We start from the raw sequence: 69,122 nt of genomic DNA, 5'->3' as shown, positions 1-69,122 counted from the left end.
CAACTTGTAATAGATTTGGCCAGCGCAGAGGACCCCTTCGGTAAATCCGCTCAAACGCACCGGCTACTTCAGTTGCTGACTTTGTTTTTAACGGCTCCGCTTGTTTGTATCGACTCGCAACATCAACTACGGTTAGCGCGTATTTGTAACCGTTGTCATGCGGCAGAAATAGTATATCAGCCTGATGAACTTCATTAGGTACGCTAACATCGAAGCTCGAAAAGTTGATTTGTTTAGGCGGTGGTAGATAAATTTGCCATATAGCCTGTTTGGATAACCAATTAGCCGCAGTGGCCTTTGTTACCTTTGCAGCGCTTGCGAGTTTACCAATTGCGGTCTTTCCTTTCCAGTATCCTCTCGGAGAATAATAGATGGATTCCATGTTGTTATTATAAACGCTAGCGTTTTCAATTACCAGCGCGAGAAGCTCCGCTTCCAATCATTAATTTACCTTTCATAGCCGATTTTACCAACCATGAAGCCAACTTTTCTTTGAGGGATTTATCAGGAATGGCATTTAACGCGTGAATTAATTTTACATCCGCGATATGACGCTGTTGCAGATCGCTACTTTTGTAGTAAGCAACATCATGAGCATGACACGCCTTATCGATAGCGTTTATTGGATACTCACCGGGTTTGGGCTGATTTTGATCATCGAGTCTGATATCTAATCGTGTTCCGGGGCCACAGTAGCTATATCCTGGGAGGTGCTTTTCTCCTGGATACTTTGCCCACGGTGTTCCGGGGAGTTTTGATAACTTGGCTGCAATATCACCTCCTCGCTTTTTTTTAAAGCATCCCCGGGTCTAGCAGAAATAAATCTAAATTTCTTTGTACCGCATTGTACACACTTACCAGTAAGTGCCGATCTGTTATTTCTCGTTGTAACGGTTGTCATATCATTTGTGCCAGTACGCACTGTACACTTCACACAATATAAATCCATAATTTATGTATAGAGATATGAATATAATTGATTTTTCGGCGACTAAAACAAGAGAACCAGTTAAGCATGTTGCAGCGTTACCAAACTCGATCCGGATGATTATCATCGGACCATCTGGATCCGGCAAGACGCAATTGTTACTCAATTTAATAATGAGATGGATGAAGTGGGATAAGTTGTATTTAATCGCCCCTAGCGTGGATGATCAACGATGCTACGAGGTGTTGAAAGATTTTAACGAGAATGCATCAGCGATCGCTGAAAAAAATGTTATTGAGTTTATTACAGATATCAATGATGCACCAGGTATTGATGATATTGATGGCGACGTTAACAATCTAGTCGTGTACGATGATGTTATGTTAGACAATCAAAAAAACCCAGCTAGGATATTTTCCAGAGGCAGGCATAAAAACACCGACGTGATATATGTCACTCAACGATACACTCAGATTCCAAAAGTAATCAGAGACAACTGTAATATTCTTGCTGTATTCAACGGCGTTGATACACACACGCTACGAAATATCTGGCAAACTTGGTGTGGCGGTGACATGGACTTTAATGGTTTTCGAAACTTTTTTAGTCATGCTCAGTCGACCCCACATGGATTTGTAACGATAAATTTACATGATCCTCGGACACGATATCGTATCGGACTTGACCAAATATTCGGTTAAATTGTAAATAATTTGCATTGTAAATAACTTCTTAGCAGCAGGGGGAGGCAATGACATCGACGCGGTCGTCGCGCTTTTTTACCGGACGCTGACGACGCTGGGATCGGCGCGCAGAAAGTATTAATTAAACCAAATGACGATTGGACGACCCACCGACGACGACGTCGTTTTTTTTTACCGGGCGCTGACGACACCGGATCCGCTGAGTGCAGAAAGTATTAATAAAGCAAAATGACAAAATGTCGGATTCGCCCCCCCCCCCGCTGATAAAAATTACTCTTGTTGCTATCATTTATTGCGCAAAAAAGCACCATACAGTTTGTTTTCTTGGCATAAACCATTATATTATTTATCACGATAAATAATGAAAGTTTGCTCTGAAAAACATATTGTCATAAATTCATTTCATTGATTGTATCAAACAGTAATTCATTTTGTTGCTTTTGTCAGTCTTCTTTGCGTTCCAATCTAATAATTGTTGTTTATTGTTCGTTTGGAGACAGTATGCACGTGTTACTTGATCCTTTTGAATATTATTGTTCAGATATTTAAAACAAAGTTGAGGGAATAAGTAGTTGGGGTTCTTTACCTGTAATCCAATAAAAATAATATTGCAAAGCCCCACAACTTTCCTGTTCAATATTAAGGTTGATAAATATTGCGATTAATCTCATTACATATTTCAAGATAAGCACATATTGATCTACCGATTGTGGCTAGTTTGTTTTCAGCACGAGCAGATGGGGTATAGTTTAAATCATCATTTGTAACTTATATATGGTGAGATTCTCATCAATGTTCAACAAAATCCAACGTTGTTAGATTATAAAAGAATCATGCGTTTAAAGGTTGCAACAGTTAAGGCCAGCCGTACATATTCTGATGATTAGGCTCAATTCAAATATCGTAAAGCAGTAGACAGCCTTACAGTAGCTTAATTGTTTCACTGCATTAATTTTTGTTAGTATCGACACTATTTTATCTTCTCGGGGCATCTTATTTATGTAATGCAAGACGCTATATTCCGATATTTGTCTTTATATCAATTTGGATTAGCTGTATATTTTTATTAATGAAGGCTTCTGCTATAGCCATGGTCTTTCTTAGACTTCTTCATTTACTCCTCTCATTTACAGCAGCAGTTTTTGTTCTATATCTCTTCTACCTATTTGACTGTAGAGAGTATTTGACATTAAGGAATCACACTTGGTATTGTGTCAATTTTTTCTTTACATTTTGCAGTATTTGAACGGCCCTCGAAAAAAAAGCGAAGATAAAGAGAGTGTTAGTATCTATAAAAAAATCTTATCATCTAGCATTTGGAATTCTGAGATTTTAGCTCTTGCAGTACTACACTATTTAATAGCTATTGATTTATTGTGAACTTGCTTTCGCCATGTTTTGATATACGTGGAAATAGTATCGCCCAAACTCTTATGTATCTGAGAAACGGATTAGAAGCTGCATAAACCGATTAAACATAATCACGCAAATGTGTTGTTTGGTTTTTTGTGCGGCGAAGTTGTTTAACCCTATCAGAGTAATCTCTATCATACTGTGCATGTAATCAACGTGAAAATCATACACTACAGGTATAACTGGAAAGTCTGCAAGCTTAATATTTTCATCTTCTATATTCATATTCATTCTGCCAATCTGTGATTTTAATGACCACTGGCTAGTATGAGACCATGTCTATGCGAGTAAACATTACTAAGCGAAAATAATATCCATATAATTATTATCTGAAGTTATTGATATAATCAAGAAAAACCTATAACATTTACCTATAACACTTAACAAGCTCATTCGGATCATGCAGCTATTAGCATATATATATACTATGGTCTAAGGTTGACATTGCCCGGGGTGGGAGTGGGAGACAAGCGCCCCAATCCTCCAAAATGAAATGCCCCATACGGCTTGCGTCTCTTACTGCCTCTGTCAACTAAAATCCAGCTCCTGGCCTTCGCGAGTGGCTTAGATTTGAAGCCCGGCAGACCATGTTTTCTACTGACAGGAGAAGGGGTGAAGGCGGCCCACTGGTGCCTTAAAACCAGTTGCTTCGGGTAGATGGGACTCGTAAACCTTGGATGGTAGCTCATCTAGGAGAAGGAAAACTCCGATTCCAAACCTCTGCTGCCTTGTGGCTTTACCCACTCATGGGAAAGGCTAAGGGAGTAAACCCCGACAGAAAATCCGGAGATGGAGTCCCTAAGGCGGTATGACATTGACTTCAACGTCATTCCGGCAACTCCTGCGACGCCGTTGGTGCCAAGCTGTATCGGCATTCGCCGTTCCCTTGGGCACACCAGCTGCGTGGAGAGGGGTGCATGTGCAACAGCTGATTCCCCATACCACCCTGCACAGGCTTCATAGCTCCACTGGAGAGGACACTCCAGCGTCGTCGTACGGCGTCGGCACAACACAAGAAGTAGCAGTTTACCGGTTCTAAGTCAAAGCTCGATTGGCGTAGAGCTTGCCGCCAGGGGTTACTTCTGACGGTGGGAGAGATCACCAGGTCTCCCTGGACAGCTACCGCCCGCCTCAAGCTGGACAGCCCCCAGTCAGTAAGGTGCTGCCCGCCATGGCCTGCCTGCTTCACTGGGTGCGTGGAGCTTAGAGAACCATCTCGACAAGTGGGCCACAAAACTCTGCACCAGGAAAGACTAAAAGAAGAAATAAGAAGACTCCAACTCTTCGTTTTGCAACCTGGAACATTAGGACCATGTGTCCTGGACTGACCGCTGACCTACAGCAGATCGACGATGCACGGAAGACTGCCGTCATTGACAGGGAACTCTCCCGACTGAACATCGACATTGCCTGCCTCCAGGAGACCCGACTGGCTGACAGAGGCACCATCAGGGAAGCCAATTACACATTCTTTTGGCAGGGGAAGCCCTTGGAAGAACCTAGGCAGCATGGTGTAGGCTGTGCCGTCAAGAACACGCTAATCGCCTTCATTGAACCTCCATCATCAGGTACTGAAGAATCCTTGCCCTCCGGCTGTCAACATCCTTAGGCCCGGTCAACATCTTCAGCGTGTACACCCGAACCCTCTGCTCCACCAACGAGGAGAAAGACAAGTTTTATGAGGCTCTGCATCAGGCAAAATCCAGTATCACCAACAATGAAAGCCTTTACTTACTAGGAGACTTCAATGATAGAGTGGGAGCTGACCATGAGGCCTGGTCCACCTGTGCCGGCTTTTACGGAAGGGGCAAGATCAACGAGAATGGTCAGCGACTGCTGGAGATGTGCTGCTCACACAGCCTATGTGTGACCAACACTTTCTTCAAATGCAAGGAGATCCACCAGGTGTCGTGGAGACACCCACGTTCACGCCATTGGCACCAGCTAGACCTCGTCATCACCAGGTGTGCAGAACTGGCCAGTGTCCTCCTTACCCGCAGCTACCACAGTGCCGATTGTGACACGGACCATTCCCTCGTGGCCAGCAAGGTGCGAATATTACCCAAGAAGCTGCACCATGCCAAGAAGAAGGGTCACCCACGCATCAACACCAGCAACAAGACCGCCCCCCTCAAGTCCAAGACGGGCGAAGTCATCACAGACCAGGGGAAACAACTGCAGCGATAGGTTGAGCACTATCTCGAGCTATATGCAACCCAAAACAATGTCACTGGAACTGCCCTGGACGCCATTCCAGACCTGCCCGTCATGAAGGAGCTAGACACACAGACCACCCTGGAAGAGCTCGGAAAAGCCATCGATTGCCTTGCCTGTGGGAAAGCTCCTGGAAGCGACGGCATTCCGCCTGAAGTCCTCAAAAGCGGAAAACCAGCACTTCTCCAGTCCCTACACACACTCCTCTGCCTTTGCTGGGAACAGGGATACATCCCACAGGACATGCGTGACGCCAACATCGTTACTTTGTACAAAAACAAAGGAGACCGTAGCGACTGCAACAACTATCGGGGCATCTCCCTCCACAGCATCGTCGGGAAGGCTTTCGCCCGTGTTGCCTTGGCGCGCTTGCAGATCCTAGCCTACCGCGTCTACTCAGAGTCCCAGTGTGGATTTCGAGCCGGCAGGTCAACTGTAGACATGATCTTCTCACTACGTCAGCTGCAGGAGAAGTGTTGCGAGCAGCAGATGCCCCTCTACATTGCCTTCATAGACCTGACGAAGGCGTTTGACATGGTTAGTCGGAGTGGACTCTTCAGACTCCTGCAGAAGATCGGCTGCCCCCCGCGTCTGCTTGCTGTCATTATGTCGTTCCACGAGAACATGCACAGCACAGTGTGCTTCAATGGCACAACATCTGAAGCATTCCCAGTCATCAGCGGAGTCAAACAAGGCTGTATCCTTGCGCCGACGCTCTTTGCCATCTTCTTCTCCATGCTTCTCCAGTACGCATTCAAGGACTGCAGCGAGGGAGTGTACATCCATACCAGGGCTGACGGCAAGCTGTTCAACATCGCCCGTCTCCGTGCTAAGACTAAAGTCACAGAGGTACTCATCCGTGAATTGCTCTTTGCCGACGATGCAGCCTTGACATCACACACGGAACATGGACTTCAGCAGCTGGTATGCCGCCTCTCCCATGCATGTAAGGAATGTGGACTGCCCATCAGTTTGAAGAAAACGAATGTCATGGCACAGGACACAGACTCCCCTCCCTCTGTCTCCATCGATGGGTACAATTTGGAAGTTGTCGAGAACTTCACATACCTCGGGTCTAACATCTCCAGCTCACTCTCCATTGATTCTGAGGTGAGCGGCAGGATTGCCAAGACAGCAGCAGTGATGGCCAGACTTAACCAGAGGGTCTGGAACAACCCCAACCTCACAGAGAAGACCAAACTGCGTGTCTACCAAGCCTGCGTGCTCAGCTCACTTCTCTACAGCAGCGAAACATGGACCATCTATGCAAGACACGAGAGGAAACTCAACAGCTTCCACCTGAGATGTCTGCGGCGCATTCTGCACATCCAGTGGCAGGACAAAGTACCCAACACAGAGGTTCTAGAACACGACAACATGAACAGCATGTTCTCGATACTCAGCGAGAGGCGCCTTCGCTGGCTTGGCTATGTCAAGAGAATGGACCCAGGTCGCATTCCCAAGAACCTGTTATATGGGGAGTTAGCAGAAGGTGCACGACCAACTGAACGACCACATCTGCGCTCCAAAGATGTTTACAAGACTGGGAGAGTTGTGCAAGCAACCGTTCCAGCTGGCGTCTAGCTGTCAGGCAGGGAGTTCAAAACGCAGAGGAAGAGAGAAGAATAAAACAAGCTGAAAAGAGAGCTAAAAAGAAGGATAAGCAAAAGTGTACTTTGGAGCTACGCCATCGTCTCCCGTAGATGGACGGATGCCAAGGATACATAGATATATATATATATATATATATATATATATATATATATATATATATATATATATATATATATATATATATATATATATATATATATATATATATATATATATATATATATATATATATATATATATATATGTATGTATGTATGTATGTATGTATGTATGTATGTATGTATATATATATATATATATATATATATATATATATATATATATATATATATATATATATATATATATATATATATATATATATATATATATATATATATATATATATATATATATATATATATACATATACGTTTTTGACCACATGACCATAGAGTCGTAACAGCAATTGGGGCCTGTACAGGATACAAATTTTATAAATATTTTAATGAAATTAAAATTGTTTTGAAATATAAATTCCTTCTATTTCGTAATTTTTGTGTCCGGTCTTTTGGTTTTACATAGAGCGAAAAACAAGCTCTCAGAACATGTAGGGTGGCATGCCGTGTTTCCAGCCAGACTGAGGATGGGTTTCAGCGTTTAAGGCAAAGTGAGTTGCTGAAGCTTGCAACCGCTGCACTCTTTCAGAGATAAAATCGTCATTGCTAAAATAGAACGTTAAATATAGTTAGGTCAATTAGTTGTTGGAAAATGAATTTGTTTGAAGCAATTGTTTTAGAATTAATGAGTAATTATCTAATTCGTTCTGAAATGAAATTAAAAGAATTCAAATTGAAATACTAGAGGAAAGCAGATCTTAGAATCTTAAGTTTGATAACGAAGAGAAAGAAACAAAGAGGGATGAGATAAATAGGAAAAGGACGAAAGAGAGCTGAACATCTTATAAAAGGAAAAAGATAATTTCAAATTAAGAGGGGTAAAAAGAGATGGGGAAGACCGACAAAACAAATGGAATTACAAATACAAAAAGAATAAATGGTGATGCAGCTGATATTAAAATAATTAGAACTGGCATGCAAACAACATTGAGCTCGTGAAGGTTCAGTGATTGATGTTACCAAAAAGATGATATTAGTAACCCCGTTTAAAGAAAAATATGTAGAATAATATTCTACACATTTACTTTAATTGGCCAAGAGAGCAATGGTCTTTGTTACCGTTGACAAAGCTCATGAACTATATACCTCACTGTCAGTAAAAGCAAGTGCTGAGTGTGGTTTGTTCAATGAATCTAACTTAAAGGGTTCAGAGATGGTACCTAAGGCACATCGACACCGGTCTGAGACTTGTAAAGAAGGAAATAGCTAAATCCAGATTACTAGGTTGACAGAACAACTTTATGACAGGTTGTTCGCTTTTAAACTGATTGATAAAAATATGACAAACATAGACAACTAATATAATTTTAAGAGTTCAAGAACTGGGTTTATTGTGACGTCAAGACTTACTTAGATGCGCACCATGTAGACACTCTGGAAAACGATGCTCACACATCTGACGACCATTCACTGACTTACAATGTTTAATTTTTCGGTAAGGGTCCATCTCAGCAGATGCTTAGTAAGATCCTAAATCATGCTCAAGCGCATACCTATACATTTCAACATGGCAAGAGTCAAACGTCAGATAGGACTGATCAGAAATCATTGTCTCTTTCACAGTATGAATAAATCGGGCAAGTTATTTCTGATTGAAGTATACAATATGCAGCAGAATAAAGATAGAACAATTAAAGTATACCATGACGTTGAAATTGTAAAATTCAAACCTGTGAAACTTCCTCCGTACACGATGAACCCTCTCAAGCAGGAATGGTTGAATAAAGAAATTCAGTGTTTTGCTGGAGAATGATTTTAATGAACAGAGTAGAAATAAATGTAATTCACCATATATACTTGTACAGAAACCAGATATAACTTTACGCATGTGCACAGACTACAGAAAAGTGAAGTGTGTGACTAAAAACAGTTGTATATCCATTGCCATGAATAAAAAAAACTGCATTACCAAATTGGAAATGCAAAACATGTCACCAGAATTTGTCCTTCTGAAAGAATTAAGGAAAATTTCACTGACACAAAAGTCAAAGGAAATTTCGGCAGTCGTGGCTCTAGATCGCCTTTATCAATATCAAAATGTTGCCGTTTTGGATGAAACGTTCGACTTGTAGATTGCATTGTATAATTAACGTGATCCCTACTGTCTAGAAAATAGTGATGCTTACTTAGATCGTTGACATCATCATCGACAACGGCACTTAGAAATAAAACTTAGATACAAATTTGAATTTCTTGCAGACTCACTAATGCAAATTTGACATTTAAGTTATCTAAAAGTGAGTTTGTTCTTGCTGGGTTGCATTTCTAGGGTATATCGTGGGACGTGGATCAGTTAAACATATAGATGCTAAGGTCAAGGCTATTTCTGAATTCCCGATATCTATCTATCTATCTATATATATATATATATATATATATATATATATATATATATATATATATATATATATATATATATATATATATATATATATATCAGTTAAAAGGGACTGTTTCAATTTCCCGTATGGCTAGACACCTTTGGAAATTTTGTTTCACGTTTTCAATAATTGCTGAACCCCAGACAGATGTATTGAGAAAAAAGAAGTTTGATTGGTTTAAGAAACGTAAGGAGGCTTTTGATAAGTTGAATGTCATATTAAAGAGTGCACCATTTCATACAGCTCCAAATTTAAGAAAATCAGTTAAACTGTATGTTGATGCAAGTGATTTGATATTGGTGCAGTACTGATTCAAGAAGACAAAAATTGTGCTTATCATTTAGTGTGCTTTTTTCTAAGAGATTATATAAGCATTAGAGAAATTATTCGCTATCCACACTCGATTGTTTGTCTTTATTTTTTGTTTTGCTACGTTTTGTAGTGTATATTAGTTCAGCTCTTTCTCTGACAAGTTTATAGCATATACATTTGTTTCAGTATATTTTATTGTAATGTAACTTATCTAGTTGCAGTCCTGGTCCAAAATCGATGACAACTTTGTATTTAAAAAAAAAGACGTTTTCTCTCTGAGTGATGATCGTTATGCTCACAAGGACATATTTATAGATAGACTTCGTGATGATTGTCATATGTTTTATAGTGATTGTGGTGCAGAAATTTATATTTATAACTAAAATCGTTATAGAACAATGTATTTTTTCAACTTGTCGATGTGTGTGAAGAATTTATTGTCAGGCAGTTTGAAAACGTAATCACGAGGCTACAACCGGAAGATATTTTAATTGCATATCGTCGAGCAGTATATATTTGAACCATGGAGAAAAAATAACTTCGACAGCGCTGTCCAAACGGAATTTTAACTACCGCAAAGTTTTCACGAATTCAGGAAGCTTCCGAATATCACCATCACAAGTGTATTTATCCACCGTCTGGAGTTTTTGGAGTAATGTGCCAGGAAGAAAATCCACTCAAAAAGCAATGATGTCAATACCTACTGTACTTTGTAGTTAAAGTCTGGTTACTGAATTGTTGCGTGTGTGTTTGTACATGTTGTTGTTTTTGTTTAACACCATTTGTCAGCACAAGATAAGCTATACATGGTGGCCGGTAAAGATGGTGGAGGAATAACCTGGGAAAACCCCGGAAAGAACCATCGACACACGATAAGCTACTGGAAAGGTTTCTCGCATACCCACATTGGATATACCGAAATATATTTTGGATTGTTTATCAAAAGCCGGATGTTATATTGTGGATGTCATTGTAATTGTAATAAGCAACTATTTGCTAGATAGTCTGAGATACGTGTTTAATTTTAATATAAAATAAACTATGTGCTTGATTGTAGTGGTGTGTCGAGGATTGTCGTAAAGAACTAGATACTGGAGAATTGTCGTGTATGCAGGATAAAAAACAAATATATATGAACTTAATAGAGGGGTGTGTGTGTGTGTGTGTGTGTGTGTGTGTGTGTGTGTGTGTGTAGGGTGTGTGTGTGTGTGTGTGTGTGATTCCATATACAAATCGGGGTGCTGAAATGTCGTTAGTATGAGTTGGATTGTAATCATAATGCGGTTTCTGGTTAGTGAGATGTATGATGGATTATAATCAAAAAGTGGCTGCGTGATTGTAGGGGGCTTGATGGATAAACAGGGGTTTGCGTGGGGAGGGGGAGCGTGTAACTGTCAATAAATAGCGAATGCTGGATTGTATGGGTTTCTGTTTGACTGTAATCTTAATAGAAAGTTTTTATCATTGCATTTCGTACCTATATCGTCGCCGGCATTTTAAGCAATTGACAATTTAAAACGGTTTTTCCCGAAGATACCCAGACTATAACAATGTTGCAAACTAACGCCATTTGAGTTCAACCACTTCTTACAATGTTGCTATTCATTCTCAGTGCAAAACCTATGGACAATGGACAATACTAACATAAGGATTTCCCGTACATATCCATGTTGCCTCTCGCATGTTGCCCTTCATAGTTAGGCAATAGTTGCGCAAGACTTGAAGTATGCGTGTGCATGTAACATCATTCACTAGTACACTGATCAGAAAGTGTTAAAAATATAGCACACTCCACAGGGAATATAATATGATTTCCTTAGCAAAATTTTCCACTTTTATTTTAGGCACTTGCATTTAAATGTGGTACAGTACACAGTATGTGACAATCGATGATACAATCAGTACACTATCCCATAACTATCAACCTTGAACAGCTTTAGCTTAGAAAATAATGTCATGAAACTGATTCTAGCAGATCTAGATGGTGTCTTGTTTCGTGGTTACAAATTAGAATGCGTGGGCAGGGGATGATAACAACCAAATGGTCATTTTTACAACAAAAAAACAGTTGGATTTCCATCGAGATACATATAAATAAAAATCAGCGAATTGTATGTATTATGTCAAAACATTGCAAATACATGTAATTAGATTTCCAGATTTTTGGATAAAATTTTCAGATTTTCACCTTCACTACAAATTTGTAAGATCTGTTCGTCGAAGGAATATTAAATCCATGTTATCCTTACTATTAAAATATTGAGCATTTTGCACATTCTAACATTTGCAATTATCAATTATTATTCTTTTCATTTCATTGGTCTGTTTATTTTTCTTACAATAGTTTAAGAAATGAATGTCATTTAATATAAGGTATCATATCACATACCGTGATTCATTAAAAAGAATCAAATGAAACAGAATTTTGTTTTAGCAAATATGTTTTACTACTTAATCAAGTCTCATAAAATAAGCAGTAACAAATATCTTTTCAAGAGTTTTGAAAACTCGTTATCAAAAGTGCTTCTTAGGTTTATTCAGATATTTAAAAAATATTGAACGAAGTATAATATATAAGACAGTTGAAGTAAATCCAAATAAAAAAGAAACACACATTAAAACATTTTCGAGATTTACAGACTCAGTGGTATTTACATTTCACTTCATTTGCATAAGTAATTGCTATTAACATATCAGGACCATTTTGTTGCAAGGTCTGAGATTTGTTTGTATAGTCTCAATAAATTATATTGCTCAATAATCAATAATAACTGCAAAGGTTAAATTTATCACCTGATAAAATGTTTATTTTGGAATAAACTTTAAACAAGCATTGTGTCGCTTTTTAATTAGTCTTTCCTTCGCCACCGTACGTTTACGCAATAGGACAATGTAAGGAATAATATAATATCGTCTGTTACATGTAGGTATGAAGTGAATCAGTTTGTGTACTACTTCTTTCGTCAAAGATACCGTAGACTTCCATATTTATATTTAAGTATCTAGTACGGTGCCAGGGTGTGAGCCTAAAGGGAAGAAAGTGGCAGAATGCAATTTTCAATATTCGGACGGGCCAGCTGTATCCACAGGGAAATCCATCAGTGAATTTGATGTGCTTTATTTTGATTATTTATCCATGATAATGTTTATCTTCAATGCATGTGTTGTAGTAACTTCTTTGCACCTGCGAAGCGTAATACAGATTATTAATCATGATTATTTTTGTTTTGGATGCATCTGCTGAAGTAACTGGCTTTCAAGGCGAAGCTTAATGTAGATTTCTTTTTATGGTACTTGTTGTCTTCTTTTACTGTATATAGTTATAGCAGTTTCTGAGTGATAGAGTCTGAAATTGTCAAACTATTGTCTGTTCTAATTTAATTCCTTGAGCATCGTAGACTTGTTTATACACACATATACGACAGTAGTATAATATAATGGAAATGTCGAACATTTATTACTTGTGGCTGGGAATGGGTGGCAGGAAGTAAGGAAGTGGAGGCGCGTTGCGTAACTTTACAATATTGTTCTAATTATTATAACAAATGCCTGAAACTCAATTTTTTAACACTGTTCACTACATTTATAATGTTATTTTACCCGACTTGTTAGGTTTTACCATTTACCGTATTAGATGACATTTTATGAAGAAAGTCAGGTAACCTGAATTATGAGGATTTTGAAAAGTTAAGTCGAACGTTTTGACTTTCCTTTACGAATAATGTATAAATAATTTTACAGCTAACATTTAAATGAGAAAAGATAAACCTATAACGTGTAAGACGAAAGATGAAGCAGCTGCCAATGCGATGTATCAGTGATTGTATCGACAATTGGCAATCGGTTACTTCTTACCGTCATCCCAATGCTGAAGAACTAGACAGACAGTATATAATTAGTTTTGTAGTACATGTTCGTTGACGTCATTGTGGACTAAACTCTGACACCTTGACATGTTAGTCTATATAAAGTGTACACATACTTTATCTTATGCCTTCATTGATTGACCCAATTTCGAACAAAATACGGTAGTGACTTGATTGTACAGTGTACAACAGTGTAAGACCATTTTTCTTAAAGGCTTTGATCTGCTCATAAGAAAGCATATATGGAACACAATTTTCTTTGTCAATTTTCTTTGTCTCTTTAAAATATCCTATAAACAGCTTTACGATGAATACAAATTGAAAATACAGTCGGGTGGAAAGTCTTAAAATGTATAAAACTTCAAGCGATTTTGAAGGCGAAGAAATACCACCACATATCCATTTATATTGATTCTCTGTGTTATTTTATTTGTTTATTTATTTCTCATATAGTTTACAATAAATTTAACCACTGTTTTTTTTTCATGAACGAATGACTTTTTAAGTCGCAGACATGCAGGCGAAGAAATGAGAATAGAATACGATCGCATCAACTAAGAGATAAATAGTTTCCGACGGTAGATCCAGTAGAATCGCAATTTTCAAGTAATGCTATGATTTAAATAAAAAATTTTAAAAAATGATGAATAGTAAATCTCTACTTGACCATGAAATGTGTCACAGTAAAGCATGGTTCAAGTCTTTCATGAAATGCAGGTATTACCGTATCCTGGGAATACAGCATGTGCTTACATGATCGGGCTAAAATCAGGTCTCCACATTCATCCATGGGCTTCGAACAGACAGCGATAAAAGTTGGAGTTGAGGTGTCCTTGACGTTATACATTTGTGTTAGGGATAGTTCATGTTAGTAAAGATATGTTCCAAATGTCGTGTGCCACTTTCAAAAATGTAAATGATGTGATTCAATTTGTGCATTACAAGGTCAACAGAACCGTACCACTTAGTTGTATCCGTCACATCTCATGGTACGACTCAGCATATCTAATTTTCATCCAATTGGTGTTTTTATTACATATAACCACTTCGTCCATGAAATCATTAAGAATACATTACCAGATTTAAATTAAGAAACGTCTAGATAAGACTGACCGTTAAACTTATTATAGATGGAACACGGCTTGAAATGATTTAGACAAGAGTTTATTTCGATATGGTGAATGTTTTGTATAAAGTTACTAAAGTATATCTTTATAAAGGCTGATAACACATTTGCTAGTTTGACCAAATAAAACACTTGTTGGTAAGATTTTGAAGAGCATTCAGTTATTAAAAATTATATTTGCAGACACAATTGCAGTTTCAGACGAGCGTTTGGAATCAAATTGGCATAACAAAGGCCGACAGTTAGTGACCTTAACGAATAACGTGGAATGTACAATTAGAAAAGTCATCAGAAAATCAAATAGCCGTTCTTAATTCCATACATTACCATGTCTAGGCGTCAAAGTGAATGTCATTCAGATCATCCACTTTCTCTGCAGAGATAATACTGTGAATAATTAGCGCTTTATGCACTCAAGTCAGGAAGAGGTTATACCCTACCTAAAAGTTATTTTTCTTTGCCCATCATGTATGCGAGTTCCATACGAATCAGAAAGACCAATGAATTTATATTCATGGGAAATAATATCAAGAGTTTACATTTTCTGCATTCCAATAGGTATAATTGGAATGTCTAGAAACGATTTTGGTAATACAAAATTTAGTAGGTAAGCTAAATTAATATGGAAAGTGTAAGCAAAATGAAGTTATTGTTTTTCTTACGATATTTAATACTGTGATAGAGACGACATGATTTTAACATGGATATCGTGCATGAGGATTCCTTTCATCGGGAATGGAAGTTCGCTGTTGTGTTCCTTCCGTTTAAGAAATATGTTTAACCCACTCTGTTTATTCCAAAGTCTCTTGATATCGAGTGGGTTCAGAATCTGAGAACAATATTTTTAAAGATTTATTTAATCAGGAGTCTCCAGTTTTAAAGTACTATATCCCTCGAGATAGTGAAAGTGAAACATTGTCAAACTACATACAAATCATTTCAAGATAATGTAGACTATAATTTGTGCATATACATTTTGGAAACACCCAGCGAAAGTATGCTTAGTTGCGTTTCGACGTTTCAGTTTGTATTGATATGTGAGAAACCCTTTTTTCTATGTTAAAATGAAGGCTCTATTCAGCATCATTTATACAAGGGAATAGTATCAGTAATTACTTCGGGTGGACTCTGCTACATGGCATGGGGAAACCTACATGGCATGGGGAAACCATAACGACTTCTCGCATGCATAACATTTGTGTTGCTATCTCTCTTAGACTTATATCCAGACCACCATCCATTCTCCTTTCATTTTTCTTTATCATTTAAGAAAAATAATTTAGGAGACAATAAAACCTCTGATCTTAACATTGTACAAAACATTCTGATCAAGGCCCATTAATAGGATGGTATGTTTGCTTTTTTGTTTCCCCATAAAGTGTAGTTATTGATTTTTCTTTCTTTATTACATGGTACGACTGATTTTACTAACATAAATCAAGTCACGCTACATATTGCCCTACATATAACATTAATAAAGGTAAATCAGTTATGCATTGATGATCATCTAGGTTTCATAATAAATCATTATCATGACATAGAATAAAACTAACTAAACATCTTGAATAAATCTACGTATACTTTCTGAAGTTTCACTTTTAAAAAAATGTGATATTGTCAAACACAACTTTCATCACTAAATGATGTTAGGAAGACGTTTTGACGATATTGAATCGTAAATCCTTATTTCAAAGCTTTGATTTCATTCGGATCTGGTCATAGATTTCATGCGTGAGTTGACAATAGTTTTTCCTAAAATCATCTTTATAATAAAGCGGGTCTGCAACCAACGATGGGTCGTATCCTTCCTTTACAAATTGTACCTTCATTTGTTTGAATGTCCCAGTTACCTTCATGTCTTTGGGAAACCGAAGAAAAAGGGGCTGAGAATATTCGGGAAGATTGTCTGAGCAATGCTTGTAAATATCTTCAAGAATTTCCGAATGTTTCACACCTGCACGTAAATGCAGTGCAGCCATGCCAGCCCGGCCTTCAGTACCTGAAATAGTACATATCAATATTTAGAGAATGTCACATGTTCCTTAACAAATGAACCTTTTCTACGTGACCAAGCACGCGTGTAATGATATATATATATATATATATATATATATATATATATATATATATATATATATATATATATATATATATATACCCACCTGCACTTTCCTATACATACATACGTGCAAACTACAGATGAACATTTGTATTTGAGAAATAATTTGTGGCGTTTCTAACAGGTATGTCTTTAACTCATGAATGAAATGTATGTCATGATGATAATGACCGCGCTATATTAATCAAACTGGCAATAATGATGATAATGAAGGCTGACGATTACAAATCTAAGACAAATAAGACTGACCCGGAATCTGCACACCATAAACATTGGCATCATGTATAAAATCCAATTCGGTCAGGACATTGGCTACCTCAGAAGTTGACACGTTTTCTCCTTTCCACCTGAGTAAGAAAGCATAAAATTCATAAAAGTTATATCACTATCAATCGTATTATTACTATTATTATCTTGACAGTGTTTCTTCATTATCGTTTCATGTTGTTGCATGGGCTGTAACTCGTCCGCTGTTGTTAGTTTCTTCGTTTAGCGAATACCACTCCTGTTTTCACGTAATGATTGTTTTGGCGCTACGGATACTTATCAAATGGAGGATTTGTCTCAAAAATATAAAATTTAAAATAAAGAAATAAAGAAACAAAATTATACTAAAGCGTTGGCAGTAAAAACACTATCAGATGATAAAACGTTAGAAAACCAAAGTGCATAATGATTTTACTTCCAAGTTACTTTCACCAAATATACATCTAGGGATAATTTCAGCGGCCAAAAAAACATAAATAATTCCACACTTCAAACAATGTTAATAGACACTCTAGATGGCGTACATAAAAACATGACTGACCTAGAAAATATTTCCTTACCTGTAGAACTTTACAATGTCTTTAAAAGATTGTTGTTAATGAAGTGTTTTAAATCAAACTCAAAGGTAATGTTATACTGTCATTATTCAAAAACAAGCATTCCAATCCATAGCGTGAAATTTTAACAAAATACAACAATGCACAGCATGATCCCATTCAAGTTTAATTTAAATGTATTTTTAAAACGATGATGGACATAATTTAAATTTTAATTAAAAACTGTTGTCTGCTAAGTATCAGGACATGGTGCAATTGATGCTCTTACCTGAAGGTATCTCCCAGTCGGTCCTTAAAATAGATAAAGTAGTCCTTATCCAAGCGAACCAAATCTCCAGAGTTGAAATAGGCATCACCTTCCACGAAAACATTACGTATGACCTTTTTCTCGTTCATATCTATGTCGCCCTTATAAAACTTAAAGTGCTGCATAGTCTTCGGAATGCCAGTGATCACTAGACCCGATCGTCCTGTCGTAGAAAGGAGACAAATGTTTCTAATAATCTCATTTTGTGAATATTTTAATATTACAGAGTACAGTCAGTCAATCAGTCTTTATTTCATCTAAAAGATTTCATTTAGAAATATAAAGAACAGGATAGAACAAAATAGAAATTAGGCAATTTACATTATTGATTTCGTAAATTATCCCAAAGGATGATGCATACTAAATAGAGATGAGGATGTAGCAAATCGAATATCAATGATTAGGAAATCAACGTGATCATACAACATTTCATATACAAGTACATAATTATAAACTAAACAAGAGAGGAAAATATAATTAAAAAGAGCTTATTGTTACAATACGGGTCATATTAATGATAATGACTTCACTGTAAAATGGCGTTTAATGGGTAAACAAATTTATTGGGAAACTTCTACTTTGATATATATTTGGTCTTCTTCCTAGGACGTACACTTGTGATACGATGACGAAATCTGGAATGTACAGATCTTAAAATGGTGATGTCTTTTGTCCAGTCTATTTTCAAAGTCAGTTCTTAATATTTCTAGTAAATATAATCCGTCATTACCTTGGTTACGTTCTATGTTCACTTTAAGTACAAACATATGCACGTATCAGTGACATTCGTGCTCATTTTGTCTTGTTTGCATACATGATCTAACCATATGCTGATGGAGGTCTGTATACTGCTTACCACATTTAATATAGTGAGTAACATTATGACTATAATACCATTAGGGATACTATAAATCTGGTTAATATGTGTTCATAATTATTCTTCACAATGTATTACAGAGAGGAAAGGTGAATTTTGATTATATTGCGTTAAGCAGTCTTTTCTTTTCAAATAAAGCCATGTTGACCAGTTCCTTCAATTCATATGCTGGGGAAGCTGGTTGAGTAATGAAGCTCAACGGGAGAGCTCTACGCTACTACGTCTGAAATAAATTCCAAATATCTGGAACAAAATCAGAATGTACAGAACTGGTGCCATCAAAATACACGTGAAGACGTTTGAGGAATATTTGTCTGGAGATGATGTTATTGGACAAGGTACAGAGTTTACATAGGAAAATAAGTGTATGCTGATAACTTTCAGTGGTTATTTTTATAAGCCCTAGCATTGACTCAAACATATCTTCCCACATTCGATTCCTATAAAGTGTTGCAACCCGTTGACCTTCATTAGCTCTCCTTTTCAAAGTATATCCGAAAATCGCAACCTTATAGTTAGGCAGGAGTGATGTTACAAGTTCCTAAATAAACTGATGGATTTGCTTGGGATCACGTTTAGGGTACCGATTCCAGCATTTGTTAGACAAGAAAAAGCTTGCGATGCTTTTCAGCAAGCGTTGTGGGTGCGAATTGTGGGTCGATGTGATGTATCCTGAAGTATACGTAGGTGAGTGACAAGGTCAGTTTCATGATTTATTTCTTCACCAAGTGATAAGGGGAGTTTATAATTTGAAGTTCTTCCCAAAACATGATATCATATAACATTGTAGAAAATATTATGTTGTTCCGTTTGCAGGATATTCGAGAATAATCCCTGGCATGTTACCTAAGTTATTTGGAGAATGTACTAGGCACGCGAGGTCAGCAGCAATCTAAACTTTCGATTTTAAGCCTTATTTTGTGTTTTACTATGTGCTGCAGACACTCGTCTGTAAATATTATATACAAATGGGAGGGTAGTAGCACTCTTCAATAACTTCTTGTCATCGAACCGTCGATACTGGTATTTATTAACCACGGCTACATCCATTCCTAACAACCCACCTACCTACCTACCTACCTCCCTGCCTACCTGCATGCATGCACACATACATACATACATACATACATACTGGGGGCCCCGAGTGGCCGAGTGGTCTAAAGCGCTTTCCGTTACGGATCACTGCCATCTCACCTCTGTCTGCGTGGGTTCGAGTCTCGGATTCGGCTAATGTGGGTATGTGAGAAAGCTTGCCGGTAGCTTCTCGTGGGTCGGTGGTTCTTTCCGGGGTTTTCCCGGGTTCTTCCTCCACCATTAATACTGGCCGCCATGTATAGCCTATCGTGTGCTGAAAAATGGCGTTAAACCCTACAACAACAATACATACATACTACCTACATACGGACAAATAACGAGATTAATCAACGGGGTCAGTCTATGCAGTAATATCAGTGCAACTCAAGTTAAAAGAAAATACTATTGTGCTCATCTTACCTCTTTTGACTTGCTTGCAGTGACCATCCTTGTCTCTGACTGGATCTCCAGTGATAGGATCTACATCGATAATGTATTTTGGAATCAAGTCAAACCTATTCTATAACAAATAGAGTAAATATTAAATAAAAGATTGATTTATATGTATGGAAAAACATGTACTTCTTTAAAATATAAATATTAGTATTGCGTTTTGACTTAACAAGGAACAAGTATCTCCATTACTAAAATTTTAGACTTCAGTGTTCGTAATGATTTTGAATATTCCCAGAATGTAAAGATCTTTCAACAATTTTACCTCACGTTTTGCAAGCAATTGTGACACATGTTGGTTTTCTTTCTGTGAATATTCTTACCTTCTTTATCCTGCGCACTCCATCATAGTCATAATCATATAGACTATTGATGTATTCTATAGTTCTGATCACAGTCTAAATCTGGTCATGATTTCGAGGAGCTCTACATTTCACAAAACAATATACTTCATATGACTATGCCCTATTTACAAATATTCTAGCGGCCCTCTCACACTGAGTACAAACGAAAAGGAGCCAGCAGATGCATGCTTGAATAGTGCAGTACATGCCACTGCCATAATGCAAACTTTAAGAATACAGTCGCCATTTCTAAATTGATTTCAGTTTTTGTTGAAAAAGGAAAATATAAAACACAATTACGAAATCGAAAAAGACAGTAATGATAATGATAATGATGAAGGGGAGGAGGAAGAGGATGACAACCATGATAATGATGATCATAGATTTACGCAAATGAATAAATTGATATTGATCAAAAACCAACCAGAATTGGGGAAATTCTCCCACAAGAGCCAACTCGATTGGACATGTTCACAGTGGAAGTCATTCCTTCGGTAGACCCAAACGTTTCATATATCCTCGGGACCCTAAATCGCATCTGGAACTTCTCCCATATATCCTGACGGAGCCCGTTTCCCACGACTGCCTTCACCTTATGCATGCCATCTAGTGGATGCTGATTGAATATATCAAGCTAAAATATGTCGTGAATTATTACGATTTACGGTGTTTTATTTATTAAAGGATAGTACTATTTGTATGAAAGTACTACTTGATCACCACCCAAATTTCTTTCCCAGTTGCGTCATAGGCCTGCCCAGAATAGACGGCATTTAGAATCGCAGATATATCTCTATCTATGACGCCATAGACTCAGTGTGGTTGCGGCTTTGACATGATCCTATACCATACAATGGAGCAAATAAAATTATTGCCAAAGGCAAAATGATGACTGCAGTTAACAATCTACTAGCGTAGTAGAGCTGTGTTTTTTTTCAGGAAGTTTGGCTAATGATAAAGTTATTATTAATCCTATATCAGGTAAATTCATATTTAACCTGTATCGTTTATGCTAAATGTACTTGAAGGATAATAAAAGATTCTCGCGGTAATTCGTTTTCCAAATAAGGCTTGCTATGCCATATATTGATATTTTACGATACTCTATTGTATACCATATTTAGTACGATGTATTCACGTTTCTAATTATAAGGCATCAATGTCCTCATGCGGCACACACAAAAATGAAGCTGCAAACGGAAGTAGTTATCAGTTGAACTAATATGGCGGACGATTTAAAAGTAAATAATTGATAAAAAAAAGTAATCAATAGTAGCAAATCTGGTATTAAATAAGAATACTATTTAAGTTCTTCAAGTATATATAGGAAACATGTTTAAACGTTTTGATGTTAGGTTGAAAAAGAATTGGGTGTAAATCACGTTATACTGGTCAGTTCAAACATATAGGGTCATGTGAGTATCCCGTCCAAGAAGTAGGGCTGTTAATATTAGTACTAGAATCAGTCTACTAAAAACACGGTGAGAACTGCATCGCCTCTCTATTAAAAACACATGTATTGTGTCTCGGCCAGCAGAGCCTGTATCTGCATATAGATACTTTAGACGCAAGTCTGGGAAAGTTAACCTTGTGCCTTCTAGCGGATGGCGTAAAGCCGGGGCTGATACATTATCATCTTATCCTGAAAGTAAGTGTTGACATCATTCAGGTTATAGAGTAATAATGTCGACTCCATCATGTAATCATGTTTGGAAGTTAAATTTACCCAGCAACACTAGTGTACATTGATAAAATTTTAGTTATATTTACCTTTGAGATGTGTTCTGGAATGTTCCGCTTTCATTATGAATTTATTTAAGTACCTCTCCCCAACTGCAGCCCTAGTTTGGTCAACCATCGCATAACCACTAATGACTCCGGCTATCATCAACATGCCCGATTTTTCAGATGCGAGTCAAAAAACTTGGGTTTATAATTTCGACATGATATCATCACTGGCATACAATAAATGAAATATCGCTACCTGACTCATTCGAGTAGTATGTGAATGACTCACTTTTTATCGCTTTATACTTTTGTCTTTGATAACAAATACAATTCTTATATCCATCAGTCTTTTTAATCTGTTTTAAAACAAGATATTTATAACTAATAGCATGTTAAAATGTATTCCCAAGATTTGCCAAGATTCATTTTGAGAATTTATATGATAGTGAAATTAGACACTTGTAAGGCAAGATAAAATATAAGACCAGAGTAAACCTAGCATGTTCACGTACCGCAAGCGTCGTCAATCCTTTTGTAGCCCGTATTTATAACTTTTTAATTCTCTGAAACAGCCTTCCCAAAATAGTAAGATTTTGGCCAACAAACATATGTTGTGAAATACCATCACAGGTTCTAATAAAACGATAAGTCCTAGGGGTAAAAACGCTCGACGACAAGAGCTGTTCATATAAATGTATATATGTATTTATGTTTTTGAGGGTGACCCATTCTCCAATGGTACATCTCATTTCTTTATTCCTTTGTAATTTCACTCTTACAACAACTATTGCTTTTGGTCATTTTAGTTCAAGTAACATTTAAATATCCTTTGCCTGTTTCATGTGATGCATGGAATATGCGTTTTGCTTAACACTGTTCTTAATCATATATTGTTTACGGCAAAAAAAAGGAAGGCAAGCAATGAAATACGTTCGCTTTTCGTAGTTTGCTCTTGTTTCAACATTGCAATAAAAAAAATCGATGGAATCATTCGGTTTTAATAAGCTGAACTTAATGGTCACATGGTGAAGTCATCTAATTAGTTTAAAGTCAATTAAATTGTGTGATAAAAGCAATCACATTGCAGTTCAGAGTGATCATTATGTATATATAGGTTTTCGTTTCTTGAATGCAATCAAAAAGGCCGAAGACGTTCCGACTGTCCTATCAAAATAGGCATCCGGATCTATCTCGGCTGTTTCTGTTAGACATAGGTTTTGAAGCAATGGATGTCAAATCATTCAACTACAGAAAATTCATACATTTTATTCCCGGGAATTTGTCGGCAGAAAGAGAACCAAAATCAAATATGCAATCGGGTTGCTTCTATGATTGGCTGAGAGGTTACGAATCAAAATGAATAGTTCACTCAGTAGTAACTTTACAGTAAATCCTTGCATTGTAAACAGCCGAAGTTGTTCGAATTGTACATATCGACATATATTGGAGAATTCTGTTGGATTCGCATCAAATGTGCGAGTGATCAAATAGGTTGCGGCCACTTATTATCCGAATCACGAATACTGAATATCGTCACAGCAAAAATATGTCAGTCAAAACGTCCCATTCTCCTTCCGATGCGGACCAAATAAGCACGATTATATACAAGAGACTCAGGAGTAATAATTGTGATACTTCCCTTACACTGGACAACAAATTTTTACAAAAGTCATGTTACTGAAATAAAATTAGTCAATTCTTATCAATTTTTATGTGCTGAACACGAATATGACAGTCAAATTGCAAAATTGGCTCTAGTTTTTTTGTAATCTGCAAGAAATTAATGTTTACATAACGAAATGCATTCCAATAGTAAAAGGTCAACTGTAATAGCCTACCTATAAAAAATCAAGTCATTGACTACATCTTAGATTTCTTCGCCTGTCTCTTGTACAGCTGTTCGGGAGCATCTCTGAGGAGTGTCCAGCAGTAGTCAGCCAGCATTGTAGTGGACCATTTTCCCTGGTATCTTTGTTCCATTGTTGCGATATCTTGATGAAAACGTTCGCCGTGTTCATCACTAACAATACCACAGTTGCTAGGAAAGAAATCCAAATGGGAATGAAGGAAGTGAATCTTTAGAGACATATTGCAGCCAAGTTTCTTATACTTCATCAACATGTCTTCTACTAGTTCCTTATAGTTTTCTGCCCTAACATTTCCGAGGAAGTTTGTAGAAACTAGGCGAAAAGCATTCCATGCTTGTTTCGCGTCACCTTCCAGCAAGTTGTTGAACCGGTCATCTTTGAAAAGCTCTCGAATCTGAGGACCCACAAAAACTCCCTCTTTAATCTTTGCTTCGCTGAGTCGAGGGAATTTTTCATGCAGGTATCGGAATGCTGGCAAAGTCCGGTCAATGGCTTTCACGAAGTTCTTCATCAAACCTAGTTTGATGTGAAGGGGTGGTAGCAAGATTTTCTGAGCCTCAACCAGAGCTGGGTGTTGGATATTCTTCTCTCCAATGGCTACATTCTGCCTGCGAGTCCATTCCTTCCTCATGTAGTGCATTTCCCTTGCTCGGCTATCCCACTCGCATAAGAAACACATGTATTTTGTATATCCTTGCTGCAGTCCCATTAAAAGGGCAACTACCTTCAAATCACCACAGAGGTGCCAGCTGTACTTGTTATACTCAATGGAATTCAGTAGCTGCCTTAAGTTATCGTATGTCTCTTTCATGTGGACAGCATACGCTACTGGAATAGATGGAAGAATGTTTCCATTGTGCAAAAGCACAGCCTTGAGACTCAGTTTCGAAGAGTCCACAAATAGTCTCCATTCTTGTGGGTCATGAGTGATTTTTAAAGCATTCATGAGGCCCTCAATATCGGAACAGAATATCAGATTACTTTCCTTTCTGAAGAAAGGCTCCAATTGCTGGTGGCGCTTTCGATATGCAGTAATTGTGACATCTTCTTCTAGAAGATTCCATTGTTGGAGTCTTGATCCTAGCAATTCTGCCTTGTTCTTTGATAAGTCCAAATCACGAATCAGGTCATTTAGTTCTTCCTGTGTTATTCTGTGTGGGGTTGATGATGCACCACAGTGAAAATCTGGATCACTGCATGCTGATGGACCAGGAGAAGAACAGGTCGACTCACCTTTGTCTTCGTCAGATGAATCAAGAGAATATTCTGCTGGAGGTTCTGGAATAGGAAGTCCCTCACCATGTGGAACTGGTCTCAATGCAGACGGAATGTTTGGGTAGACTATTCTCGACTTCTTTCGCTTCGTTATTCCGCCGGAAAGAGGAGGAACCAAGCAGAAGTAACAGTCATTTAGGTGGTTGCTTGGCTCTCTCCACACCATTGGGACTGCAAACGGCATTGATGACCTTTTGCAATTCAACCACTGTGAAAGCTGTGTTGTACATGTAGCACAGCATATATGCGGAGCCCAAGGCTTGTCTTGGTCACCAACCTTGCATCCGAAGTAAAGATGATATGCCTTCTTCACTTGAGAATTGATACTTTTCTTCTGGTTGGCAAATGTCACTTCCCCACAAATATAGCAAAAATTGTCCGCGGTATTAACACACTTTCGAGGCATTACTGTTCTTTATTGTACGTAAATGGATAAAATAATAAGTTTTATGTAACAGTAGCTTGAACTGTCTCGCACAACGTCTAAAATATTTTAAATGCTGAACCTATCTGATTGGGCTTTATATAGTACACTGCTTACGTCAGCTTCAGCAGCCGCCTGGCATTAGTATAATAGGCCTACACATGTCTAGTACACTGCTGACGTCAACTTACTTCAGCAGCCGCATGGCATTAGTATTGCATTGCATCAGAAAATGATGCAATCAACTGTGGATGATGTGAGCATGATGGTATTATGCAATGTTACATCATTATTCCGGATGTTGCTGCAGTCCTACTGGAGAAATTTACACAGTGAAACATAGAAAATGAGGTATATGAATATCTTCAAAACGAGAGCCAATACAAATTTTTCACGGTTATATTCGTGTTCGGCACACCAAAATACTACAGATTAGGGCCTTTTCAAGTCAGTAATGATTTCACTGTTGACCAGTGTTATTGGTAATGTTTTGGTAGAGATGTGAAAAATAAAACATTTGGGCTATCACTGAAATACCCGTATTTTAGTGCTATACTTGAAACATGAACAGAAAAAATGTATAATTAATAGGCATGAAGCTTTGATAGCCTCAAAATATTTGCAGACGTTGCTACTGGTGACGATACGCCATAGAGTCTATACGACGTTAGCTAGACTTTCGTGATATAATATCAACCATAAACTTCAAAGTTCAAAGTGGTCACTTTCTGCAGTAACCGGAACGTCCTCTGCCAGAAACATTGTATGCTAAAGAAACCCTCAAAGGTACAAATTACCCTCCAGCCCGAGGGTGTTATTAAGTACTAATAGCCCCATAGATGATGTCTCAATAATAATTCAAGCAATATAACCCAACTGATTTATTCTATGTGTTCATAACCAAGTTGAAGGGATAACATTACAAATTAAATGTGATGATATTAAGTTTATTGTTCAAATGTCGTCGAATGTCATTTACAAGACATATCGTGTTATGATAGTCCGTCCTTCGCACATCTAATGGGCTGTTAGGAAGCCTAAAAGTTAATAATTTGGGAATGATCACTAAGCTTACCCTCGAGTCTCTTTCAGAGGGTTACATTTATTCGACTTTCATTGGAAAGAGAAGAACTTGTTTTGAGCGATATTGACATCTGAGATCTGCTTTTTAGAGTACGACGCAAACAGATAACGCTGGTCCAATAAGAGGTATCTGTCATTTACATGTGTCTGGCGAACAGTTCTACGATGAGGCAACGGGTACATCACAATGTTACGTGTGACGTCATGTCTTGAGGTGGTCCTTATTTGGATTTCTAACATAAAAGGTAAATTTCCAGCAATAGATGCATTATTTTTATTCATATTTTTCATCTTTAAATAATTCATGACTTTTATTATGAAGTATTGTTGTTGTGCTCACTTATCATAGCCATAAATCGGTGATATGTATTCCTGACTGACATATAACAAAACATAGGGTGTTCAGTTAGCCATACAACTATGAAATCTACGCATGTCATACAATCATGCCTAGTGAGAATTTCGACCTACAGAAAAGAACAAAAAACTTCAAGGTGTTCTGAATGGTCATACCCTTTGTCTTCTAGTTGGAACGCTCTAGGCATTGACCGTCGCAAGTTATTAAAATATCTCATACTTAAATAGTATTTATTTTAACTGCTCTGAAACCGTGCCCCTTTTACGTGATGAAAAAATACCAAAATAATATAATTAGGTTTTCTAAAGCTGGAATGTATCTTATATGTTTTGCATGCAACATTTGTAGGAGTAACATTATAGGATTAAATGGTTGGGTATTTATCGATGTGTAAATTGTACCTAATTGCTCACAAAGTAACTAAAGTCCGAAGGACCTTATGTTAACTTATGAACTTTAACTTTATATTAATTATTTAATCCTTATGATTCCGATTTCCTTCCCTTCTAACATCAGATCAGCAGATTTAATCAACACAAAATTCACTTTGATGGACATCGAGTTTTGTTTTCATTAGCATCTTAACTGCAATATAATACATAGCCCTATCTTCGCTAGCCAGGATTTGTTAATCCTTTATCCAATAATATGGCGTAGAATGTCATAGCGGGTCATGGCAGTGATATATTCGTACAATTATTATTTAAATATATAAAAAAAAAAACGTTGGTGCGGTTAAACAAGGATAGTCCTTTTTTTGTATGGCATGTGTTGTTATAACAACGTTGTTTTTACTTTTTACGGATTTCGATCTTTCAAAAGCAAAATCGTAACCATTTTTAGTGAGATCCCTCATTTGACTTATGACACTGACTTTTAATAATCGCTGCTGGAACATGTCGAGGTGAAATGCAGTAATTTCCGAAGATTGGTTTGTAATGCCTATCACATGCCTCCGTCAGCAAAAGGGATGAGTGGTGGAGTGAAGTAAGGTATGTGCAGTTAAATTGTTGTAACTTATAATGGTCCATTTGTATCCGTGGTTCGTACATTTTGATTGAGTGGATGGGTAGGTTTTCATTGTCATTATTAGGATGTAATTGATGATAGATAAAACTTCACATCAAATGACATGGAAACAGGGAACCAAAAGTAGTAGTCATAATTTATCGATGTGCAAAAAACTTCAGTTCAGTATCATGTGACAGTTTACATCTAATCAACTTGTAGAAAAAGCATTCAATTAAAAAAATAAGATTTGCTAAGCATTGAATAATAATAGTGGAAGCATTTAATTGATGGTTGAAGCGTCGTCGAATGTTATCGTGAAGAGGGTATTTTCTTCGCTCATCTACCTGGAAATTTGTCAGTCAAAACCTTACCAATTTGATGACGACCAGGTTGGTTGCCTCTGATTCTCTTGAAGGTACTCTTTTCGTATCGAAAGAGAGGCATGTGACATAATCAAAAATTATGACGAAATAACCTACATGAATTTAGGCTATTAACGTATTTGATCTTTCGACTTTCTTCAGAACATAACTTTTATTTGTCGAAGGTGTGAGCTTGGATAATTAGTTGTCATAATTGGTTAACTTTCCTTAGTAAAATCTCAAATTACCGTCACTGCATAGCGATTCAAGCCTACGTCTGCCTGGAAGCCCAAGCTAAACTTCCTCATGTGACCATCAAACTACTTAAATTGAACACAGATATGCCAAAGAAAATGGCTTTATTGGGTAATATTTTGGCCCAAGGGATTTCTTTAAATAAATATTAAATATTTAAACCTATTTTTCAAGAAACCAACTACAAAATCATTACTAAAATAAGAAACCAATAAACTTTTGAAAGTTGCAAGAAGGACTGTATAACCATTAATATATCAAAATTAAATATTTCCTACTACATAAATACATCATCAGTAGACGTTATCGCTCACTAGTAATGCAAGATAATTAAACAATTGCTATCACAGGTTATCCACCGAGATACATTGATTTGGCTATACTTTTCTATAAAACTAAGACTTATAAGACCAAAGGCTCAGAAAGCTATTTGTGCCTTGAATTGTTTTGCCAGTGTTCTATCAAACGTTGTGAATAAAACATGAATGTTCGACCAGAAAGACATACGCTGTCATCAAATAAAGAATATAACGATCACAATGAAGTAATTGAAACGTATTATACCAAATCCGTGATATTTAAACCATTATCTTTAAAATGATTTTCATACTTTTGTCGGACTCGTAATCGGACAAATTATTGTTACACTTTATTTCGATCTGGAACTTAAAAAGCCGTAAACAAAACTAAACAAGATGAGGTGGACAGACGTACGGAAAAACAACAAAGATAATAACATGGACATAGAGGAGTTATAAAGTAAATGCAACAGAAGGAAAACAAAAATTATGAGCTATCCTACCTGAGGCAATGCCAAAAGATAGCGAAACATTTCCCCAACATACTGGATATACGTAACGTCGTACTTTCGCACATCGTCCCAGAAACTATGTGCCGAGAATTTTCTACGCAGTACCATTGTGCCACCTGTAATTTATGTAAGTGGGAAGATACATGTCGATAGATGGAGGACACTGCAAATAAACTCGATTACAACTATCTTTTATTAGAATTAGTTTTTATTTCCCCTTGACTAAAAACGAGATATTCCTTATTAAAAATACACTAGAACAATTTTTGTAAATCATTTAGAAGTAAAGAACGACTTAAATGAAGTGGTTTCTCTATAGAATATGGACTTTACTATTTTTATGCAACAGAAAGTAATGGCGATACTATTTCAGTATCTAAATTGAAATATACGCGTTGAAGCACTTAACATTTCATTAAACACAAACAAATATACCTGAAAAGGTCTAGTTTGCTTGATTTTCGGTATAGGCAAGTTAATATTCTAAAGATCATAATTTAAACGCCTTCTGTAAATCCATCTACCTATCGTTATGATTCCCATGAGGCAGAGTCCCCCCGCCATACTGTGATATAGAGGAGTGCTGGTGTACATAATATCGCTCTCCCGGAAGCCTGTGAGTAGGAGTATTATAGCATACGTGAGAACCTTCCTTTGGTGAACAATTACAGGTTTTGGAAGCCCTGGAAAAAAATGACACGAGAAGAAAAATCCGATCTTGGTGGTCGACATTATTTTTATTGTAAAGATCATTTTCGTCTAATATATTCAGATCAACGATTCAAAACGATAAATATAGAAGAACAGCAAAACACATAGTATCGGTTTGTTTAAGATGATTGTATATAGGTGAGGCAAGGTGGATGTGGAAGTATTAATTACTTTTGTATCAATTCATTGTGAAATGATTCAACATTAGGTACATGTTGGAATCGGATGACTATCCCACAACAGCCCCTGAACTCAATGTATCAATGCCACTATGGTATATTTTTAGATCAATATAAATGATAATAGAATCTTCTGAAAAAGAATTATGTGGACACGTCTGTACTTTAATGACATAATTAAGGAAGATTGCATTAGTTCATACAAACATGTAATAACAATATTAATTTTGCATGATTCAATGAATTTCTTGACACAGTACCATTATCTTGGAAAACACTTTTAGATATCCTAGGAAATTTGAATTTTCACTACATGAACATATACGTCTTCTTAGTACAACTGCACTATTGACAATGCGCAGGATTCGCACTTTAAGAAAGAAAAAAATTAAATGTGTATTAGATTAAGACAAACCAGTTTCAAATGCACTTGTATATGGACAACTTAATATGTGCTACACAATCCATAATGCGTGAAATACAGTACACGTACATGGAAAATCCACGAATGTGAGTAATATAAAAATGGGTATTTTGGTTCTTTATCTCCGTCTGGGTCCCTTTAATCCCGTCTTCGCCTCTACTTCCATGACATAATTAGCCCATACGTGAGCTCTAACGAGGGTTTGACAACACAACTTTAAAGCACATATTCATAAATAAGTAGACCAATATTGTTATGATGCTTAAAATCCGGTGCCAGTTGATCTAACAAATCGTCAGTACATTCCGCAACATCATCACCGCGACCAGAATCTATTACTTTTGTGATAAAATCTAATCTTAAACACAAACACTAATGATGGCTAAGTACCAGTCAGCATAAATGTTGAGTGATTCGAACTGAATTTCATCTGCGGCGACTAATGATTTTGATACTGCATGTGTGAAAAAATCTATAACATAACAAGATCTGTCACAATTTACATGACCAAATATTTCAATATGTGATATATGTGACAAGTATCTAAGATACCCCTAGTTATTTATCATTATTACCATTCTAACCCACCCACCTTTACGACCGCTTATAATAAACAAGTATGATCCGCACTCGCGCATATTTAAAATTTAAGTTTGAAGCCTATCAAAGCCATTTTAAAGAGAACTTAAAATAAGTCGGCCGTTTCCTAAGGTCAGTAAGTTAGTGTGTTCCTCTCCTTCCTTGATTAACATTTCTGCAGTTACTTTTCATGAACCTACTATGAGAGGTTGTGTGGGCACTTGATCAAATTCTTCTTGCACGTATTGTCTTGTTGCAATGTTTGCTGTATCAAATTAATCAACACAATTTTTAATAAACTCAACCAACACGACTCTGTTTCTAACTACGGTTCCAGTATGATAACCGCAAGCCACCGCATCCAATCAAAGTTAAGTTGTTCAAATATGAACGCTGTTCCTACACGATCGAGACAAGGGAAACACACAACATGAATGGATTGATAAATGAACAAATTTCTACTGCCAGTCCATGTTTGCGCAAATACATTTCACTAAAATAAACGTGTAATAGCTTCCCATTCGATATTAAACTTAAAAAGAATCCTTTTTAGGTCAATGGCGTCCACCATTTTCGACCAATGTACAATGCACCACTGTTACACGCTATTGTTTAATTGGCATTACATACTTAGGGAGGCATCGCGTGAAATCCAATAGATGTCGCTAGGACAAAGCATTAAAATATATGTTCGATACGCCAAGGTGTAGATAGGATTATCATATCAGAACCTTGGCATGTGGAAATGTCCACTGTTATCACTGAACTCAATCAAATTCTTTATCGCAATGTTGCCTTTCAACTAGACAATAGTAACTTGAATGTCTTCATCAGACGTTCTCAGTTTTCTACTTTGACCTTCAAAAATCACAAGCTCGCATGGATTGCAACCAGCATCAACACGATTAGTAAACTCCGACACATCCGCTTTCGTGGCAAATCGGCTCAGATCTACATCAGCACGTGTCGTGAATTGAAGAACTTGCGTAAATGTCATTTAAAATGGTATATAATATTAAACATACTTTAATGTGATATCGATAAGTGTTTGCGGTGTTGGTGAACGCTCCAAAGCTTCAACGACAAGATATATTTATTTATGAATCGTGTTTCAATGCTTGTACAGCCATTTAACAATGATCATCATCAGCAACGTGCACAGCCTGCAGTACAAAGGGGAACGGTGTCAGTGGACAGTTGCTCACAACGTGTGACATGGTCTGTACAACACCACAGCTACAGGAAGAGTCAGTGTAAGACCCCATCAGACAAGGATGACAGCACACCGACCCTGTCCTGTCCGGAAACGGTTTAGCGTGGTCCACAGATGTCGTGGAAGGTTGACCCCAGGAAGGCATACAGATAGCTGTGCTACGAGGGTGTGGTTTACAACATCTGTTGAAGACCCCACATCACTCCATGACGAAATAGCTGTCATATCCTGTTTTAACGGACCTAACCAGATTGGATGTCTCGAAGTCAAGCGGACTGCTGGATATGAGGGGACGACCACATTTAGGTCCATCCAACCGTGCTTGTACTTGCATAATCATGCAAGACAACGGTTTATTTTATTGTCCATGGATACAAAACTAACTTCAACGAGTGGTGCGAGTCGATAAAAATTAAAATACACAGTATGTTGAAGTATTATCACGTATGCGACCCAGTGAGAACCAGATCCTGTTGCCGAATCCAGATTGACGATTTTAGCTTCTCGCGTGCGTCGCACCATCGCTACAAGTTTACTTTCAATAGAAACACTACACAAATGTTTGGTCGATTTTGCCATCGTATTTAAATCAAGATTAGTCAATGGAACTGTGATCTTCTGTGACAAGGTAATCGAAGATCTTTGATCGAGGATATTCGACAACTCGTGCCTGGTGGTAGAGTTTTATAAATGTTTTTTATTCCACCTCCTTCAATGTTTTCTCAAAGCCGTTCCTGAGTTTCGACAGCCCATAACGCCTTAGCATTTGCAACCGCTAGACGCGCTGATGGCAATAACGCTGGAATACTTGCAACGAATGAATTATTTCACCAATCGTTTGCATTTGTACCATTTTTGGCTTGGATAATTTTATTTTCACTGAGACGTTATTGTGTTTTCACTGAGATATTACTGTGTTTTTACTGAGATGTAATTGTGTTTGGCCACATTAAGCTGAGCAATCTGTATTTGGATTTATACCTGAGCATTCCAGTCAATTGTGCTGGTGAAAGTTTAAGTCTGACCCGACAGCAGTCTTTTATTGCGTTTGTCATTTTATGCAAATTAAGTTTCTGTAAGACCATCCTCATTTCGTGATAGGGCATTATTATCGAAATAAGTAACAGGTTTAACTATGAATTCCACGACTTTTCCACAGGTACATCGCTCACCCTCATTCAACCACCAGCACCCTCCATCAACATTGTCGTGTCAGAAACTATTGCAGCATAGTACCTGCAATAAACACCAGCAGCACAATCTCGTGCATGAGAATACATGTCGATAAATGATTGCCTAAACAACTCCAGGTGGTCCAAAGAAAGTAATAAATCGGGTACAGTGTCATGAGGTCATGCTAGGAAATCTGCAAACCAGTGTCGATGTTTCGATGACGGTCCAAGTATGACTAGAGATTATAATATGTGCGTTCACGGGATTGGTTTAATAGTTAAGCCGGATTCTTTAGATGATCCTTGACAACCATTTAACCACAATGAAGCTTTGGTCACTTCTGATTTGTCAAATGTAATTCTTCCTATGATTTTGGACATTGTAAGTTGAAACCTTATAAACGCATGTCTTGATGCAGTGGGACCATGTTGCGTAGTTATTTGCAAAGTAAACTGTTTGGCAATGGTAGCTGGTGGGTACGCATCTGTGGTATGTGCGAGAAATGACAACGTTGGGGGCGGTTGATACTTGACTGAGTACGCCATAGCAAACGTGATTTTGCAAACAGTGAAGGGGATAACGCAAGCATCCACAATGTTAATGTTTCTACCGTCAGAAGTGTATGCGCTACGCCAAAATGGATCGTAGGAGTTAGTTTTGCGGGTTAGTTTGACTGTGTGAATGTGACTCCAAAATGTGACTGCAAAAACCAAATAAGTCACTGAGAATTGGGCACCAAAATCGTGAAAAGAATAGATTTTCAGTATTACTCATATCTTGCCAAGGATCCCAATCGGTTATGAATATAATTAGTAATAGACATGTCTAGTTTTTTTTGGAAGATAAAGGAGATCTGGTACAGAAAGAACATCCTGCCAATAACACAGTTCAATTTATAAACAATGGCATGTTATTCCATCGATATAGGACGTTCAATCAATTCTGGATAATGTTAAACTGTCAAAACCAATTATTGGACTCGTCAGATACAGTGATGATCACACAAGAACAGCTGGCGCAACAGTGATTTGTATCAAGGACACATCTGATAACGCGGATTCTGATAGAGATGTGCAAGCTGAAGTTGTGAGCGTTAACGGCACTTTTAAAGGTGGATTTGCTCAGCGCAAAAGAGAACGTCGTGAAGCTTCAATCCACTAACATGGGCATGCCCAAATCAAATGCTTGATTAAATACATCTTTGAACTGGCCCATAATGAGAATTTAGTTTTGAATTATTATTTTTGGATTTTCTTTAGAACTATTTACTGTCCAAACAACACCCATTGCCAGATTTGTAATTATTGTATCTGACAATCTCTGCTGAGCTGCCTCCAAATTGACCTTACTAACTGTAGGCATGATTGATAATGTCGATGGTAATGTAATTTGTTTTCATGGTGCTCTTCTTACTAATCCATCTCGAATTAATTGAACTGCCTGAAATTCCCAGTTGTCTTAAATGATCTAAAGTATCACCTTTGATACTATCAACGACTCACTCTTTAAATACATTATCGATGTAGGAAGCGCGTGATGATAAAGCAGTGGGCCATTTTCGAGCACCTGCAAATAATCCACGAACGATGTCACATAGCCATGTTCGATAGTATATCACGTACACAGGTTTTCTCGAAATAACTCAGGAAACGGGTTTCAAGCGTCCATACACGCCAATCATTTTTATAATAATAATAATAATAATAATAAGAAGAAGAAGAAGAAGAAGAAGAAGAAGAATTATCATTATTATTATTATTATTAAATATCAGGTCGATCTCTAATGTACAGTTTTATCTTCGATGTTTCTCCGCCCAGATCAATCGCGTGCTCGATTTGATCTACAAGGGAAAAACAAATATATGTCCGTCGGTTATTATATCATGGAGGATACATAAGTTTTGCGAACATGATTGACATTATATCACCTCGTTCCACGGTTGGCGAAAACCCAAACAGAATATAACCCTGAACAACGACAGCATCACTAGTTAAAATGACTTAAGTTGTTGAGGCAATGTTCACAATAGTGCGCGTGTATCTGTGACTACATATTGGTATTCCGCTACGAAGTGAACGCTCCATAAACAGATGTTGATCGTATGTCAGTGAGAAATTCCAGCTCAATTGTGGTGTTTGGACAACAATGCATCCTAATCCATACTTGTTGACGAGAAATTAGGGGCGAGATCGAGCTTGTATACGTACATGGTTGTATCACGAAATTTCTCAAACACATAAGCGAGCAACAACAGGTCGGTGCGCAGATCCAGATCGTTATAATCTCACAGAGGTGTCGCATTCGAACGTAGACCAAACGGTCGTTGCATGTTTGTAATGTGTTTCTTAAATACCTTCAAGCGACAAAGGTTAATAAAACACTCAGATTGGTTGCAGCTGAGTTCATCAAATTTATTCCAGTCTTTCATGTAGTCTTAAGGATACACACCTTTTATCTTTATCAAATCAGTGTTGAATTGATAGTATCGACGAGTGATTATTGTCTAACTTGTCTACGCAAGAATTTATAACTGTAATGAATCGAATTGATCTAGCCTACATGTCATGTGTTTGTCCATGCTGTGGATCACGCCTATTACTGATTTTGATGAAGTGGCTACTGCTTGCTTTATTAAATGACCATCGTCGCTACGCAAGTTATGAAGCACTACAGTGATTTTTGTTTTGTTGGGGTAAATTCTCATCTTTAAATTGAAACTTGTGTGCGGCACTTTTGATGTGATAGTGATCATGAACCTTGGAACCAGGGCTTTGCTCTTCGCTGAAGTAATAGCTTCTACACAAATCAACCATCGAATGACTGTGGAAAACTCACGTATATTTTCAAACGTCATACTTACGTCTTCTAGTGAATAGAGCTGCTGTTAAATCCATACTGCGGTAACTTCGATCAATTTAAGAAACACGTCATCTGTGTCTTGAGTAATCTGAGCACGATAACGAACTGGTTGTTCTATTTGCTCATCACATCGAACCACTATATAACAGATCCCGCATGATATTTGTTTAGCGTCTTTTACCGTTTGATTGATAATAGCATTGTCAGATCATTCTTCTGAAAGATTGAGGCATTGAAAATCCGCGTTTGATAATATACGTGATTTTCATCTTTCGTTGCACCAATGTACATTCTTTGACAATACTTTTACAAGGATCTGGCATGATTATTTGCTGTGGTATTTCGCTAATAAAAACAGAGTTAAAGTCATGACTGGTGGGGGTTGTTAGATTTTAAACACATGCATTCTTCGTCTGGAAGGATATTTTTATCCTTGTACTGACTGTGTCGGTTAAGCAGTGAAGCAAGATTATTTATCCGTAGTGCGATATTGATTATGATTCTTCTTTCATTTCATTCACCAACTACAAATCAATCTGAATTTGCTTATTCTGCCCGATGATGGACAAAGCAAGCGGCTTAAAGTCTTTATCATAAGCGAACACATCAACAGCGATATCTGGATTAAGTGTTTCGAATTTGTTCAGTGTTGGTTCGGTACCATGAACGGGAAATGCAATATCATCAAAGGTGAGTTCACCCAAGTGTTGTCGGTATTTTCAGAAAAGGTCTTTATTTTCGCTATCGGGATAAAACGCTGGCAAAATTATATGTTTATAACTTACGAGAGCGTTTTATCTAACTGAAGGAAACACTTCTACACTTCAGCTGATCCGTCGCCGTTTGTTTTTATTTCCTCCTCCACATCATGTTGTATACGGATTTTGAGGGTATGCTGATAGCTAGCCTCACATAGTCCATTACGCGACATTATGTTAACTGGAATATTAAAATTATGCTTTCTTGGCAAACATGGATCGTTATTGTTGACATCATCAAGTTTATCTGCAAACGCAAAAAAGTATGTTTCAACCAGCCGTCAGCCAAGATAAGCTCAAATTATCCATCATGACAGAGTACTTCCCTAACTTCAGTACAGACTTTGTGCGCTGGAATCCAATAACATCAAATGTCTTAGAGCGCTCATAACATTCCTCAATCGCTTTAGCTTAGTTGCTAATAGCATCTGAAAATTGCAGTCGATGTTTGTGCTGCCATTCTTCTGCGTCCTCACAAGATCTTTCGTATATCCACTGAAGAGTAGTGAGTTCAGATGACATACCAATATTTATGTCTCAAAAGCATTATCAACCAACATGAGTCACTAAACAATAAACTACAATATGTATTGTCGCTATTTAGCTGCTACTCTCATTCTGTATGTGCTTAAATTGGCCTAGGCTTCCGGCTGCGTGAGACAACAAATGTATATATTTTAATGAGGCTACCAAGTGAAAGCGGTTACTATTAGGAAAATCAAAATATTTCACAAACTTTACAGAGATGGTTTTCTCAACCCACTATAGTTCCCTATACAGCCTGGCCAAATCAGCCTGAGATGCCATAAGAAGTGATATGAACTAACCTGACACTTAAATATATTGAATGATACTGTTAAAAAGAATGAAAGTAATTGTAATGATACATTATTAAAATACTTATAAAGTCTCATTTGGTGTGTTTTGTTCTTGTAAACTAGTTTTTTTTTCTAACTGGCCACCAAATGTTTGCTAACAGCAACCGTATTTTTAAGTTGGTTTCTGCGGCCACAGCATTACTGGTACTTGGATCCGTGATTTTATATCATAAAACTCTCTAAATCCTTTTGTAGTTTTTGTAATGAAGCCGAAGAGACACTGCTTCATTTATTGTTTGTATTTAGTTTCGTTAAAACAGTGATTTTATTGTCACTATGGTAAATATAATATTGAGTTAACTTTAGCAGAATATGTGTTATTATTTCGATCTAGAAATTTATCATAACTAGAAATCGTTAGCCTATGCTTATAAATCATAAATGGTACAAATATTCCTACATAATTAAAACTTGCATTCTAAGTATTGCGGCATGCATAGAACAAATCAAATTTGATAAACATCCAAAATTGTATTCGACATGCTAGTACTCATCGGAAAAGAAAGACAAATAAGAGGACGTTGAGAAAACAGTTAAGCAGAAATGAAAGATATACCATAATTACATCTGTGTGTATGCATATTTATACATGTATACACTATGTTAAAAACTTACCAAAATACTTTGTATTTGTATATGTCTATAACATGACCAAATATAAAATTTAGACTTATTGTTGGAATATATCAAATGATTTTTGCTTACATCAAGAAGGAAGTTACTTTTTAAAAATATACTTTTCATTTTGCTTTTAATATTGGTTAAATGTAAAATAGCAAAATGATCCTGAAATAGTTTTAAAAAAGACATGTCTATTATACACAAGTCCAATATTGTAGACCTAGAGCTTTTTGTCGCAAAGAAAGTTCATGGCGGTCAATGTAGAAACAGATTGACATATTTATCGCAAAAGTAGCCTGACTGAGAACTTTTCATATATATTAATCTAAAGATGCTGGGAAGCCGTCGTAATTCAGTTGGTACAGCGTTGTACTCGTAAAAGAAACGTCTTAGGGTTCGGTACCCGCCCATATCAAACCGGGTCGGCTGCCTCGATGTGTCCATGGAAAATGCATTTAGTTCCCGTTTTATCGAGGTGATACAGCCAATTATGTGCTGACCGTGCCTCTGTAGTCAAGCAAACAAGCTCTCTATGGTTGATAGAAAAGCGTAGCATCCTATACTGAACTGAAAACCGACTTTAATGCGATGACTTTAAGTATACCTGTTGTCCCAGATGTAAAGATGAAGCAATTGGTCGTTTCATATGTAACGCCCTCTCGAGCCGACTTTGCAACTTGTACTGGCAAGGCTGCCAATAGCAAGTCTTCCCATGGAAGGTAGTTTCCACTATACTTGATATCCCTCCCCTGCACATACACTGGAGTCTCAGAAATTTCGTTTCTAATTTCATCAACGGCGTGGAATATTTCTTCATCTATAAAGAACACGTCTAAGTGAAATTAGGATCTTGTAAACAACTTATTGTATCTAGAATAAAATATGATAAATAACATTGGAACTGCTCACAGTTCAGAAGTTTTACGTAATTTTTTTGTATATGTTTGTCTACTTGAGATAATAATATGATGATTGAAGTAACTATGCAAGATGAGAGTTATTACCGCCAACGATTATATGTTTGTAAATAATATTCAATTTATACCAAATGGTAGCTGCCTGTGAAAGAGATACGATGCATACAGTTGTGTTAATATATGGTTTGATCAGAATCTGCTTTAGCGGCAACGTGAAATAGCTTTATGAATTAAGCACGAAACTATAAGAAATGAGTATATCATAGTTACCTTTCCCGATAATCAAAACTTTGGCTTCACATGACTGGAGTGAATGAACTAATGCCTTCCTTTTAATCTTGTAGTTAATGTAGGCCACTGCTATTCCAAGCTTCTGCAGACCTGTCGTTTGATGCAAGAATAGTTTTAATCATACTCTGTGATAATCAAAGGATGATGCGCTTTCAGTAAGAGTGCTCATTATTACATGTAAAATGAATCTAACACGGGTGTTTGACTGTCTAATACAAACTAGAGCTGTAATACGTAACTTCTTGGGCTCTAACGTTACAGCGGTAAATTCTAGCGCTTGAACAGGCAACAGTTATGTAGCTAATAAATTAACGACATCTGGCCATTCAAAATTGAAAGATTTTGTACCTAATAAATGAATGAATTCAAACACTTCAATTTTGAATTTTATCCATTCCGTATTGAAAGATGTTGTGTGTGTGTGTGTGTGTGTGTGTGTGTGTGTGTGTGTGTGTGTTGAATTGTTAACGTAGGTTTTACAATTGTATAGTCATATCGCTACGATGTCTGCAGTGTGGCAGATTATAGTGGTCTAATACAGGGGCATCCTTCCGCAGACATGTAACATGATGTCCCACCCAGTCACATTATCATGACATCAGGCCGATCAGTCCTAACACTAACCTCTTCATGCTGAACGCCAAGAGAGGCAAGTGTTGGTACCAATTTTTTAAGTCTTTGGTATGACTCGGCCGGGGTTTGAACCCATGACCTCCCTTTTCCGAGGCGGATGCTCTAACCACTCGGCCACCTGAGCAGTTGAAAGATTTTGTACATAAAACATCAGTGATTTCTAGAGCTTAAAATTTCTAAAATGTTGTTGCTATTAAATCAAGTAGGTTAATTGCTGCTACATGAAAAAAGGTTGGACGAAATACATCATTCTGTTTTTGCTCAGCACTGAAACATGTTGCAGTTAATGACACAATTTTAACTCCTCACCACTGAGCAACGGTCAGTTGTAGCTGGAGTTCATCACTTATGAAAAAAGGTTGGACGAAATACATCATTATGTTCATGATGTACGGAGTTCATCACTTATGTATCACCTGCTGAAGAATCCTGACGCACATGACGCCTAATTTTGACGGATAAACTATGTTACATCTCTGCAACAATTACAGCTTGATGGCAAATTGTACTTTAGTGAACAATCCTATTTTGGGACTAAAACATATACTGTTGTTCGGTGTTAAGATTAAGAGATAGGATTTTGCGAAATTAGGGCAGTGCTTCGTGTTAGTTTTACCTTCAATTTCAGCTAAAAGATAGCAATTATGTAACGATGGTGTGCGTCATGAAATTCATCATCACTATCAAGACTCATATTTGCACACATTGGTGGAAAGTTGTGACCCTTTTCTAACCGTAAAAAAAGTGTTCTAACTTTGAAGTTTTGTATATATCTCGATTGCATTTGAGAGAATCCTGGTAAAATGGCTTAGAATCAAGGACAATATTGCATCATCAAAGGTTGCACTATATATGGGTAGTTTCTCTGTTAAATAACTTCCAGTGTATTTTGTTTGCATTTAGGGTACTTTCGGAGAAACCTTTAGCTCTTTCTTTAAAAATACAATTTTCACTTCTCAGTGGAAGGCACATTGTTTGCGCATATTAACAAAGCTTCAAATATTGTCTAGAGTTACTTCCCTTCGACATCAAATACATGTTATGTTTCATGATATTTATGTTTACTTATCTCACATATCAGTAAATATTACTAATAGTACGTAAAATCAATATAATATTCAATTTATAAATTTCGAATCATTGGTGGATAACCGGAGCTTCAGTAAGATATGAATAAACCCGTAATACCCGTGATGAATACATAGGAAAATACAATCTACGGAAAGGAAGACACCTTACTTGCGCATCTTGACATCAACAATGCATAACATCTAGCAGTGTCACAGTATCTGTCATATGGAAATTTTAGAGGAACTTAAGAAGAATAAAGAAAGATCAAACAAACCGCTATCATATGACAATGTAAGTGATAAAATGTCTTGATAAGTACATGTGGATGTGGGCATACGAAACGAATTACATCACCATTTCCAGGTCTCTCCTTTAGTTCTAGAAAACTATTATGTCTCCTGACGCAGGTAGTCACATTTTGTGTAAGTTATATGCAAAATGAGGTTTTCGATATATTCACGGAGAATCCTGAGTATTAATATTTTTTTTTTGATTTGAGAGATTAAAAATCAATTATATCATTTGTAGCTCCGATAACAGGAAAATATGATGTACTAAGCATGTACAGCTTTACAGGTTTCACAATTTTGAAAGTAAGCAAATCGTTATAACACCGATTTTAGTACGGGAAAATACCTACTCCTGAAGCACACTATTAACGTAATGTATGGAGCAGTAACCACTGCATTAAGATCCTATGAAATTAATGTGTGGTACCCTAACCACTGCATAAAGACACTATGAAATTAATGTGTGGTACCCTAACCACTGAATAAAGACACTATGAAATTAAAGTGTGGTACCCTAACCACTGCATAGAGACTATGAAATCAATGTGTAGTACCCTAACCACTGCATAAAGACACTATGAAATGAATGTGTAGTACCCTAACCACTGCATAAAGACACTATGAAATGAATGTGTAGTACCCTAACCACTGCATAAAAACACTATGAAATGAATGTGTAGTACCCTAACCACTGCATAAAAACACTATGAAATTAAGGTGTAGTACCCTAACCACCGCATAAAAACACTATGAAATGAATGTGTGGTACCCTAACCACTGCATAAAGACACTATGAAATTAAGGTGTGGTACCCTAACCACTGCATAAAAACACTATGAAATGAATGTGTGGTACCCTAACCACTGCATAAAGACACTATGAAATTAAGGTGTGGTACCCTAACCACTATATAAAAACACTATGAAATGAATGTGTGGTACCCTAACCACTGCATAAAAACACTATGAAATGAATGTGTGGTACCCTAACCACTGCATAAAGACACTATGAAATGAATGTGTAGTACCCTAACCACTGCATAAAAACACTATGAAATGAATGTCTAGTATGGTACCCTAACCTCTGCATAAAGACACTATGAAATTAAGGTGTGGTACCCTAACCACTGCATAAAGACACTATGAAATTAAGGTGTGGTACCCTAACCACTGCATAAAGACACTATGAAATTAAGGTGTGGTACCCTAACCACTGCATAAAGACACTATGAAATTGAGGTGTGGTACCCTAATCCCTGCATAATGACACTATGAAATTAATGTGTGGTACCCTAACCACTGCATAAAGACACTATGAAATTGAGGTGTGGTACCCTAACCACTGCATAATGACGCTATGAAATTAATGTGTGGTACCCTAACCACTGCATAAAGACGCTATGAAATTAATGTGTGGTACCCTAACCACTGCATAAAGACACTATGAAATTAAGGTGTGGTACCCTAACCACTGCATAAAGACGCTATGAAATTAATGTGTGGTACCCTAACCACTGCATAAAGACACTATGAAATTAAGGTGTGGTACCCTAACCACTGCATAAAGACACTATGAAATTAAGTTGTGGTACCGTAACCACTGCATAAAGACACTATGAAATTAAGGTGTGGTACCCTAACCGCTGCATAAAGACACTATAAAATTAATGTGTGGTACCCTGACCACTGCATAAAGACACTATGAAATTAATGTATGAGGCAATCGTCACTGCATAAAGACAATGGAATTATTGTATGGGGAAATTACCACTGTAAAAGAAAACGGAATGGAATGCCTAGAAGGGTCAATAATTACTGTATAAACAGACAATGGAATTTATATAATCAGACATGTAAACATATGTATTAAATATCATAATAACTAACTATTTATTGGGCTTTAAAACATGTTAGAAGATTGTAATACTTCCAACTCTCTTAGAAACAATGAATACGATCCGTCTATTATACATATGAAAAGCTGAGGAAAGTGTAAGGATGAAGCAAGCGGTGACATAAATAAGTCATTTGTTGCGCTTAGAAGTAAACTGTATTCGCTTCAAACAGGAAAAAGAGCACATCAATACTTCCTTATGCATTAAATTATTGACGAAGGACTCTCATTGACAAGGACATGTAATCAACAACTTATGCTGTCTCAACTAATGTTATCGCGTTGATACCAACTAAATGTTTTCTCACGGTTATCGTGACCATGCCCGTTGATATTTTGATTCCAAATTCCACGGGCTTCTTAATCACCCTAAGCAGAAGGAAGCCATCAATAAAGATTGCTTCCGTAATTGAATCTAGAGTCACATTCTCTCAAAATCAGTAGGACGTTTCAATACTTTAAGTATCATTCCTCCACAAATAATAAGCCACCAGGTCAAGAACTAAAATTATCTGGAAACCAGTTCAAGGGATAGATGACGGCGAACTCGAGTTATGGTGCGCAAACAATACAGGGAACAGACGGCGGGTCAGAAACGTCATATTTTAATACGATCATTTGAATACTGGTCATTACCATTTAGTAATTAGATCATTTTCAGGAAAATGGTCAGGTTTTGAAATATGAGATTTCAAATCTTCAAATAAATTCAACAAAAATGAAGCATGTTTACGACTGAAGAAATGTACTAAATAAACATGAAACGTTATATACAGCTTCTTTACGATGTGTATTTTGTGTCTTGAAAGAGCTTATATTTTGGAAAGATGTCATACGGCTCTACCTTCCGCGTGTATAGGATTCGTTTTCTGGTACAGCAACACTCATGAGGCTACACAATTCAGCATGAAGATACTACGTAATTCGGAAACAATTACGTAATGAAATGACGTCCAAGAGTTACAAGTCATTCATCAGTTGTTGTTGTTATGATGCTTAACGCTTTTTTCATCACAAGGTAGGATATACATGGCGGTCAGTATAACTTGTACATGAAGCAACCGTATAATCCTTGGAAGAAACACGGACCCAGGGGAAGCTACTGGCAAGCTTTCTCGCGTACCCACAATGGCCGAGCTAAAGGTAAGATGGAAGTAATCCGTAACGGTGAGCGCTTTAGACTACTCAGCTACTCGTCACCCCCACGCCATCAGTAAAAGCAATAATAATGCTTTTGTTTGCAGAAATGAGAAATGAGAAATAAACCAGAGATAAAGGGTGTAAAACGCATGTATTTAACGAAAAACAAAATAATCAAGGAGTATAGCATAATTTCGACACTATGATATTTCAACAGCAGACGGGTAACAATATTACAAAGAATCACTGAAGGAGAAACAAATAGTGTTGAAACTTAATGTTTATGTAAAACAGCAAGGAAACCGATCAGCCTGTAAAAGAAAAACAAAAAGCAAACACAAAATTGGTACAAGCAAAAACGTATGTCAGAAAAATATGTAAAACTCCTCAAGACGACTTCAAAGTTCGAGTACCATTAATTATAGATAGAGGTACTATCAATTATAGATAGAGGAACCATTAATTATAGATAGAGGTGCCATAACTATAAATAGAGGTACCGTTAATTATAGATAGGGACGACTGCGTTCAAAGAGACACTTTAAAACACTTTAAAGCAACGAAGCATGTGAAATACTGTGAACCCGCCGCCTTTCAAATTACACATATAATCCATAGACTAAAGAAGAGTTTATACTCTGCGAAACAAAAGGCTTGGCTTTATTTTGAATTAATATCAGCAAATTCATACATTTGATTTAAATATTACCCAGGAAAGAATTAAACCTGAATTAAACAGACGCAAACACTTCTCCAGGAACCCATATCGAAATATGGCATTCATTAGCTTACAATTTGCCTTTTTTTTATCCAAGCATGGATTCGAAAGTTTATTTAATGAATTTCAAGACATAAAATGTAACCAAAGGCGTAAAAGTACAAACCAGATACATAGATTAATAAATGTATCAATTTTGGCAGATTTATCTATTTTCATAATTGTATTTGTTCAGCACATATTTTGCAAAAATGATCAATCATGCTCCCCGAGATAAATGTCTCAGAGCAGACCACTTAAAAACGTGTTTTCCATTTTCACTTTTGAACAGACATTTGTTATATTTGTTTTGTTCAGCTTTTTACGTCCTCTTTTTATATTCAGTCTCATTGTTTGTCAATTTTAATTTTGTAAATTTGATTCTTTGTCAATACGGATGTAAGTGGATTGAACATGAAAATAGCCGGAAACTGACATTTTTGTGCTACTGCTATGCGCAAACTTTATTTAAGCATTTGATCAGATTTAATTGCAACTCCACGTAATGAGATGGCAGATGAACAACAAATATTTATGTCATTCGGCTTATTGATTATTCTATTATACTACATAATAAAGATAAATTTGACACATCTACGGCAACGGTTGGATTATGAAACGCTTACCGAGATAAGTCCAAATGAATGCTGGTTCATTGCCTATCATAATAGCTACGGTATCGCCCCCCTTCAGTTCCCACTGGGACGCAAGTCTGGCAACTCTATTGGCTTGTTCATTCACCAGCTCATATGTATATATCCTATCTTCGAATATGATGAATGCTCTTTTAGGAGTTTTCAGGACATCTTCTTCAAAGAGGTCAATGATCATCTTTCCATCTGCAATGTGCTTGTCAGTTATAGCTATGGCTTCTTTGGATTTCTTCAAGAATTTAATGTCGTCGCAAATCCAAGGAAACAAGGTTCGCCACGCTAGAACGGAAGTTCCAACAACTCCAGCTGTTCCTAACAAAACTTTGTCTACTGGAAACATGGTGACTGTATGTCCTTTTATCAAAATCAACAATATATTATGATTAGATATCAATGATTTAGTGCAGCTACACTAAATCTTATTATGGCGATACTTTTTCAGCACGAATTCAAACCTCTAGATCCTAAATATTTTTCAGTTCTGAATTGTATGTCAGAATCATGGCAATAGTCCCTTTGATTTGGTACAAAATGGCATTCACTTTAATAAATGCAAAGTTCCAATAAAATATTTGATATTGGGGTTTTTGTATGATCTTGGTACGCGTACTGAAAAATATCAGACCAAAAAATAGTCATACGTATGACATTTAATTGCTGTAAATATTGTTTTGATTAATCTAATTATTCAATGTGTTTCAACATGATAAATTTATTACATTTTATTGATATTGCAATTATACTAAATTTCCACTCACAATAATGGGCAAAAGTATATTCACTGCGTATTTGTTTTTAATGTGACTTACAGCGTCGACAATGCAATTGCGTTTATAATGGATAAATCCATAAATCCATCAATGCATCAATAACTCCATCAGATAGTCATTGTGTTCAACTGGTAATTTTCTAACTTTACCTTGCACAGAAGGTACCCAAACGTCAGACTGAGAACGAGGTGAATATTCTTCTGTACTTTACGTTGGAGTATCAAAACTAACTTTTCAGGACATTATTACTCTATACAATTATTTAACCTTACCACTCAAAACATCATCACACGGAAAACTGACAATTAAATGGAGACAAATAGATTGCATACCATACAAGTCTAAGCTTAAAAGGTTATTGCAATCGATGTCAGTGTCAACTTTGTGAGTAAATTATTATACTTAGGCGTTCATGTGTCTGGGTCAAAGAATGTTACAAGGAAGACAGGTGCTGTGAAAAGATTTCTAGGGTAAATTTCATTTTTGAAGATGCAAGGTTGTATTTTATTGTGAATAAGCGACGTTTATTCTCACACCCACACCCACCCACATCCATATGTATGTATGTATGTATGTATGTATGTATGTATGTATGTATGTATGTATGTATGTGTGTGTGTGTGTATGTGTGTGTGTGTAGGTATGTATGTCTGTGTGTGTGTGTGTTTATGTGTGTGTGTGTGTGTGTTTGTGTGTGTGTCTGTGTGTGTATGTGTATGTATGTATGTATGTATGTATGTATGCATGCAGGCAGGGAGGCAGGTATGTAGGTAGGTAGGAATGAATGTAGCCGTGGTTAACAAATACCAGTATCGATGGTTCGATGACAAGTAAGGAGTTATTGAGGAGTGCTACCCTCCCTTTTGTATATGATATTTACAGACGAGTTTCTATAGAACAGAGTAATAAAAAAATAAGGCTTCAAATTGGAAGGTTAGACCTGACCTCGCCTGCCTAGTACATTCTCCAAACAACTTAGGTAACATGCCAGAGATTTTTTTCGAATATCTTGCAAACGGAACAACATAATATTTTCTACAATGTTATATGATATCATGTTTTTGGAAGAAATTCAAATTATAAACTCCCCTTATCACTTGGTGAAGAAATAAATCATGAAACGGACCTTGTCACTCACCTACCTATACTTCATGATAGATCACGTCAACCCACAAATCGCACCTGCAACGCTTGTTGAAAAGCATCGCAAGGTTTTTCTTGTACAACAAATGCTGGAATCGGTACCCTAAACCTGATCTCAAGCAAATCCATCAGTTATTTAGGAACTTGTGACATCACTCCAGAGAGAGAATCGATAACTCTCGCATCTATTATACACTGTGTTGAGACGTATGTTGTCAGTTTGTTGGATATATGTAATCATTGTATGTCACCCATGACCCAAGAATGCAGCGAATCAGTTAATGACTTTTAGTCCCATATGAAGCACTAGTGATCGCGGTGCATTCTAGAGATGTTTTAGGAATAAATAAGATATCATTGTGAATGCAAATCAGCAACATAAATATTATATAATGGCACCAAAGTTTTGAAACGGCGTGGTTTAAAACCGTTTCTATATGTTTCGATTTAAACATTATTGGCATACAAGAAAAGAAAGGAAAGACAATAATCGCATATGCGAACTGTGAAATGCATAGATAATAACTACTTGCGCTCATTTCATGTAGCTTCAATCACGATATGGATAATCTGAAGTGGATGCTGTATTGTGTAACTTAATTTGGCTGAAACCATGAAGCCATTGTACCTAAAACATGGTCGTTACATGGCTAAATTATAACCGAAGGTGAGTCCTGCTATATCATAATCCGAACACAATGATCTGGCAGAGTTACCTGCAACAGAATATACACCCGGACACTGCTCATTTACATCATGTACATAACGGGTCGGCTATAAATGAACGCAGAGCTTCTAATGCCCAGGCACGCATCTGAAACCTATTTATCTCGTTGTCGAATAAATATGTAAATTCAAGGCTATCTCCCAGGTACTTCGGGTCCTGTTATACGCTTGTCTTAGGTGTCAGCTTTCTAAGACTGTCTTCACGTCTTCAAGATCTTCAAATGATCATCAACACAACCCACGGACAACAATCCACTAGACTCCTTTAACACCTATGGCCGCTGTCATGAAATCTCGTTTCTCATCAATATGAATAAACATGGTTAACCAATAACTCCGAGCATTAGTAAATGTTGCTCGATATTATGACTGCTATGATATGAATTTTAAAAGATGAATATTGTACCGCAACTGATTAAACCATGTCGTGGTCAGCGTGACACGTAGCAATTAGCAATCAACATTGATGTATGAGACTTGCTGGCAAATAAGCACTAGATGCGATGATTCTCTAGAGTTAAGTAGTGAAAACGTCAAAATTTGAAATAACCTTGAGATAACCTTTGGCCATTAGAAATGAGTATCATAAAATGAGTTTTTCCCAGAATAGTTAATAATAAAGGCTTACTAGAGATAATTTTTCTTAGATGGGCGTGTTAAATGTTTGGAGGTTAGATAACTTTAATCCTTTAGGATGAGCTAAATAAATCGGTATTGCCAAGACGAAGTAATTTCCTTCTCTAAATTAGTCGGTCTAAGTTTCTGCATGGAAGTCAAGAAGCTGACTCGGAGGAAATAAATATCCCTCGTTATAAATTGTCCAAGGGACGGGTGTCTGGACGTTGAGGGGCACGGAACAGAGAGATTCGACTCCGTTGAAAAGAAAGGGGGGTTCGTGAAACACAAGGTTTGTCTCAATCGTTCCATGATATAAGTTTGTAATTATCTGCTCAATTTATTGGTTTTAGATTCAATTTTCAGCGAGTTGGGAAGTCAATTGTTGCATTAATGTTTCTTGATTGTCATATTATTTATGTACACATAGATGCAATAAGAATCCGGTATTATAAGACATGCATGCATTACTTCTGATACAAATTTCGTGAATATACGATTCTATCTGTCTTAAATGATATGAATCATGTATGCTAAGATTCGATTTTTCTATGATGGAAATGTCATGTGATTGAATTGCTAGTAAGCAAGCACTGTAGCTGAGACAAGACGTTAATTCCATTATTTCCTTTGTTTAATTAAGATGTGGATTCTCTTGATCGAGAATCTTGTTGATTTTAGAGTTAAGAAAATCTGTCGACCGACATTCGTCCAGCTAGTGAGTTATAGCCCACAATAGAACGTAATAAATAAGAGGACTCGTTATGTCATAGTTTATCTAGAAATGTTGAGTAACCGCGAAAGAGAAGATATTAATTTTATGGTATTAAAGTTGTGTGTATCAGTTGTCAGGCTGCGAACTAACCCATGTTAGCCGTGGTCATATTTGCCTTGGTTTATGTTGAGTTACGATAAGACAATATCTGATGTAACCAGAGTGGAGAAAAGAGTTTTACCCCAGAATCGAAAACCAGACAAACATTTGGGTTGAGTTTATATTTATTTCAACGGGGGAAAATAGCTGCATAAATGCACCACGCAGTTTGAGAGAGAGCAGATTAACCATGTAACAGTTGATGACTAAAAGAGGCTGGAGAGATAAGGATAAGAAGAAAATGAATGTGACGAATCCGACTTGTCAACAACACTGAATTCGGAAAGACTGGAAGCAGCCTCGTTATGCAGGCATGCAGAGTAAACGATTTTGGTCATTCACTCGTTTTTATAATGAAAATTGATTTATTGGCATAGCAGTACATTTTTAAAAATAAATTTAGTAATTTTATTTCTGTGAGAAGGTTTATAATACAAATGTCAAATTCAATTTCACTCTGTCTATGTAACTGATCAAATTGTTACATTTTGCAATGGGTAGGTTTGTGTTATTCTATTTTTATCTCTTCTCAGATCTCTGCTATTCCATCCATTAATTTCATATTTTAATTTTTGCTCGATCCGAGTTATAGCACCTGGTCGATCATCTCCAACATAATAATAAATAAAACCAAACCCCACATAGCAACTGAAGTGTCCCTAAGAATGAACCAAGCTGACCTTTTAGACCGTTTGAATGAGCCAATGCAAGTTTTTCTTTCAAACACATGCAAATATTGACATATAAAATGGGTATTTTTATTGATATGTTGAAGATAATTATGTTGCTTTGTTAATAACGTACTTGTTTACGCATACATATGAAAAACTGAACTGTCTGCACAGGCAAACACGAGTGAGATCGACCATAGCAGATTGTCGCCCGTGGCTTGCGATGATTCTCTGTTAGCACTTCTTCGCAATCATCCGTTCCCCTAAGCCTAAGAGGAAGTGATCATGGAGTTATCGAGGTCCACTGCCTTATCCATGAAAGTACAACTCCGTAAGAAAACGATTGCAAATAAGTTCAGAACCTGCAAGAGCTACCATGATCTCTGCCACATCCAGTTAATTACAGCTTAGTAAAGAAACCCCTAAAAATGAATAAAGCGATAATACTCATTTGCCACTACAGATAACCTCGTGGCCCTTAATTTCTTATGCTACACCAACGTTAGAACGAATAGAATGCCTATATTAAACGCGTGTAAACTCAGCTGTTCTCATTATGTTGGCTAAGAAAAGATCATATTTGTAATGGCTGGTGGTGCACAAGTTTGGACATTGAGAATATGTGATTATTACCGAAAGAACTGTGGTAATTCAATCAAAATCTATATTGCCTCATTAATCAATGAAATCTTTCCCAATACTCAGGGTGAAAGAAAGCAATAGACCAGAAACTATTACATACTGTTGGCAGATCGTATATGGAGGGCGTCCACCTACCCAACTTAGAAGGTATAAATCAGAGGACACCCACATAGTTGTGTTAAAAGCGAGAATCTACTCAATAAATGGAAAATATCAAATGTGGAGGAATTCAAACCACTAAAAAACTAGACACCCTCTTATTAATTTCCGAAGAAACTGACCGATCTACGCTGCGAAAATACCCCCACTCTCACTCTGAACTAACAGCTGGTCCAGAGGCAGACAACTCCGAAGGCTGTGGAAAATGATGGGAGAGTATCATTGTCATCTCGGTGTCTAACAGTAAAGAACGCGTCCAACGTCTTTCTGACAATCAGCTTCAAACAGATTTCACTGATTCGTGGCAATCAGTTATAAACCATTAACGCAATACATACCTAACAAAAACCATTACACCTAATGTTTTTTTGAATTTGTACAAGTTATGGTGAGTCGAAAGGGTAGGAGGAGAATTGTTATGCATGCACATTTCGTAATGCCTAAATAAAATGTGTGAATCAGAGCAGGGCATACAGTATTTAGGTTTTTAAACGCTTTTGTTCTGCGAAATCCCAGATTCCTTTATTATATTTACTTACGTTATAAATCCTAACGACAGCTGCACAGAATTATTCCTCTTCTCACAGTATCACCAAACAGTTGTTAAGATGGACAACATGAACACGTGAATCTAATCAGGTCCTCACCATAACGTTATTCTCAGTCCAATTTAGTTATTAAGGCGACCTCCAGACCTTGTCATCGAATGTAAACCACATGTCATTAAGTCCGTTCTGTTCTCAATCTGTAACTTAAGTGATAGAACACTACCTGCAGCTGACAGTTATTCGCGCATGTGCAAGCCAAACCTTCAAGTGTCTATCAATTGTTAATGGGTAACCTATATCTCTGTTGACTGAATAAGTAATCGGATCATTGACATGTATAACACCAATTAGTATGTGGAAATTCGTTTCTAAACTAGAGTGCACAGAAAAATGTCCACTGTGGAAACCATAAATATATGCGTGTGCACGTGCTATGGGCGAATCACAATTTGATACATCATCAGTATTGGCATATCAACTTGTTTATACGAAGACATTATGGACAGTGATTTTTTAATATATTTACTAGGGAATGTTGCCGTCATCTAGAACAAATAAGTTTTTGAGTCATAACTTCAATAGGTTTTAGAATTCAATGAAGAATCTTAAATTCAGATTAGCATTCATATATTTCGATAACAGAAACGATTTAAAAGCATTTTATTTATAGACTTTTGTGTACGGAGGTGCTATATTTAGATTTTGTTGCATGGGTAGCTAGCGAAAAATGACCCATGTTGATCTTTCTTTAATGGATAAGCAGAAACAATTACCCATATACAAGCCGTTGTATGGATATACAATACAAAATGACCCATTTCTATGCTGTCACATGGGTAGCGAGAGAAACATGACCCGTTTGGATGTTGCATGGGTAGAAAGAGAAAACTGACCCCATTTAGATGATGTTGCGTGGATATTTAGATAATAATGACCCATATAGATGATGTTGCATGATTGCATGGGTAGCCAGAGGCAGATCATCAATTTAGATGATGTAGCATGGGTAATCACAGAACTGTTAGAGCATAATTATACAAACTAAAGATATAACATTTTGTCCAATAGTTTTCTATTTGGTATGTCAAACATAACCTTTGTTCTAAACTCATTAGGAAAAACATTTCATTGTCTCCCTTTTGAAACACATTAGAAGTCAATGACAATAACACCAGAGAGGAACGTAAGCTGCACATCGGTAGTCTAATATAAAGGTTGTTAGGTCATGCGGCCCAGTTAATTAGTCTTCATCCATTCATGGAAACAGCCCTATAACTATCTTCCCCCGTACTGAGCAATGGCTTGTGCCTCGCCCCAGATTATTCCAGTGTCTTTTGTCTCGGTCATCACTATCGTTTGCCATGTTATCTTTAGCCGTAAATATTTATTTTGTCTAGCTGGTATCCGTTCTAGGGACATCCTCATTACGTTCCTGATCCATTTGATCCTGCGCACCTTGTTCGTCAGGAAAATGTTGTTGCATCCAGTCTTTTCTTATAGCTTCACATTAGAGATGTTTTATCAAATAGATGTTGAAGATTTTACGAAGGGATACATTGTGCAATTAATTTTTCTTTTCCTATGTCGGTCTTCACTACTCGAAACCATACAATAGTATAGACTTTTACCTGTCAAGGATTTCCTTAAATAGCTTCTTTTTTTACAAGAGTTCTGAATTACCAGCTGCTCAAAGATTTGGAGAGAGAGAGAGACAGAGACAGAGACAGACATACAGACAGAGCGAGAATTAGTTATTGCATGTTTGGATAAATGGTTCATTTCGATTTAATTTTGAAATAAGAGTTTCGTTTTATGTTTGATATTACATGCATCACACTTCTTTTCACTCGCGAACTTCTTTAGTATTTCTTCAATCATACTTGTTTAACTCTCTGACGGAAAGTTTTACCAATATAAGCAAAGCGTCTGGTGCATAATGATTCAGTGTTTCTATCTCCTTTGTGATACAGTCCTACTCACACCGCTTACTATCCATCATCCACAATCGTAAACAGACACCCTATTTAACAGCACCTAGTTTGTTTCTCTAATCCAACACATCCACAGGCTATCCATTTTACATTCACACATCTTCATGACATACTGAAACGGAGTTCTGAAATAAATAAAATAAATCAGCACATGCACACAACCGACATCCTCTACTTAGATTTTGATGACAATTGAACACACCCCACCTCGACTATCCAGCACTCACATTTTGATCATTATCCCATACCCGATAACATTATCTAATGAAAATGGTAGTAGTTTCTATGATTAAGCTCTACTTACAAACATAATATCCAGCGTAAAGGGTATCAGTCTTTATACATATACTATGCATGTAAATACACACAAATAAGGTAAGAAATAAACGAAGGGAGATGAAATAAACACACAAACAGGTAAGAGTAAAGATGTTCATAACCACACTATACCCACATACGAACATGAGATAAGTTGTTATGGGTTATCGGAGTTACATGTAAACATACCATTGCACAAATAAACTCGAACTTAAAACGAATTATTAATAATGTTTTAGTAGTATCTATATTTTTAAACATATCAGTGGTCCTGAAAAGGTAGTTTGATTTCTGCCACAACTCTCCCATTGTGAACCACAGGCCACACATCTGCTCCATTTATCCCCAACCGAAGGGAAAAATGAGGATGGTTGGTTTGATCATATCTGCTATCAGTCCATGTCGTCAAATTCTGACCAGTACCGACTGGCTCTTATCCGTACATTCACTATCAGCATTACTTGGGGAACTGGACACTTGCAATATTTCTCTCCTAGTGAACTGATATCCCCGGCTGCATTGAGGACATTCGTATTTTTCCAGTATTGTCAAACGGCCCTCTTCTCTCTGCTTAAGAACAGCCTGCAGTACGGCCCGAAAGTCTTCATTATGTCCATGGGCCACCAACAACCTTGTCGCCATAACGATATCCATCCCTAACTTATATGCCTGTGTTATTAAGTAGTCTACCACTTATTCTATCTGCTGTGCAGTCGATTGACGTCCCTTTCCCGCTACATTTTATAGTTGAAAATATATTGGTGTTGGTGTTGTGTGGTTTAACGCCATTTTTCAGCACACGATAGGCTATACATGCTGGCCAGTATTAATGGTGGAGGAAGAACCTGGGAAAACCCCAGAAAGAACCACCGACCCACGAGAAGCTACTGGCAAGCTTTCTCACATACCCACATTAGCCGAATCCTAGACTCAAACCCACGCAGACAGAGGTGAGATGGCAGTGATCCGTAACGGAGAGCGGTTTAGACCATTCGGCCACCCGGCCACTTGAGGCCCCGGAAAATATATTGGTAGAGTTGCTTTATCTCTGTTTTCAATCAGGGCTCACTTTCAAGCTGTCTTGTTCTTTTCCATGCTTTCGTTTTGTCGTTGGATTCTCCTTCAGTTCTGGTGCGATGAATTGAAACGAACATTACAAATTTAAAGATGATTGACAGAACTAATTAAAAAATCATTATAAAGCAATTGTTATTTTTGCTTTCTAAAACACCAAGACAACAACATTTGTTTTCTCTGAACTAGCACACTTTGTTTAAAAGGTCAAGCAAAAAGAAACATCAGTTATGATGAGGGATGATTCAGACATGTCGCTTCCGCTTCATTTACAACTCTCAAAATCATTACGTATTGACGTGTGCACAAGGCTGACGACGATGGGAATCCCGATGTAACTCATTTTGCCAGAGTATGTTTCTGAGCAATGGAAGATAAAGCAGCTGCAATGTTCACGAAAACAACTTCTTATTTTATCATCCTTTCTAGAATAATCTATATCATACCAAGGGATTAACTCTTCCATGTGAAATCGAATAATTCTTGCAAAGCAGATACACCCAACATTGTCAGCATATATATATATATATATATATATATATATATATATATATATATATATATATATATATATATATATATATATATATATATATATATATATATATATATATATATATATATATATATATATATATATATATATATGCATGCATAAATACATGTTGGTTAGTAGGTATGACATTGCGGTCATCATTTTTAACACTGTAACAATGTAGTCCAATTTGAGGCAAACGTCTTCTAATTATGCTACAATGTTTCAATTAAATTGCCGTTTGAGGTAATAATAATTGAGGTCAACCAGTTCCTACAATGTTATAATTTATCATCAATGTTATATCGTCGGACACTTTTTGCACTGGATTTCCCTAATGTAGTCACATCGATCCCTGCATGTTAATTCCCGTTTGACTCCATATATTTTAGGGGGTAGTGGGTGGTTGAGTGGTTAAACATGCTAGCCTTGGAAGATCACTAACATGACATCTCTGTCCACGTGGGTTCGAGTCTTAGGTTTGGCCAACTTGGGTCTGCGAGAAAACGTTCAAGTACCTTCACTTGTGTGGGTGATTCTTATTGGAGTTTTCCAGGTTCATGGTCTATCAAATATACTGGCATCCATGTAGAGCCTACCATGTGCTTAAAATGAGAGTTACAAAGAAAACAATAAACTACAAAATTTGGTATGTAAGCTCCATCGAGTTAAATAATTAATAATGTTACAATCCTGGCTCCAATTCATGTCAAACACATTTTGCACTTTTAGCATCAACTATCGAATGAACTTGGCACCGATGTTATATTACCGAATATTTGTCGTTTCATTATTAATGTTACCAACTGGCTCGCTTGGTGCTCGGCATTGAGAGGTTAGTGTTAGGATTGGTCGGCCTGGTGTCAGGATAATGCGACTGGATGGGAAATCGTGATATATATCTGCGGCATGATGCCCCGGTGCTAGACATCAGTAGTGAATAGGGACGATTCAGCGTCAATGGGAATTAGCATTACAGACCCCCCAGGGACTGTTTAGCGTCAATGGAAATTTAATATTAACCACCCTGGGACTGTTTAGCGTCTATGTAAATTTAACATGGACAAAAACCCCTGGGTCTGTTTAGCGTCAAGGGAAATTAACATGGGAAATAGATTTTGGGACTGTTGAGCGTCAAGGGGAATTGAACATGGGAATATGGGACTGTATAGCGTCAAGGGAATTTAAACAGGGTGGGACTGTATAGCGTCAAGGGAAATTTAACATGGGATTTTTTTAAAAATAAAAAAATAAAAAAATAAAAATAAAAAACGGGTAGGCAAATGAAAGTCAATCTCTTTTCGAGACCTATGAGTGGCCCTGAAAAGGGCCTTTGGGTTTATGTTAATGTATCCATTAACATAAAGGGCACCGCATTGGTCTTCTTCTTGTCCTTAGGCTGCGTCTCACTGTAGGACCGTAAATCAGGACTCTTTTGAGGCATCCTTGTCTTTCTACGTAGATCCTACGTATCCACAGACTGGTGTCTCTCCTGTGGACAACTGTCCACTTGGATCGGACATACATGGGTATGTCCGTCTGGAACATCATTGAAGACACAAGCGTAGAAGATTGCACATCGGTCCACATCTTGAGGCACCGAGAACAGGTGAATCAATGCAGTGAACTCCACTTATTTATAGGTAGAGGTAGGATTGAAACGGATTGAGTTTGTTGACCAATCCAAACACGCGTTACAAAATTCAGTCAGCCCGCATCCAATCCGAAGAGAGCAGTCTGTGACGTCACGTGGTCTATATAGATTCGCTAGCGCCTGTGTGCAGTCAATCTATGCGACAGTGATTCAACATGACGGAAACTCAGAAAACGATCCATTGGGGTGCACCAGCAGTGGACACCGCCCAAGGGAACCCGGACTTACTTTCAGAAGAGGTAAATTGGGATTTTGTGGATTTTCTAACCTCGCAAGAATTTGTTCCGGAACCTTCGTCACCTTCATTACCGCAATTGGAGAATTTTAGACACAGACAGTAAGAAGAATTGGAGAAATTTATACAACGACAAAAGGAAGCGGAACAAGCTTTTCTCCTACAGCAACAGCAGCAAGAAGAAGAGGTAAGAAAAAAATAACAACAAGAAGAAGTAGCAGCAAAGAAACAAGAGGGTGAAAATCAAACGGTCACGGTGCTGTTGGACATTTTAGCGGAGTTAAGAAGTCTGAAACAAATGTATCAGACTTCTTTATTACGACCGAAGAGAATACGACCTTCCCGAGCTAAACACGTCAACCCTGTGACTAAACCTACCGTACCACCCTTAGTGATTTCAACCAAATCATCATCATCAACAGGACGCAGTCCAGAAGTAGGCCTTGGCCGTGGCAAAGGCTTAAGGCAGTTAAAGTTGATTGCTTAAACTCACCCCTACACCAAAAAGGCCCTTTTCAGGGCCACCCACGTCTCTCGAAAAGAGATCGACTTTCAATTGCCGATAACTCAAAAAAAAAAAGAACCATTTTACCCTTACAGTACGTGTCTGTGTATGAGTGTGTGAGTGTAGGTTCTTATTTTAAAATCAAAACCCAAAGACACTTACCTTTTTATACCTAATTTATTCTTTTACCAATATTTACAATCCAATTCACAATTCACAACAGAGCTCTTTAAAAAGTTCTTACACTCCTGTCTCATTGTTTAGTCTCTATATTTTTTAAATTTCTTCACCGCCAAATTCTTTTCCTCCTCTTCCTCTTCACTTTCTTCCCTTCTTCTTTTCTTCTCCTGTTTCTTTTTCTTTACCTGGCTGCTTTCTTCCTCTGAAGAATCCCTCTCTTCTTCTAAAGAATCCCTCTTTTCTTCTGACTCCTTTTGTTTCTTTTTTGGGCAATCTGGAGACCAATGTCCTTTTTCTTTACAATAATAACAGGTATCTTGACTTTTGTCTTTTCTAGCCCCTTTTTTTCTTTTTTGACGGTCTGGACACTCTGAAGACCAATGCCCTTTCTTCTGACAGATATAGCAAGTATCTTGACTTTTATCTCGAAAGGAAGGAGAGTAGTCCCTCGGCTGGTCTGAAGAGAATTTTCTAATGACCCCTCGCAAAGCTCTGATGAAACGTGCGATTTGGCTAGTCTCTTCCATCGTTGTGCTCGGTTAGAGAGTGAAATGAATAGTGAAAGGACAAGACACACACCCTTTTGTCTGTCATGACTATAAATTAGCCCATGGTGTTTAAACTTGAGTCATTTGACGTTTTTCACTCAAGATGAAACGATCCTATTCATTCGAGAAGAAAGAAGAAGAAAGTAAGAGGCAGAAACGTGATCTATCGCCTCGTACCAGGGCTGAAGTCTCGGCACAAATTCATGCCAGTGATTTTGAAGAGGACATGAGTGAACCAGAATCCGAACCCTCTAAACAAAGTTCACCACCCTTAGTCAACCCTGAAAAGTACTATTCCATTCGAGAGACGGAAAAGCGCTCCTCTAGAAAATTTAGAACCACGGCTTACAAATATACAGTGAAGTTTAAAGATTTCAAGGCTGAAGTACCGTTAAAGAACGCAGAAGGGTTCATCACTGGGGTGTGGGATTCTTTGCTCACAGCACTCAAGCGACAATGTCAACCCAAAGAAGACGATCGCTTGAGACTTTCCATACAACACGACGGTAAGAAATCCTCTGTTTGGATCGAGTTTAGTAGACCCGCAGAACTAACTGCTTCCAAAGTCATGGACAAGATTCAACACGTGCAACAATCTAATGACCAGTTTGACATCACCGATGGAAAAGCCACATTGGACATGACCCACGTCTCTCCTCCTCAACGGACCGGACAACGCAATAAGGTGTTACACGTGAACGACCTTCGCAGCACCAAAAAGAGTCTCGTCCAAATTCACAATTCTCAAGACCAGATGTGTTTAGCCCGAGCCATCGTGGTGGGACGAACCTATGCCAACAAGAACGACACGGCAAAATGGAAAAGGGCCTGGAAAACTATTCAACAATCGGACCGAGCCAAACAACGAAACAAAGCAGAACTCCTGTTGCAACAAGCTGACCTATCCAAAGACACACCCTGCGGCATTCCTGTAATGCAAAAATTTCAAGATGTCCTAGCTCCACGCTACACCTTGAAAGTGAACCCTCAAGAAGTGCGTGGGCCTCTGTTGTTTCGAGGCCAAGACTTTAAGGACGGAAAATACACTCATGTCTATTATCACGATGAACATTTCGATACCATTACCAGTATCACTGCATTCCTGGGATACGGTTATTACTGTGAGAAATGTGACCATGGTTATAATAATCGAGAGCAACACAAACATTGCGGATTGAAATGCTCAGGATGTTTGGCCTCTCCACCCTGTCTGAGAGAAGGACAAGAAAGAGTACATTGTCCTGCTTGTCTGCGCACGTTTGTCAGCCCTGCCTGTTGCCAACAACATCTGAAGACGCAAGGTTCACAGCAGAAATGTGCTTGTCAACTCCTGAGATTGTGCCCTACCTGTGGACAAGGCATATGTACCAATACTGTCAAGGCACACGTATGTCGAGGAAAAAAAAATGTCACATTTGTCATCACATCGTGGACTTGGAACACCAGTGCTACGTGCCAAAATACCAACCGCCACCAGAGAAAGAGGATGGTCACAAGAAGAAGAAGAAAGGCAATTTCATCTTTTTCGATTTCGAATGCATGCAAGAAACCGGTATTCACATTCCTAATTTCTGCGTGGCTCATCGAGCGTGCGAGAAGTGCATTCAAGAACCTATCTTCAGTCATTGCCCTCACTGCAGCAAGATTCCTGGAGGAAGTGAAAAAATCTTTCGAGGGCCGAACAAGCTAGCCGATTTCGCCCGATGGGTCGTAGACCCCATCGACAAGACGTGGAGCCAAGAGGACATCGAACGTTACGGAGATTGTCATCGTCATGCCACGGTGATGGCTCACAATTTCTCCGGATACGATGGCCAGTTTCTTTTGAGATAATATACGGAACAAGGCACCGAACGTCCTAAAGTGACTTTGAACGGAGTCAAAATCATTTTCATGCAAGTGGGACAAGTACAGTTTAAAGATTCGATGAGTTACTTGGCCATGCCTTTGAGTCGAATGCCTAAAACGTTTGGAATGACAGAAATGGCCAAAGGGTACTTTCCACACTTTTTCAATACGGAAGCCAATCAACACGCCGTTCTACCCCATTTACCTGAGGCTCACTATTACGACCCCGACAACATGCGTACCGAACAACGAGAAGCTTTCTACGCTTGGTACCAGGCTCACGCCTCAGACCCTTTCGACTTTCAGGAAGAAATGTTAAAGTATTGTCGTTCCGACGTGGACATTTTACGACGTTGCTGTGGAAAATTTCGAGAACTGTTCATGGAACACGGAGGGGTCGATCCTTTGAAAGAAGCTTGCACCATTGCCAAAGCGTGTTCCTTAGTGTACCGGCAACGATTCATGCCTGAAAACACCGTGGCTGTCATCAGTCCTCAAACGACCAACTATGTCAAACGTCAATACTCGGTCAAAGCCCTACGCTGGTTACATTACTTGTGCGACAAGGAAGACAAGTGGATTCAGCATGCCCGCAACGGAGGGGGTGAAAAGACCATCGGAACGCATTCGGTCGATGGCTGGGACTTAGAAAGCCCCAAGATCGTGTACGAGTTTAACGGTTGCTTATTTCACGGATGTCCCGTCTGTTACCCTGACCGCGACACTAAAAATCAGTTTTTACAACGAACCATGGAAGACTTGTACCAGGACACTTGTCAGAGACGCCTAAAGTTAGAACAGGAAGGATACCAAGTGGTGGAAATGTGGGAACACGAGTACGATCACCGTATGAAAACCGATCCCGAGTTTAAACGCCTCGTGGAAAGTTACCAGTTCATGGACCCGTTGAACCCGAGGGATAGTTTGTACGGAGGAAGAACCAATGCCACCTGTTTGCAGTACCAAGCCGACGAAGAGAAAGGAGAAGAAATCAAATACTTGGACGTGTGTTCGCTGTATCCCTACGTGTGCAAATATTGTCGCTTTCCTGTAGGGCACCCACAATTGTTCACGGAACACATCGACCTGGTCAACATTCGACACTACGAAGGCTTGATCAAGTGTAAAGTTTTGCCTCCCACGGACTTGTACCATCCCGTCTTACCTCACCATTGCCAAGGCAAACTGATGTTTCCTTTGTGTCGTACTTGTGCCGAAACGTGCATCAAGATCAGCCTTGTCAGCACACCCAGGAAGAACGGGCTTTGACGGGAACCTGGGTCAGCGTAGAATTGTTCAAAGCTCTGGACATGGGATACCAACTGTTAGAAGTGTACGAAATTTGCCACTTTCCCAAGACACAACAATACCACAAGGGTGACCCCAGTCAGAAAGGCATTTTCGCCGACTACGTGGATGCCTTTTTGAAACTGAAACAAGAAGCCAGCGGCTATCCGTCCTGGTGTCACACTCCCGAAGACCAAAAGACATTCAAAGAGAAATACTATGAACAAGAAGGCATCTCTTTAGACCACATCGAGAAAAACGAAGGCAGGCGATCGTTTGCCAAAGTGATGTTAAATTGCTTGTGGGGTAAAATGGCACAACGACCGTGTTTACCCAAGACGGAATATTTGACAGAACCTTCCCGCTACTTCCAGATGATTCACGACAAAACCAAATACATGAAACACGTGGACGTCGTTCGCGAGGATTTGATCTTGGTCAATTACGAAGATGATCTGGACTTTGTACAAGACGACCCTTTTTGAAATGTCATCATTGCGGCTTACGTGACAGATCATGCTCGCTTAAAATTGTACGAAGCTTTCGAACAGTTAGGGGAACGCGTCCTGTACTTTGACACGGACAGTTGCATTTACATCCATCCCCCGAGTCAACAGCACCCTGACATCGAAGGAGACCGTTTAGGAGCCTGGACAGACGAGCATCCCGACGACAAGATTCTAAGTTTCGTCAGTGGCGGTCCCAAAAATTACGGCTACGAATACCGGGACCCACAAGGAGAAGTGCACACGACGTGTAAAGTGAAAGGATTCACTCTGAATTATCGTACCAGTCGAGTGGTCAACTTTGGGGTATTGAAAGAAGCCTTGCAATCTGGAGAGGATGAACACTTTAAAGTGACCACCTATCAACCGAACAAGATTGTACGTTACCCACTCACCACATCGTCAGTCGACCCTTGGAAAAAGTCTATCAAATCGTGTACCAGAAGGAAGTGCGACTTCCCAATCATTTCACCTTACCGTATGGACACGTCGGTATTGGTCTGTATATAAAAAGGAACCCTAGGCAAGATCGATAGTTCATTGTGACTACCAAGACCAAGCGAACAAGATGAATACTTTCAGAGAAACACAAAACAAGTTGTTTAGAAAGGCACAATTCAAGTGTGGGGCTTCGGAAGTGGAATGCGATTGTGAGCCTTGCGATGGGTACGATGCTGTACGTTGTGACCTTAGCGATGCCGTAAAGCATCATGGGAACTTTGTTCTCACTACCCCTATCATGGAAAGTGATGCTGTGCGTGTCAAACCTGAGGGATGCGAAAGCGATGCCGCTCGTCCTCTTGGACATTTTACTGGGTTTCGTTTTAAAGGTGGATGTTCACCTTCACGTCTACCCCCCTACGGATCTCATCCAGCCCTGAGCAAACTCCTGTTCATGTCACCCAACCCTCATCGAAACGAACCTGTGAAAGACGAATATTCGTTTCCTGTGCGTTTGTCGGAATACTGCGACTTTGAAAATCGTCTTCAATCGTTCAAAGGAAAATGGCCTAAGCATCTGGGAGGACCGACCCCCCAAGAATTAGCCAGAGCCGGATTTTTCTACTTGGGCGAAGGAGATAAAGTCAAGTGCTTCAGTTCCGGTGTGTCACTTCACCACTGGGAACCGCAAGATTCGTCCTACGTAGAACATGCTCGATGGTCACCGAATTGTCATTACTTACCCTTAGTGGGACCGAGACATTGAAGTAACTTACCATGTCGTTGACGAAGAAGAAAGCAGTTTGGCTAGGAGTCAAATGTTGGACATCACCGAGACCAGTATTTAAACTTCATTTCAAAAACGATATTGAATCATTACCAAAAGAACTGCAAGAGAAGATTTACAAGGAAGTTTGGCAGGGGTTTGCAAGAGTGAAATCTCAATGGGTGACTGTAGAACGTTTGTGCCGAGAAATTCACAAGAGGAAAGTGAAAAAAGTCAACCAGTGTGTTAGATTTCTTTGGGTCAAGTGTGCATTCGTCCTATTGTATTACTCTAGACCGTTTACATCAAAAGAGTTCAGTGACATTCTTGGACGTTACCCTGAATGGCAGTGGTCAGAAATTACTCACTATGTGGATTACTTTTGCTCTAGGAGAAGATTGTGAATTGTACGGACTTACCTATTCATCGATACTTTACAAGAGATCATTTGTGCTTTGCCTGTGGAGTTGAGAGAACGCATTTACCGAGAACTGGTCAAAATACAAGTGAAACGTAAAGAACAGTTGCATCCGTTACGTCACCGGTGTTTGAACCACTGGTACCTGAATGCTATACAAGGACTGATTGAGTCGAAAGTGTTCCATTGGACAGACATTGATCAACGACCCCCGGTTTTAAAAAGGAATGGTTTGGTATGGATAATTCTATCTACTACATTGCAAACGTACTGGATCCAATTCCAGAGGAAGAGTTAACAAATTACCAACATCTTTTACGCAATGTCGACTTAGTGAAAGAGGAAACTTCTGAACGAATTGTAACGTGTAGATTAGTGTTTAAACGATTTAGATTCGACAGTGAATTAAAACCATGTCTGTGCAAACAGTACATGTCTTGTGTCAGACAAAAGAGGATTTAGCATGACCTATTCATGGATACTTTACAAGAGAACATTCGTGCTTTGCCTGTGGAGTTGAGAGAACGCATTTACCGAGAGCTGGTCAAAATACAAGTGAAACGTAAGGAACAGTTCCAACCGTTACGTCACCGGTGTTTGAACCACTGGTACCTGAATGGTATAAGAGAACTGATTCGTCACAAATTGTTTCAGTGGTCAGACCTTGTTCAATACTTCCAGGGCCCCGATGATCTACGTGTTGATCATTTTGTTTACTTTGAGATTCACCTAGTGCAACGCATTGAGGAAGACAAGTTAAAGGATTACCAACATACTTTACGTGGAATCTACTTAGTTTTAAGAGGAAACTCCTAAACAAACTCTGAAGTTTAGGTTACAGTATGCAAGATTTAGATTCCCCACTGGAGAACGAAGATCTCTGGCTAGAAAGTACGTGTATTCTTTCCGAAACAAAGAGACTATAAAAACAGGCTGCCATGCCACGACTTATCTCGCATATAATTGAACAGATTCCGTGGAAGGAACTCAACAACCATATTCAAACCGTGGATCATTACCATCGATTATTACAAGAACTGTATCCATTCAATTTGGGTCGACAAATGGTGTGTGTTTTAGTGACTTGTTTTCTGGGATTTCGTTTACCAGCCGATTCCTTGTGGACTCTTTACAAACAGTATTTACCACCCCATTCAACATGAAAGTGGTTCCATTAAATGTTCACGAGAAACTCCTTTTGCTCAAAGCCTTACGTTTTCATCTGGATACTTCTCGACCTCTACGGGAAAAAAAGATTCGTCAACTTTTAGCTACCCAAGACGTGTATGACGATGTGTGTGTAGTTTGTGACTTACACCCCCATTGGACAGATGTCCGTGCCTGGAAAAAATGGGATTTTGAGGCTTGGACCCAAGAAGTGGCCCAGTATGCTCGAGACTTGTGATCCTTCCTTTCAACGTCCAAAGAAAAAAGTTACTTTTCAACCTGTGTTAGTGACGGTGCCAGAAGAACCCGTCACCCAGGACAGGACTGTCGTGGACAGGCCTGAAAGACCCTTTCGGGAGGACACTTGTGTGACCTTATCCCCTATAGAACTGGTCAGAACTTTACCCAAAACATGTTGTACAGACACTTGTGTTTATTCCACGTTAATGATTTTCATGTGCCTTTTATCGCTGTACTTAAGCCTTTGGCTTTTATGTATTTTTGTATTTCGTATTCATGTTTAAAACATTCAATAAACGTGTTCTGAAAAAAAGTATATAAACTCTTGTCTTGTTTGTTTTCGTGTCACAAGTGACATTCCTGACACTATGGCTACCTCTGCTGTCTCTGCTCCCTCTTTCTCCACTGTCAAAGTCATCGACGAACACTTAGATCGTGCCAGTTGGGAGGCTTTGTATCTTCGCCATCCTTTTAACATGCTCATTGCTGGACCTAGCGGTTCAGGCAAAACCGAATTCGTCAAACGTTTGATCGAACATAAACATCATTTGATCGATCGACCACCTCAGCGCATCGTGTGGTGTTACAAAGAGTGGCAATCGGCGTACAGCCTCTTGCGAGAAAGTCAAGGCGATTCCATCGTGTTTGTGGAAGGCATTCCTAAAGAAGACGACGGCATCGTCTCTGACTCCCGTCAAACCCATTTGGTCATTTTTGACGACATGTTAGGAGAAGACGAAGAAGAAATTAAACTGTGGTTCACGCGTAAAGGGCATCACCGTAATGCCAGTGTCGTTTACATCACCCAAAATTTGTTTCAGCAAAGTAAAGCCCATCGCACCATCAGTCTCAATGCGCATTACGTGGTCTTGTTTAAAACCCCTCGAGATAAATCGCAAGTGCAAGTCTTAACCAAACAGTTAGGAACGCCTTGCCTGACTCATGCGTACGACGATGCCACTCAAACTCCACACGCCTATTTACTCATCGATTTGAAACCTACGCCCCCGATGATTTGCGATTTCGTACCCACTTCTTTCACCACTGGTGCCAAGACGGACGGCCTGTCCTGTACACGTCTCCGTCTTCGACTTAACTTCATTCCACAAAAAAATCTATAAAAACCTCAGACACTTTTCGTCTGTCTCACACACATTTTGAACATGACGTCCCTTCAGTCGCATCTTCCCGTCAAATTGATTCGTGCCTTGTATGGCATCAGTCGAGAAAAAAAATCCACAAATACGAGCTCGTGTCTTAGACGCTAGTCTCAAAGAAGTCTTACGATGGTTCACGGTGACGGCACGTCAATTACTCCAAGGGATCATTCAGATTCCTCATCAAACCAAACGCTTTTTTCATCGAAACAAAGTCGCTTTGACCCAACTGGCCGATCCTAGCATCGACACTCAAACTAAAAAACAAATCATTTTGAAACCTGGAGGAAGCGGTACTCTAGGAGGGGTCATCATTCGCTCTCTCTTAAGATGGGATCCTAATGCCCCCAAACTTCTCCCCAAGAAATAAGTCAAACGAAGCTCCAAGAAGAAGAAAAAGACCAGGTCCCCAAGAAGAACTTCTCCAGTGGCGGGACCCTCCTCTTACCAGACACCACCCCGGAAAAAGAAAAGAAGCCCCCAGAAAAAGAAACAGAGAAAAAGTCCCCAGAAAAAGAAAAGTCCACAGAAGAAAACTAGTCGCAAGAGAGGCACTTCGGCCAGGACGCAACCTTACACTCGCAAACCACGACCTGCAAAGGCGGTGACCGCGTCTCCGGCAGCCTCACGTTCATCCACTTCTCCGTTGATGACACCAAGAACTGAAGAATACTTGGAGACGTTGATCACACCAAGAACTTCTCCGTTGATGACCCCAAGAACATCCCAAGTGGCAGGACCCTCCAATTTAGTGGCAGTGGCTGCTGCTCACAAAGTACCTTCTCCCAAAATCATAGTCCAAGAATGATCGGGCATGTTACAAAGTTTACTGGATTTGTCCAAGCAAGAACTGGCTCGATTTAGTCCGTTGCGTACCCCTGCACGACGTGTCATGCCTGTCCTGAAGTTGATACGACGTAAAGACAACCAGTGGCGACGCGTTCCAGTATAACAAAGGCCTGTGACCAAGTCGGGGTATCAGTGTTTTTGGTGCTGAAGACTCAAAGATGTCACCCTCCAGAAAACATCCCTCTTCTAAACAGCCCCAAGGAAAGAAAAGAACAGGACTGCCTCCTCGTTTAGTCAAACATGGGGACATGTTATCTGTCCTGTCCAAAGCTTCTCCACCCCTACGAAAAAAACTCATTCAATCAGCCTCCAAACAGGTCATCGA

The 69,122-nt window shown here is 38.2% G+C and overlaps 1 protein-coding gene across 1 annotated transcript; it reads right to left on the bottom strand.

Moving 5' to 3' along the window:
* Window positions 1–11,160: 11,160 nt before the first annotated feature.
* LOC149771340 (long-chain fatty acid transport protein 2-like) lies at window positions 11,161–53,315 on the bottom strand. Its single transcript, XM_089948605.1, has 11 exons — window positions 53,070–53,315; window positions 46,904–47,284; window positions 40,473–40,583; window positions 39,890–40,102; window positions 30,414–30,572; window positions 29,881–30,005; window positions 21,139–21,330; window positions 20,338–20,437; window positions 17,928–18,129; window positions 17,085–17,182; window positions 11,161–16,715 (listed from the first exon to the last, which is right to left on the bottom strand). Exons 2-11 carry the CDS (start codon window positions 47,268–47,270, stop codon window positions 16,405–16,407), a joined length of 1,878 nt encoding a protein of 625 aa, XP_089804731.1. The 5' UTR covers window positions 47,271–47,284; window positions 53,070–53,315; the 3' UTR covers window positions 11,161–16,404.
* Window positions 53,316–69,122: the final 15,807 nt, after the last annotated feature.

Source organism: Sinohyriopsis cumingii, unplaced genomic scaffold (genome assembly GCF_028554795.1).
Source record: "Sinohyriopsis cumingii isolate HCF-2022 unplaced genomic scaffold, ASM2855479v2 utg001944l, whole genome shotgun sequence".
In the NCBI taxonomy this organism is placed as follows: Eukaryota; Metazoa; Mollusca; class Bivalvia; order Unionida; family Unionidae; genus Sinohyriopsis; species Sinohyriopsis cumingii.
Note: the sequence above shows the minus strand (reverse complement) of the source record. Positions and strands in the feature narration are given on the sequence as shown.

Excerpts from the sequence above, each read along its gene's own strand:
- LOC149771340 (XM_089948605.1), bottom strand. The coding sequence starts at position 47,270 with ATGTTTCCAGTAGACAAAGTTTTGTTAGGAACAGCTGGAGTTGTTGGA. Across the intron at positions 30,006-30,413 it reads CATGGGAATCATAACGATAG|GTGGCACAATGGTACTGCGT; the intron begins GTAGATGGATTT and ends CATAAATTACAG. Across the intron at positions 16,716-17,084 it reads TTATGGTGTGCAGATTCCGG|GTACTGAAGGCCGGGCTGGC; the intron begins GTCAGTCTTATT and ends GTACTATTTCAG.